At 41.0% G+C, this 72,089-nt stretch overlaps 1 pseudogene; it reads right to left on the bottom strand.

Annotated features, from left to right (window-relative positions):
• Positions 1 to 22,902: 22,902 nt before the first annotated feature.
• LOC129528254 (transcription factor NF-E4-like) lies at positions 22,903 to 52,163 on the bottom strand (annotated as a pseudogene).
• Between the last annotated feature and the right edge of the window lie 19,926 nt (positions 52,164 to 72,089).

The following is a 72,089-nucleotide window of genomic DNA, read 5'->3' as shown; positions in this document are numbered from 1 at the left end:
GTCAGTGTTGTTGAGAGATAGCTACTGGACTTGGTTGTTAAAGGCATCAGTTCAACAGGGCATAGCTGGGGAAGAACAAATAGAAGGTCTCTTCAACATTGAGGTCTGTTGCCTACAGCAGTCACTGACAGCAACACACTGCAGCCCTACTCCAATTATTTCAAAGGCCAGATCTGATTGAACTTTATTCAAGTAGAGGTATGGCCAAGGGAGAGAGGTATGTTAACAGTCATATAAAAAACAAAGCCTTTACTTTTAACAAGGAAGTTATTTCACAGTGCTCACCTTACAACATCATCAGTATCTTTTTAGCCTACATCATCAGTATCTTTACAAATGAGAAAAGATCAGGAGATTTAGGCCATAGGGTTATTAAAAGTCTAAGAATCTGTTATCAGTAACTGAAGATAAGACAAGAAAACCTTAAAAAGATAATTTGGTGCCCCAAAGAATATCTATGCAGTGACAGTATTGAGAAGTTTACTGGGAGTCACTGGTATATATTCAAATACAGTTTTTTTTAACCATTATGCATAACCCCTAATGAGATATTCTATCAATTGTACCAAACGTATTTATGACATATGAGAGGTATCCCACAAATGGATGATGTCAAATCGCATCTTAATATGCTAAGGGCATGTGGCTCATCCCTTTATTTCTAGTCTTTCTATTTCCCCAGGCCCCTGCCACCCCTTTACATAACATTTCTGAGTCCTTGTATACCTAGTTTCAATCTGAATGCCAATACGTTCTTAAATCACAGACCAGGTGTGGTAGCTCACACCTATAATCCCAGCATTTTGGGAGGCCAAAGCGGGCAGATGACCTGAGGTCAGGAGTTCGAGACCAGCCTGACCAACATGAAGAAACCCTGTCTGTACTAAAAATACAAAACTTAGCCGGGCGTGGTGGCACATGCCTGTAATCCCAGCTACTCGGGAGGCTGAGGCAGGAGAATTGCTTGAACTCAAGAGGCAGAGGTTGCGGTGAGCCGAGATCATGTCATTGTACTCCAGCCTGGGCAACAAGAGTGAAACTTCATCTCAAAAAAATAAATAAATAAATAAATAAAAGAAAAGAAAGAAAGAAAAAGAAATCACAAGGAGAGAGCTGGCTTATTGGAAATCATATCATGATGCAGATGTCGGCCAAGTGATGTAACAGTTCAACAACTTAGGACAAGACTGTGAGGTTTTTATTATATCACAGAACAAAGGAGAGGGGAATGTGTTAAGTCTCCAAACATTTGCTAAACCTATTTACAAAACATATCACTAAATATGATTTATGGAGAATATATTGTACTAGTCTGTTTTCAGAGTGCTATAAAGAAATGCCCAAGACTGGGTAATTTATAAAGGAAGAGGTTTAATTGACTCACAGTTCTGCATGGCTGGGGAGGCCTCAGAAAACTTACAATCATGACCGAAGGGGAAGCAAGCTTGGACCTTCCTACATGGCAGCAGGAGAGAGAGAGAGCCAGTGAAAAGCCCGGGGAAACTGCCATTTATAAAACCATCAGCTCTCTCATGAAAACTCCCTCACTATCACAAGAATGGCATGGGGGAAACCACCCCCATGATCCAGTCACCTCCCAGCAGGTCTTTCCCTCAACACCTGGGGATGAGAATTCAAGATGAGATTTGTGTGGGGACACAAAGCGTAACAGTATCATATATAAAGAATCCTCAAAACCCAATGACAAAAAAAAACAGCCCAATTAAAATTGTGCAAAGGATTTGAATAGACTCTTCACCAAAGAAGATATACAAATGGCAAATAAGTACATGAAAAAATGCTCAATATCATTAGTAACTAAAGACATCCAAATTAAAACCACAATGAGACACCACCATTCCTTTATTTGAATAGCTAAACTTTTTAAAGCTTTACAGATAACACCAAATAATGGCAAAAATGTGGAGCATCAGAAATTCTCATGCATTTCTGGTGGGAATGTAAAATAGTCCTGCCACATTGGAAAATTGAAATTCTTTTATAAAGTTAAGCATATACTTACCATATGACCCAGTAACATTACTCCCAGGTATTTACCTACAAATCATGAAAATTTATATTCCCACAAAAAGTGTACACAAATGCTTATAGCAACTTTATTTATAATTGTCAAAAATGGAAGCAACCAAATGTCCAACAATTCATAAATAGATAAACCAGCTGGCCGGGCACGGTGGCTCACGCTAGCACTTTGGGAGGCCGAGGCGGGCGGATCACGAGGTCAGGAGATAGAGACCATTCTGGCTAACACGGTGAAACCCCGTCTGTACTAAAAATACAAAAAATTAGCCGGGCGTGGTGGCAGGTGCCTGTAGTCCCAGCTACTCAGGAGGCTGAGGTAGGAGAATGGCGTGAACCCGGGAGGTGGAGCTTGCAGTGAGCCGAGATCTTGCCACTGCACTCCAGCCTGGGCCACAGAGCAAGACTCCACCTCAGAAAAAAAAAAAAAGATAAACCAGCTGTGGTACAAACATACAATGGGATACTACTCATCAAAAAAAGGAGAAATAAACATTTCAAATGCATTATGAGAGCAAAATAAGCCATTCAAAAGTCTACTTTCTATGATTCCACTTATAAGGTCATCTAGAATATGCAAAATTATAGGAACAGAAAACAGACTCTGGTTCCCAGGGGCTGGGGAGAGCCCAAAGGGTTAACTACAAAGGAGCAAATGTGAGGGAATATTTCGAGGGGATAGAATTGCCCTTTATCTGGATTATGAAGGTAATTGTAGAACTATATGTGTTTGTCAAACACATAGAACAGTACACCATAAAGAATTCATTTTACTGTATGTAAAAAGGAAATAAAATTTTAAAAGATTTTTAAAAAGTTATTAAAATGGTTGGTAAATGTCAAAATCAATATGCAGTAGTCAACTGGAAACTTAAATCAGGCCACATTTATCCCATATCAACAGTGTTACAGTAAAATGACCAGGAACTAATTTCTTTTTTTAAGGCTCTGCCTTAAAGAATCTTTGTTCAAGTTATCGATCATCAAAACGTCCCAGAAGAGCCTCAGTCCTCTCGATGCAGTAAGAAATAGCAGGCTATCACCAATGAGTGTTAGAGGTCCCTGCCTCAATCTGTTGGAACTGGCCCAAATTTATCTCTGATTTCCGCTAGTTGAAGACCAAAGGCATGAAATCCCTGCATTTGATGAGCTTAGGATCCTGTATTATAAATCACTTACGAATTTGAAAAATGTCATCATTTGAAGTAAAGGAATAAATAGGATTAGTCTCTGATTCTTAAGATTTATTCTTAAAGTAGCATAGCAAGAAAAGGAAGCATAAGGCTTGTAAAGGCCCAAACATTTCAACCCAAATGCACTGCCAAGAGTTATCTCTGCATATATTCAACAAGAAATACAGACAAGCAAAATAAACATCCTAGGACATATTTCATGGGGGAAAAGAGCCTAAAAGCCTGTTTCCCCAAATCTATCTTTTGAAATCTCAAAGATAATTTTTCACCTAGTTGAAATAACTCCAGCTTCCTCCACGCCCTCTAATACTAAATCTTCTTTACCTGTGAAAATCCTACCCATTCTTCAAGATGCAATTCAAAAGAAAATTACATATTGAAGCTACAATAACGTGGATTTGGAATTTGGTTTCCTGGTGTAGTTTTAGAAACGTGATAAGATCCAACTTAAATAATTCCTTTTATCATATGTGAAATCAAAAGTATTAATACATTGTTTATCCTACATCAGCGGTTCTCAAACTGTAGCATGCATCAGAATCAGGGGAGGATCTGCTAAAACGAAGATTTCTGGTGGGTCTCACCCCGCTGAGTTTCTGATACAGTAAATCTGAAGTGAGACCTGAGAATGTGCACTTCTAACAAGCTCCCGGGAGATACTGATGCTGCTGGTCTGGGGAACAAACTTTGAGAATCCCTGCCCTACATAATGCAAGAGTGAAACAAGATAGCACACGGGCAAAGCTGTTTTATAAGGTATAAATTGCTATATTACTGAAAGGGAATCTTGTTTTTATTGTTGCATTGAATACCTTAAGAAAGCTTCTTTGTCTCTCTAACTAGTTTTTTGTAGTTTTTACTTTGAAAATCTCTGAAATATTCTGTACATCTTTTCTGACACTACTGATAGTCCACCTAGGACTGAAGTGATTTTTATTCTGTTTTTATTACTCCAACTAAACTTCACTGAGGTCTTTCAAACCCGGCAGTGCACAGCAGACTATTTTGCAGACAATAGGTATTCTGGGCAATAAGTTGTTGAACTGAGTTAAACATCTCTTATTATAAGAATACTGCTGGCAGGGCGTGGTGGCTCACACCGGTAATCCTAGCACTTTGGGAGGCCAAGGTGGGCAGATCACACGGTCAGGAGATCAAGACCATCCTGGCTAACACAGTGAAACCCTGTCTCTACTAAAAATAGAAAAAATTAGCTGGGCATGGTGGCGGGCGCTTGTAGTCCCAGCTACTCGGGAGGCTGAGGCAGGAGAATGGCGTGAACCCAGGAGGTGGAAGTTGCAGTGAGCAGAGATCATACCACTGCACTCCAGCCTGGGCAACAGAGCGAGACTCTGTCTCAAAAAAAAAAGAGAATACTGCTTTACTTTCTGATGATTGTAATGAAAACACAGTTGAAACATATTACAAAACACACACTATATTATTTTCATGAATTGGGTGTCTAAGGTCGCATTGAAACTGATACAGTATAAACTATTTGATCAAATTTTAAACACCAAATAAATTCTATGCTGACATAAATGATAATTGCTAAGTATGCTGTTAATGGGCATGCATTTTAAAAGTTGTATCAGCTTTTGATCAGTAGCGTAAATTTTCCAAGTATGGCTTTGATTCCATGAGTAAATGTGTTTTCAACTTCATGGCTTCTTCCAATGAAATTGATACTAAAAGAGCTGTTGACCCTGCATCAGTTGTTCTCAAACTTTAGCATGCATCAGAATCAGTGGGAGAAACTGTTAAAACACAGGCTGCTGGTGGGTCTCACCTCCAGAGTTTCTGATTCAATAAGTTTGAAGTGAGACCTGAAAATCTGCATTTCTAACAAGGTCTCTACTTAAAAGAGCGGAATTCCTGCACAATACACATAAGGTTCCTGATTGTGGTTATGAGAGGTCACACCTGCCCACTGTGAAGAAACCAGATGTGACTACTCTTAGGGAAGAACAAGTGTGGCATGATAGTAAGTGGTAAATGGCTACTAAACATTAAGGTTTTAAATCATTATTGTTCTTTGCATTTTACTAACAAAGTCTCATTTATACAAAGCAAAAGAATTAAGTTATAATTATTGAAATAGGGACATCAGTGACCCTATGAGATCATATGTTAAGGAATGAAGAAGACTTTCCCAACACCCTGAAATGATGCCTTTGTTGACAGTTACTTATTTTGCCCCACATAAAGTCAAATTCTGCCTGTGGGGAATAAAGCCATTGAAAAGCCAAATTCTGAAATAAACCTTTGCCCATTCATAAAATGTCACTTGTTAACATTTTTCTTTTGATGTTATAACACAAACTCTGAGAAATCAAAATCTATGCTTGACTTATCTTGGAAAGCTTAGAGACAGGTAAATTTTTGTTATCTTGATAAAATAAACCATCCCAAAACAGTATAAAGCAACAGTAATGTTATTTATTCTGGTTGCAATTTTGGGCAGGGCTCAGCAGGGACGGCTTGTCTCTGCTCTGTGTTGTATAAACTGGTACAGCTCAGCTTCCAGGGCAGCTCAGTCACATGGCTGGCAAGTTGGTCCTCGTTGCCCAGGAGCTCAACGAGGCTATTGGCCAGTGGCCTCAGTTCTCCTCCATGTGGACCTTTCTGCTTGGGCTTACCCACAGCTTGGCAGCTAGGCCCAAGAGGGAGGAGGCAGAAGTTGCTGGTCCTGCTAAAGCATCACTTCCTCTGCATTGTATTGATTAAGCAATCACAGAACTAGTCTAGATTGAAGGGTAGGAGAAATAACCCATGCCTCTCAATGGGGACAGTGACAAAAAAAAGTGTGGCCGTATTCAACCTATGAGTGAAGATTTTAGCTAAGACCAGACATTAAGTTAGAGCAGAGAAAGTGAAAAATCTATATTTAATCTTAAAACAAGATAATGCTTGACTTCAGTGCTTCTCCAAGTATGGTTCCCAGACCAGCCACATCACCCAGAAACTAGTTAGAAATGTGGATTCTCAGGTCCCATCCTAGGCTTACTGACTGAGAAAGTCTGCTTTACATTAAGGGTGAGGATTTTTCCTTCCCAACCCTAAACTGTACTGAATCAGTTAATAAGATTAAGATGGAGTTTAGTTATAATAAACAGCTATGTTTACTTAGAAAAGAGAATAGCAAATATAGCTAAAGATCTGGATTTACTTACAGTGATACACAATGTTTACATATAATTTAATATTCTAAAAATATTTATCAGGGTTTATACATAATAGATTTTTATCTCCTTGGTGGTTAATCCTCAGTAAATATGCTTTTACTTATTATGCACTCTTATTAAATTCCAATTAAATCTCTATGTAGGAACATTCATTTAAAGTGATACTAGAAGTACTGATTACAAAATCAATTACTGGCATGGAGCCATAGTGTTATTTGAAGAAAATGGTGACCTCCACTTTTTGGTACCAAAAGAAGAGGAATTAAAAGTTATGCAGTCACCAATCATAGTCTATAAACAATCTTTCCGGTTGTATCTGCTAAAAGACAGGAGAGATAATAAAGCTCATGACCAATTTTGAGAAAGATAATACTTAGTATAGTAATAATCTGTCATTAAAGTTCATAGCAACATGTATTACTATTGATTTATCTATGTACCTACATATTACACACTATACAGAGCATATCAACAGAAAGAGCCAAAAAATTTAAATAGCTGACACAATAGCCAACTAATACTTCATAGCCTTGTGCCATTTAATGGAAGACTGAGTGAAACCACCTTAGCAAAAATTATAACTGAGACAATTATTACAGTGACAGAGATCTGACCTAACCGTTCGACTACATCTTGCTTCTAACCTCCAAGCTGTCTTTGTTCATTCCTGGGCATAGGACAAACTAACTTTGGGAGGAACCTAGTTTATAGTTTAACTTTGAAATAAAGATGATAACTGCCCTTTCCCAAAACAAACCCCTTTTCTGCCCGGGGACTAGACTGCATCTGCAAAACTAACAAATTAGCTACAAGATTAGAAATTATGGTTCAAGAGTCATGCAGCTGGAGGCTGCCAGATTCTGAACCTCCCAAACTGTTCCTCAGGATAATATCACTATTGTAAAACCTAAGATCAGTGCTTCAGATATTTTGCAGACCCTGAACTTGATGGATCAGCTGGCATCACCCAGATCAATAAACTGGCTCATGTAGTTTTATGGCTCCCACCCAGGAACTGACTCAGTGCAAGAGGACAGCTTCGACTCCCTGTGATTTTATCTCCAACCTGACCAATCAGCACTCCCCACTTTCTGCCTACCCTACCCACCAAATTATCCTTAAAAATCCCAATCCCTGAGTTTGTGGGGAGACCAATTTGAGTAATAATAAAACTCTAGTCTCCCATACAGCTGGTTCTGCATGAATTAAACTCTTTCTCTGTTGCAATTCCCCTGTCTTGATAAATTGGCTCAGTTTAGGCAACAGGCAAGGAATATCTGTTGGGTGATTACATGAGTAGCCCTGAAACATTAATACCCCTGAGACTCCTCCTATCACAGCTCAGTCTGATTGTTAACGAGTAATGAATACAGGAAAATTTGGGCCCACAGCTAGACCAAGAAAAGATCCATTTATATTTAGTTCCCTCCTTCCAAGAGAAACTGGAGAGTTCAATGCATTTTAGAATTTTTTTTAATTCAAAACAATTAATTTTTTTTGAGACAAGATCTTGCTCTGTTGCCCATATGGGAATGGCATGATCACAGCTCACTGCAGCCTCAACCTCCTGGGCTCAGATGATCCTCCTGCCTCAACCCCCCAAGTAGCTAGGACTACAGGCATGCACCACCATGCCCAGCTAATTTTTGTATTTTTTAGTAGAGATGGGGTTTTGCCATGCTGCTCAGGCTGATCTCAAACTGCTGGGCTCAAGCCATCCACCCACCCTAGCCTCCCAAAATGCTGGGATTACAGGCATGAGCCACCGCACCTGGCAAAAAGATTGATTTTTTTTTTTTTTAAGTTGGTTCTTAGACAAGTAATTAATCCTCTGGATATACTGCCTCTTTTCCTAGTGTCTGGTTAGCTTATAAGTCATTGTGATCTTTTTAAAGAAAAATTTTCTAAGTCTCTTTATAGATTCCCTTAGGAAACTGAATGGACTTCTCCCTTCAGTGGGTGTTAATACTCAGTTCAGTAAATAGCAGAATTCTGAAATCTCAGCCAGGGCCTCCCTTCCAGGAAGTATGGCAAAGAGCCCTCAAAAGCTTGTCTTGCTCAAAACGTTGGTGCAGGCTAAAGACAGATATTCAAATAAAATGAGGCCTAAAAGGAGATGCCACCAGAAACAGCACCTCGGATTACCCAAGTAGAAGCCACTACTACCCCCAAGTTTTCAAGGGGCTGATTTGAGTCATAAGGAAACTTTGGTATGAACTCTCCCTACTTCTTTCTCCACATTTGCCAAGAAATTTTTCTGCATTAGTTTCAACTTTTAATCCTCTCTCTTCTCTTGGAGAAGGACAAGTTTCTTGGCTCAAGATGCTTCTGTGATGTGAATTCCTTTCCTATCAACACTTAAAACCTTATTCCACAGATCATTTTTATGCTAATACACATCCCCTGTAATATGAGTCATCCCTTACACAGCAGGTACAAGCAGCCTAAATTTCCAATTTATAAGAGTAACCCCAAGAGAGGAAGAGAACTAGGCAGTGAGTGGGAAAAGAGGATTTGGGGAAATCTGGGAGAGGCCAGGGCGGCAAAGAACCTAGAGTCAGCTAGGAGGATGAAAAGAGATTAAGGGACCTGGAAACATATTTGCACTTAGCACAGGGGCAGCAGCAAAGGGCCTGAAGACTATGAGACCTCAAGTTCCAGTTCTGCAGCTTACACCTGTTCCCCAACCTCTCTAAACCTCGGCTTTTTCTGCTGGAAAATAGAGCTAATAGTACCTCCCTTGCTGATATTGTAAAGATTGCATGGGATTTGTATGCAAATTACCTTAAAGAGTGCCCTATGAATAGATGTACACTTTATTATGTATCACTGTATTTCCCTGTATGTAGAAAGCACCAAGAATACCACCAAAAGCAAACGCCTGCTCCTCCTCATGCAGCACTTGAACAATAGACAATATGTAAATCGGCCTGACACCACCCACCTCCTTCCCTCCTATTGCTAAACATTTGGAGGCTTATGGGACACTGGTATAAGTCATCAATTCCACACTGGAAAAGGTAAAGGATACTCCCTTCAGTTCTTTCTCTCTTTATCTTCATTTCAGGTTGTCTGCATTAAATTAAATCTGAAAGGTAGAGTATACTGAACTACAAATTAGGAATTCTATGAGGAGTGGAGGTGCAGATTTTCCATTCTGCCTTTCCCTTTTGAGGCTATCTCCTTCAGCCCTCTTGTCTGCTCTCAAACCCCACTGACATATGTTTTTTTGAGTATAATACAGTGTAGGAAACCTTAATGCAACATAATTCTTAACTAGCAAGCTGCCTCAGTGAGCATTATTATAGTGTATAAACCAAACATGCATCTTTCCCAGGTGGGGAGACTGAGGTAAGAAAGGAGGCAGAGAAAAGCAATGCAGAATAAAGCAAGTAACTTGAAACTTCATTTTTGTGAGCTGGGGGTCACTATATGGGCCTCATTTGCATACTTGCCTGGGGGAACCCCCATGTGCTGGAGGCAAGCCTTGGGGCCTCATTTGCATAACCCTCTGAATTTCTGAGGCAGGCCTATGAAAGGGACTTGGGGGTTTAGTGACATTCACTATGTTCAAACAAAAATTCCTCTTGGAAAGAGGTACTAGTTCCTGAACCACTGAAACCCACAGAGAAGACAGCACTGTCAGGGGAACTCCCCTAAAGCAACAGGCAGTGATGCAGTGGCTCTCAGGAGGGACAAGGACTTTGTGGAGCTATGACGCTGAGTCCTGCTGATGGGATTCCTCTTCTGTTTCTTAGGGAATGGAAGGATTTCCCTTGAAAGAAAGCAGATTTTTTTGCAGTTAAGACTCCAGATGCACAAAATGACCTGGAGACACCTGGGGTTAGAGAGGTCACAACAGCCTTGTAATAAGGAGTAGGAGGCCTGGCTGGTGGCAGAGAGTCTCCCTTCTGGGCAAGGACACAGAAGCAAGAATGGCCAAGAGCAGCTTTGTCCAAAGTGCATTCCTAATGGCTGACCCCTTGTTACTATCCCACAGGGGCATCTCCAGCTCAGCTGTCTCAAACCAGCAGCATGGACTTCACTAGGAGCTGGTTAGAAACGCAAAGTCCCTGGCCCTGTCCAGACCTATAAATCAGACACTCTAGGGGGTGAGAGGCAGTAATCTGTGCTTTAACAGGCCTTCCAAATGATTTGATGCTCTAACTAGTTCTCTCTTTGAGGAGGGGAGTTGCTAGATTGACTTCACTGTTTTTCTGATGATGGTTGCCTGCAGGGAGCTCCTCCTCACTGCCCAACACGTGGCCCTTTGAAGCTTGCCAAAAGCCTGTGGAACCTGCTTATCCCCTCTCTGTTCCAGATACTACTCTACCTGCCCCTCCCACAATGAGGAGTGGAATTGTTCATTACCAAAGTGTTCAGAAGATGTGCCAACCTGTCCAGACACAGTCCCCTGCATGGCTTGAGACTCTTTCCCTTCCTCTCTTCCTCCTGGAGTCCTCTCCCTTTTGGGATGATTGGACCCACTCCCCTACCTGCTCCACCCACTCCCCTACCTGCTCCTCTCTAATGTATCAAGTCCTCTGGCAAACTGTGATTCCAGGCATCTTAGGAGTATGCCTCAGCCTCAAGCACTTACTAAATATCCACAGCTTTCCTCTTCCACCCAGTTTTCTGGGCAAGCTCTGGTCCCCATATTTGCTGGCTTCATGGGGCAAACGGGAATGAGACAACCCTGTCTAGTTCATGGAGATCAAGACAATGGATTAGATGAGGCATATGTTGGGGCTCTCCATCTGAATTACAACTGATGTTTTGTTAAAGTTTCTATGACCGGTTTCATCTCAGTACCCAGAGATTCATGGAAAAGGAAATTAAGTGTCGTGGTGTGACTTACTTCGCAGGCAGTAAGGGAATTTACCAGAACAGTTGTAGGTAAAGAAAGGCAGATTTATTAGAGAAAGTACAAAGATCTGTTGCAAGGGTGCAATGGGTAGCACAGAAGAGAAAGGGCTGTCTGCAAAGAAGTGAGTGTAAGGTTCTTGTATCAGTTCGAACCCCGAGAGCTCGCCAACAGACAACAGGAGGTGCTATGGAGCAACGTGCTGTTTTAATGAGTGCCTGGGTGCAGGTGGGCTGAGGCCTAAAATGGCATCAGCCCCCAGTGAGGACAAGACAAAGGTTTTATAGTCTCCTGTAAACAGGAAGTGTCCTAGTCTGACCTAACTGCTATGTTGTACCTGAATGGCCTTTTTCTCGATCTTCAGGGGTACGTGTTTCCTGGCCGGCTGTCTTCCTGCTTCTACCATCTTGCTGGTGCATGCTGCTGACACAAGTGGCCTTGCACCCTGGGACTGGGCCTGAGAAGGGAGGAGTTATTCACCTCTTTAAGCTTTCAGGCCCCTGGGAGAATCTTACATTCCTGTCTATTTGGTTACAGAAAAGGGAAAAGGGAGAACTTTCTCAATAACTACTTCAGGCATGACATAGGGGTGATATGGGCACCTTGGAAAAAGAAAAACTTAATTTTTGGTGTATTCTTGAGAGATGGGTTGGTATCCATCGTGTCATTGTAGCAGGAGCATTGTTTAGGTTGTCTGCTGGTTAACTGTAGTTGTAACAAGAGTTTTAATGGCTTTTATTATCAGTGGGATAGCACAGGGGAGAAACAGGAGAACCCCAGTGATGAAGATTACTGTCCCTACCAGGGTTTTAAATCCTCCTAAATTAGAGAGCCACCCTCCTAGAAGGTTTGTTGGGTCCCATTCCTTTCAGGTTTGGACTGTACATGGGCTACTTTTCTGATGTTTGAAGCAATTTTTAGAACTGCTTTTCCGTTATTGTCTATGTTAAGACAGCAATTAGAGATATTAAGGTTACCACAGACTCCACCCCCTTCTGCTAATAAGTAGTCTAGTGCTAGCCTGTTCTGATAAATTGCCGAGCGCATTTGGTTTTGTTGTTGCAAGAGCATTTCCAGGGCTGAGGCGATTTGGTTAGTGATTATCCCTAGAATTGCCTGTAGTCTAATTATTCTATTTAGCATATATATAGGAGTGGGATAATCCCATAAACCATCCTCAGCCCAAGTGGCAGGACCGTAATATTCGATGATCCATTGCGGAGGCCATTCATCCCCTTGCCATCTTTGGCTTCCTCTTAGCTTTAAGGATGGTTTTTCTTTGTTTAGGTTATTACATACAGGGACTCTGAGGGTGTTGCCCACTGTTAGTGTTTTGGAGGAAGGAGTAGTCTTGGGGGTGAGCTTGACCCTGGTGTGATGGACCCAGTGGGGGAGTCCTTGGATTTTCACTGCAGTTGGCATGCTGAGTATCACAGTGGAGGGGCCTGTCCACATTGGTTGTAGCTTTTGGGTGAGGGTTGGGTTGGCAGATAAACACGTCTGTGCCTGCAAGGCAGTTATGTTGAGAGGACAAGGAGGTGTTAACAGGGAGAGGCATGGCCTTATCTGCTGCTTCATGAATGAAAGACCGTGTCTGGACTAAGGAGTGGCGGTAATTCTTGAGTGGTTTAGAGTCTGGTAAAGATGGAGGTCCTAAGACAAAAGTTCAGTCATACATGATTTTAAAGGGACTATAAAAAGAGGGTGCTTTTGGTGTTGTGCGGAGTCTCATGAGGGCAAAAGGGAGATTTTTTGTCCACAACTGGCGGATTTTTAAAGCCACCTTGGTGAGTTGGGCTTTAAGGACAGAGTTAATTTTTTTAACTTTGCCTGAAGATTGAGGCTTGTAGGGTGTGTGGAGAACCCATTTTATACCTAAGGATGTAGAGACATCTTGCATAATTTGGCTGATGAAGACAGGCCCATTATTGGACTGGATGGATGTTGGGAGTCTGAAACAGGGAATTATACGCATGATGAGAGTTTGTGTGATGACATTTGCACCTTCTGAAGTTCTTGGGAATGCTTCTACCTACCCGGAGAAAGTACAGACCAAGACTAGAAGACAGTGGAGCCGTTTATCAGGTGGCATGTGAGTGAAGTCTACTTGCCAATCTTGCAGGGGTACCTGGCCCCGGGCTTGGTGGGTAGGAAAAGGCAGCAGCCAGAGGGAGCCCTGGGATGACACTAAGTAGCAGAGAGCAGGACTGGGTAATCCCTTGAACACAGCTGGAAAGGTGAGGACAAGTGAGGATAGGGCAGAGAAGTTGCAGGAGAGGTTTGTAACCAACATGGAAAGAGTTGTAGAGGCTTTGGAGGTGAGGAAGGCTTTGAGAGTCAGGAATAATGAGGTGCCCTTCCTTGACATACCATGGTCCTTGCTTTTGAAGGTTTTGGGCTCAGAAGTCCACCTTTTCTTCTGAGGAGTAAAGAGGAGAGAAGGCGGACAGGAACAGAAACTGGCCTTGCACAGGTTGTAGGGCTACTTTTTGGCTACATGGTCTACTAGCACATTTCCAGCTGACATAGGATTGTCTGGGGTTTGGTGGCCCCTGCAATGAATGATGGCAGCTTTCTGTGGGAGCCTGGCAGCTTGAAGGAGTTTGCTGATGAGAGAGCCATTTATGACAGGAGGGTTCTTTGCAGTTAGGAAACCCCATTCTTTCCAGATGGACAAGTGTGAGTGCACTAGGTGGAACATAATGAGAATTTGAATATATGTTGATCTGTTGTCTGGCTGCTTGAGTGAGAGCTTGAGTGAGGGTGATGAGTTCAGCTTTTTGGGAGGTGGTGCCTAGGGAGAGCAGCTTGGCTTCAATAATGTTGGGGGGGTGACATTATAGCATAGCCAGCATGCCCTCATCCTTGATGTAGGAAGGAGCTGCCATCTACAAACCAAGTAAAGGAGGCATCTGGAAGGGGTTGGTCTGTCAGGTTTGGAAAAGGTATAAGAAAGGTTTGAACAGTGTTTACATAGAAGTGTGTAGGGTCTTGGGTGGTTGTAGCTTCAGGTAAGAGCATGGCTGTGTTTAGACAGGAGCTGGTTAGCATGGTGATGTGGGGAGCTTCTATGAATAGAGTATACAGTTGGGGGAGCCGTGGGGCAGAGATGAGTCTTAGTACACTGCTGTGAGCTAGCATGTCTTTGATGTTATCAGTTGAATGAACTATTAGGTTGTCATGGAGAGATTGTTTTAGGCTTTCACGGGTGAGGACAGCAGCTGCCGCCAATGCTCAGAGGCACAGAGGCCATCTGAGAACTGTGGCTTTAAGCTGTTTAGAGAGGTAGGCAATAACCTGGAGGGTGGGTCCCTTAGATTGGGTTAGAACACTCATTGCAACTCCACGCCATCCATCAGTGTAGAGGGAAAAAGTTTTGGTGAGGTCTGGGAGAGTGCGGACAGGGACTGAGGTGAGAGCCTTCTGGAGTAGACAGAAAGGTTGAGTAATAGGCTGTGCAGGGTTTGAAGGCTCATGGTGACAGCCTTTAGTGGCTTGGCATAACGGTTTGGCAAGTAGAGCAAAGGAGGAAACCCAGAGTCTAAAATATCCCGTTAATCTTAGGAAAGAGAATTTCTTGGGGGGACGGTTCTAAGATGGCCAAATAGGAACGGCTCCAGTCTACAGCTCCCATCATGAGCAACGCAGAAGACGGGTGATTTCTGCATTTCCAACTGAGGTACTAGGTTCATCTCACTGGGGCTTATCAGACAGTGGGTGCAGGACAGAGGGTGCAGCCCATCGAGCATGAGCCAAAGCAGGGTGAGGCATTGCCTCACCCGGGAAGTGCAAGAGGTCAGGGAATTCCCTTTCCTAGCCAAGGGAAGCTGTGACAGATGGCTCCTGGAAAATCAGGTCACTCCCACCCAAATACTGTGTTTTTCTAATGGTCTTAGCAAACGGCACACCAGGAAATTATATCCTGTGCCTGGCTCAGAAGGTCCCACTCCCACGGGCACAGCAGACAGATGGAACTGCAAGGAGGCAGCAAGGCTGGGGGAGGGGTGCCCACCATTGCTGAGGAGTGAGTAGGTAAACAAAGTGGCTGGGAAGCTCGAAATGGGTGGAGCACACAGCAGCTCAAGGAGGCCTGCCTGCCTCTGTGGACTCCACCTCTGGGGACAGGGCATAGCCAAACAAAAGGCAGCAGAAACCTCTGCAGACTTAAATGTCCGTGTCTGACAGCTTTGAAGAGAGTAGTGGTTCCCCCAGCATGGAGTTTGAGATCTGAGAACAGACAGAGTGCATCCTCAAGTGGGTCCCTGACCCCCGAGTAGCCTAACTGGGAGACACTCCCCCACAGTAGGGGCAGACTGACACCTCACATGGCTGGGAACTCCTCTGAGACAAAGCTTACAGAGGAACGATCAAGCAGCAATATTTGCTGTTCTGCAGCCTCCGCTGCTGATACCCAGGAAAACAGGGTCTAGAGTGGACCTCCAGCAAACTCCAACAGACCTGCAACTGAGGGTCCTGAATGTTAGAAGGAAAACTAACAAACAGAAAGGACATCCACACCAAAACCCCATCTGTACGTCACCATCATCAAAGACCAAAGGTAGATAAAACCACAAAGATGGGGAAAAAACAGAGAAGAAAAGTTGAAAATTCTAAAAATCAGAGTGCCTCTCTGACTCCAAAGGAATGCAGCTCCTCACCAGCAATGGAACAAAGCTGGACAGAGTTTGACTTTGATGAGTTGAGAGAAGGCTTCAGATGAGCAAACTTCTCCAAGCTAAAGGAGGAAGTTCAAAGATATTGCAAAGAAGATAAAAACCTTGAAAAAAGATTAGAAAAATGGCTAACTAGAATCACCAGTGTAGAGAAGTCCTTAAATGACCTGATGGAGCTGAAAACCATGGCATGAGAACTACATGACGAATGCACAAGCTTCAGTAGCCGATTTGATCAACTGGAAGAAAGGATATCAGTGATTGAAGACCAAATGAATGAAATGAAGCGAAAAGAGAAGTTAAGAGAAAAAAGAGTAAAAAGAAATGAACAAAGCCTCCAAGAAATATGGCACTATGTGAAAAGACCAAATCTACATCTGATTGGTGTACCTGAAAGTGACGGGGAGAATGGAACCAAGTTGGAAGACACTCTGCAGGATATTATCCAGGAGAATGTAGCCAAACTAGCAAGGCAGGCCAACATTCAAATTCAGGAAATACAGAGAACGCCACAGAGATACTCCTCAAGAAGAGCAACTCCAAGACATATAATTATCAGATTATCCATAGTGGAAATGAAGGAAAAAATGTTAACGGCAGCCAGGGAGAAAGGTCGGGTTACCCACAAAGGGAAGCCCATCAGACTAATAGTAGATCTCTTGGCAGAAACTCTACAAGCCAGAAGAGAGTGGGGGCCAATATTTAACATTCTTGAAGAAAAGAATTTTCAACCCAGAATTTCATATCCAGCCAAACTAAGCTTCAGAAGTGAAGAAGAAATAAAATCCTTTACAGACAAGCAAATGCTGAGATTTTGTCACCACCACGCCTGCCCTACAAGAGCTCCTGAAGGAAGCACTAAACATGGAAAGGAACAACCAGTACCAGCCACTGCAAAAATATGCCACATTGTAAAGACCATCGAGGCTAGGAAAAAACTGCATCAACTAACGAGCAAAATAACCAGCTAACATCATAATGACAGGCTCAAATTTACACACAACAATATTAACCTTAAATGTAAATGGGCTAAATGCTCCAATTAAAAGACACAGACTGGCAAATTGGATAAAGAGTCAAGACCCATCAGTGTGCTGTATTCAGGAAACCCATCTCATGTGCAGAGACACACATAGGCTCAAAATAAAGGGATGGAGGAAGATCTACCAAGCAACTGGAAAACAAGAAAAGGCAGGGGTTGCAATCCTAGTCTCTGATAAAACAGACTTTAAACCAACAAAGATCAAAAGAGAAAAAGAAGGCCATTACATAATGGTAAAGGGATCAATTCAACAAGAAGAGCTAACTATCCTAAATATATATGCACCCAATACAGGAGCACCCAGATTCATAAAGCAAGTCCTTAGAGACCTACAAAGAGACTTAGACTCCCATACTATAATAATGGGAGACTTTAACACCCCGCTGTCAACATTAGACAGAACAACGAGACAGAAAGTTAACAACGATATCCAGGAATTGAACTCAGCTCTGCACCAAGCAGACCTAATAGACATCTACAGAACTCTCCACCCCAAATCAACAGGATATACATTCTTATCAGCACCACATAGCACTTATTCCAAAATTGACCACATAGTTGGAAGTAAAGCACTCCTCAGCAAACGTAGAAGAACAGAAATTGTAACAAACTGTCTCTCAGACCACAGTGCAATCAAACTAGAACTCAGGATTAAGAAACTCACTCAAAACCTTTCAACTACCTGGAAACTGAACAACCTGCTCCTGAATGACTACTGGGTACATAATGAAAGGAAGGCAGAAATAAAGATGTTCTTTGAAACCAATGAGAACAAAGACACAACATACCACAATCTCTGAGACACATTAAAAGCAGTGTTTAGAGGGAAATTTATAGCACTAAATGCCCACAAGAGAAAGCAGGAAAGATCTAAAACTGACACCCTAACATCACAATTAAAAGAACTAGAAAAGCAAGAGCAAACACATTCAAAAGCTAGCAGAAGGCAAGAAATAACTAAGATCAGAGCAGAACTGAAGGAGATAGAGACACAAAAAACCCTTCAAAAAATCAATGAATCCAGGAGCTGTTTTTTTTTTTTTTTGGAAAAGATCAACAAAATTGATATACTGCTAGCAAGACTAATAAAGAAGAAAAGAGAGAAGAATCAAATAGATGCAATAAAAAATGATAAAGGGGATATCACCACCAATCCCACAGAAATACAAACTACCATCAGAGAATACTATAAACACCTCTACGCAAATAAACTAGAAAATCTAGAAGAAATGGATAAATTCCTGGACACATACACCCTCCCAAGACTAAACCAGGAAGAAGTTGAATCCCTGAATAGACCAATAACAGGCTCTGAAATTGAGGCAATAATAACCTACCAACCAAATAAAGTCCAGGACCAGATGGATTCACAGCCGAATTCTACCAGAGGTACAAGGAGGAACTGGTACCATTCCTTCGGAAACTATTCCAATCAATATAAAAAAAGGGAATCCTCCCTAACTCATTTTATGAGGCTAGCATCATCCTGATTCGAAAACCTGGCAGAGACACAACAAAAAAAGAGAATTACAGACAAATATCCCTGATGAATAGCGATGCAAAAGTCCTCAACAAAATACTGGCAAACCGAATCCAGCAGCACATCAAAAAGCTTATCCACCATGATCAAGTGGGCTTCATCCCTGGGATGCAAGGCTGGTTCAACATATGAAAATCTATAAACGTAATGCAGCATATAAACAGAACCAAAGACAAAAACCACTTGGTTATCTCAATAGATGCAGAAAAGGCCTTTGACAAAATTCAACAGCCCTTCATGCTAAAAAGTCTCAATAAATTAGGTATTGATGGGACATATCTCAAAATAATAAGAGCTATTTATGACAAACCCACAGCCAATATCATACTGAATGGGCAAAAACTGGAAGCATTCCCTTTGAAAACTGGTACAAGACAGGGATGCCCTCTCTCACCACTCCTATTCAACATAGTGTTGGAAGTTCTGGCCAGGGCAATCAGGAAGGAGAAAGAAATAAAAGGTATTCAGTTAGGAAAAGAGGAAGTCAAATTGTCCCTGTTTGCAGATGACATGATTGTATATCTAGAAAACCCCATTGTCTCAGCCCAAAATCTCCTTAAGCTGATAAGCAACTTCAGCAAAGTCTCAGGATACAAAATCAATGTGCAAAAATCACAAGCATTGTTATACACCAATAACAGACAAACAGAGAGCCAAATCATGAGTGAACTCCCATTCACAATTGCTTCAAAGAGAATAAAATACCTAGGAATACAACTTACAAGGGATGTGAAGGACATCTTAAGGAGAAATACAAACTACTGCTCAACGAAATAAAAGAGGACAAAAACAAATGGAAGAACATTCCATGCTCATGGATAGGAAGAATCAATATCTTGAAAATGGCCATACTGCCCAAGGTAATTTATAGATTCAATGTCATCCCATCAAGCTACCAATGACTTTCTTCACAGAATTGGAAAAAACTACTTTAAAGTTCATATGGAACCAAAAAAGAGCCCGCATTGCCAAGTCAATCCTAAGCCAAAAGAACAAAGCTGGAGGCATCACACTACCTGACTTCAAACTATACTACAAGGATACAGTAACCAAAACAGCATGGTACTGGTACTGAAACAGAGATATAGACCAATGGAACAGAACAGAGCCCTCAGAAATAATACCACATATCTGCAACCATCTGATCTTTGACAAACCTGACAAAAACAAGAAATGGGGAAAGGATTTCCTATTTAATACATGGTGCTGGGAAAACTGGCTAGCCATATGTAGAAAGCTGAAACTGGATCCCTTCCTTAGGCCTTATACAAAAATTAATTCGAGATGGATTAAAGATTTAAATGTTAGACCTAAAACCATAAAAACCCTAGAAGAAAACCTAGGCAATACCATTCAGGACATAGGCATGGGCAAAGACTTCATATCTAAAACACCAAAAGCAATGGCAACAAAAGCCAAAATTGACAAATGGGATCTAATTAAACTAAAGAGCTTCTGCACAGCAAAAGAAACTACCATCAGAGTGAAAAGGCAACCTACAGAATGGGAGAAAATTTTTGCAGTCTACTCATCTGACAAAGGGCGAATATCCAGAATCTACAAAGAACTCAAACAAATTTACAAGAAAAAAAAAAAAACATCAAAAAGTGGGCAAAGCATATGAACAGACACTTCTCAAAAGACGACATTTATGCAGCCAACAGACACATGAAAAAATGCTCATCATCACTGGCCATCAGAGAAATGCAAATCAAAACCACAATGAGATACCATCTCACACCAGTGAGAATGGCGATCATTAAAAAGTCAGGAAACAATGGGTGCTGGAGAGGATGTGGAAAAATAGGAACACTTTTACAGTGTTGGTGGGACTGTAAACTAGTTCAAACATTGTAGAAGTCAGTGCAGCGATTTTTCAAGGGTCTAGAACTAGAAATACCATTTGACCCAGCCATCCCATTACTGGGTATATACCCAAAGGATTATAAATCATGCTACTATAAGGACACATGCACATGTATGCTTATTGTGGCACTATTCACAATAGCAAACACTTGGAACCAACCCAAATGTCCATCAATGATAGTTTGGATTAAGAAAATGTGGCACAGCTGGGCACAGTGGCTCACGCCTGTAATCCCAGCATTTTGGGAGGCTAAGGCAGGTGGATCAGAAGGTCAGGAGATCAAGACCACCCTGGCTAACATGGTAAAACCCCGTCTCTACTAAAAATACAAAAAAAAATTAGCCAGGTGTGATGGTGGGCACCTGTAGTCCCAGCTACTCAGGAGGCTGAGACAGGACAATGGCGGGAACCCGAGAGATGGAGCTTGCAGTGAGCCGAGATCGTGCCACTGCACTCCACTCCACCCTGGGCAACAGAGCAAGACTCCATCTCAAAAAAAAAAAAAAAGAAAGAAAGAAAGAAAATGTGGCACATATACACCATGGAATACTATGCAGCCACAAAACAGGATGAGTTCATGTCCTTTGCAGGGACATGGATGAAGCTGGAAACCGTCATTCTCAGCAAACTATTGCAAGGACAAAAAACCAAACACCACATGTTCCCATTCATAGGTGGGAATTGAACAATGAGAACACATGGACACAGGAAGGGGAACATCACACACCGGGGCCTGTTGTAGGGTGGGGGGATGGGGGAGGGATAGCATTAGGAGATATACCTAATGTAAATGACGACTTAATGGGTGCAGCACACCAACATGGCACATGTATACATATGTGACAAACCTGCACATTGTGCACTTGTACCCTAGAACTTAAAGTATAATAATAAAAAAAAAAGAAAATTCTTCCAGCAAAAGATATTAACAGGAATTGGGCTTCAGAGAACCCAGTACATGAAGATGTGCAAAATGCCTTGTATAGCCTTTTTTAGTTTGCCTTTATTGCTGTATTGTAAATAGATATTAAAATTGATATTTATGAGTGTCTTCAGATTGAGTTACAGCTCGTTTCCCAGCCCTCCCTTTCTCAAGTCTTCCATGCCTCCATTGCAAATTTTCCAGCACAATTATTTTCAGAAGCCGGATTCCTGTATTGGGGAAGTTTTTCTGCGTTTTAATCACTGATGTGTACCTACACAAGGGGAGAGGTTGTAACTCGGGGAGCTAATGTAAAGAGAAGCTATATCATTTAACATATGTATATGAATTTGTCATTTTTACTTTAAAAAAAAAAAGAAGAGAATTTCTTGCTTAGTTTGTGGAGGTGGGAGGGACTGGAGGAGGGATATGTGGTCAGTTGTAAGCCCTTGGGTTCCCAGGGTAAGGGCTAGGCCTAGATAGGTGACTGAGGGGGTGCATATTTGTGCTTTCTTAGGGGAGACCTAGTACTCCCGTTCTGCCAAGGAGTTTAAAAGAGAGATAGTATGGGCATTGCAGTTTCTTTGAGAGGGGCTACACAGGAGCTGATTATTAACACACTGAAGGAGAGTGGACGGTTTTAGGGATAAGGTACATAAGTCACGAGCAAGGGCCTGTCCAAAAAGGTGGAAGCTGTCTCTGAAACCTTGAGGTAGTACGCACCAGGTGAGCTGACGTGAAAGGTGGGTATCAGGGTTTTCCCATGTAAAGGAAAAGAGGTCTTCAGAATCAGGGTGCAAAGGAATTGTGAAAAAAGCTTTCTTTAGGTTTAGGACAGAAAAATGGGTGGTATTGGAGGGAACTGCAGAAAGTAAAGCATATGGGTTAGGAACTACTAGACACACTGGGAGTATAGCTTGGTTGACGAGCCTAGGTCCTGTACTAAGTGATAAATTCCATCTGGCTTTTTAACAGGTAGAACTGGTGTGTTAAAAGGGAGTTTGTTGGGTGGTGTAGGTGACGGGCAAGGAGGCGAAAAATGATAGGCTTTAGGCCTATGAGAGCTGCTTGGGAGATGGGATACTGCTTCTGTGTTAGGAACTGGGTGGGCTTTTTAAGGATAATGCAGATGGGGGTGTGGTGTTCTGCGACTGAGGGTGTGGAAGTATCCTAAACAGCAGGGTTAACTACAGATGGGGGATAAGGAAGAGTTGCATGTTTTAGAGTGGGAGGGTGAAGGAGTAGAAGAAAGCTAGAAGTACTGGAGGGGTCTGGGTAATGTGTTGGGTACTATGGGGAATGTGGAAGAGGAGAGTAGTGTGGAGTTTTGAAAGGATATCTCTGCCTAGGAGCGGGATTGGGCATGAGGGCAGGACTAAGAAAGAGTGAGTGAAGGAAAAAGGGTGCAGGAAGCAGAAAAGTGGAGGGGTGGCTCGGGGTTTGGAGACTTATCCATTAATTCCCACAACACAGACTTGGGAGGACTGGGTGGGTTCTGAAAAATTAGATAAAGCAGAGTAGGTTGCCCCGATATTAATTTTAAAAGAACATACTGGCCTACCTTCCACCATCAGGGTTACCCTTGGCTTGGATGAAGAGATGGTAATTGCTGGGGCGTCCATTCCAGGGCACCATCAGCCTTCAGCGGTAAGGCTGATGAGATCCAAGTAGGAGGTTTTGGCCATCTTAGGAAGGGTCGGGGGCGGTCCTTGCGGGGGCTGCTCACAGTCCAACTTCCAGTGGAGTCCTCCCTAGACGGGGCACAGACTGGTGGGCTTACCTGGATTTGGGCATTGTCTGGACCAGTGGCCTTCATTGCAGCACTTGAAACAGGCGCCAGGTGGAGATGGATTGTTAGGAGGCTTCCGTGTGGAGCTGCGGCCCGTGGGCCTTCAGGGCTCCTGATGGCGGAGGCAAGCATTTGAAACTCTGCCTGTTTTTGCCTTCTACTTTCCTAGTCACAATTGTTAAAGACTTTGAAGGCTAAATTAGGAAGGTCTCATTGTAGGGTTTCAGGGCTGTCATCAAGCTTCCGAAGCTTGCACTGAATATTGGGGGTGGATTGAGAGATGAACCAAAGGTTTAAAATAGTGGTTTCTGCTGAGGATTTGAAGGGGGAAAAGGGGTTGAGTTACCAGGCAGTGGAGGATAGATAGGGGTGTAAGGTGGCGGGATGGGTTTATAGTCTTCAGGAGAGGGCGGTGAGGAAGGAGAATGGGTACAGGCAATACTAGAATTGTCCTGAGGAGGGGAAGGTGTAGGAAAAAAAGTGGATACAGCTGACTGGAAAGATAGTGGCTAAGAAGATGGCAGCTGGGAAAATGGTGGCTGGGAAGGTGGTGGCTGAGAAGACGGCATCTGGGAAGGTGGTGGCTGAGAAGACGGCATCTGGGAAGGTGGCGGCTGAGAAGACGGCATCTGGGAAGGTGGCGGCTGAGAAGGCAACAAGAAGGCTTAGGGAGTTAAAGAAGATCTTGAGAGGAAGAGGTAGGGGCTGAGAGGGGTGGACAGCAGCCAGCTGAATCAAATGAGGAAAAAGAGGCAGGGTCAGGAGGAGAAAGGCAATCAAGGTGGTGAGAATGGGGGAGAAGGATTTGAAAAGGTGAGCAAGAACTGCAGAGGTTGCATTGTGATCTGATTGCAAAAAGGCCTGGACAGAAGGAATTTCTCGCCATTTCTCCAGTTGTGGGCAATAATTGCTTAAATCAGTTAAAATTGTAAAGTCGATTGTTCCATTTGCGGGCCCTTCGAACTCATTATCCAATTCGTATTGTGGCCAGACTGAATTGCAAAAACACAACAAGGTGCTTAGGGCGAGTATCTTGCCTGAGGCCTAAGGTTTGCAGGTTTTTTATGAGGCAGCCTAGAGGGCTGTTTTTTAGAATGGAGGACTGGGAGTTTCCCATAACGGAGGGTAGGCTTGGGAGAACAGGGAAAAAGACCTTCCTGGATGGCTGGAGGGAGACAATAAAAGGAGCAAATCATCACTGCTGCCTTTTCATTCCGGAAGGGGATCAAATGGCCTAGAGGCATCCCCCTAAGACCAGATGATTCAGCGAGTGCCTGGCACATGCCAGAGCCTTCTTGGACCAACACTGGATTTTCAGACTGGAGGAACCAAGAGAGGCCGTGTGGATTTTTCTCTGTTAACCAGGCTCCTGGGGAAACTTACTAGTAGGCGAGATCAGTGACCGATGTGCATGCACAGAGAGGTGACTGGAGGCTGAAGAGCTTCCTTTGTCCGGCTGCTGTGGCCTCCTCTCCGGGGTGGAGGGGTAGGTCCATGGGGGACACAGACCTGAGCCCCTCCTGGGTTTCAGCAGCGGACGTAAGGTTCTTGTGTCGGTTCAAACCCCAAGAGCACGCCAAGAGACAACACGAGGCAATGTGGAGCAACATGCTGTTTTAATGAGCGCCTGGGTGCAGGTGGGCTGAGGCCTAAAACGCAGGTGGGCGTTAGCCCCTAGTGAGGACAGGACAAAGCTTTTATAGTCTCCTGTAAACGAGAGGTGTCCTAGTCTGATGTAACTGCTACGTTACGCCCAGATGGCCTTTTTCTCGATCTTCAGGGGTACATGTCATCCGGCTGGCTCTCTTCTTGCTTCTGCTATCTTGCTGGCTCACGCTGCTGACGCAAGTGGCCTTGTGCTTTGGGACTGGGCCTGAGAAGGGAGGAGTTATTCATCTCCTTAAGCTTTCAGGCCCCAGGGAGAATCTTACAGCAAGGACTGGAGGGAAGTTTCATAGGATCATGCTGGAGGGGGCTCCATGTAGAACGAGGTCATGCTGCTGGGGCTTCCTGCAGAGCGAGGTAGTTGTGCCAAAATGTTGTTTGCGATTAGCCATCTGTATTAGGGTTCTCTAGAGGGACAGAACTAATAGGATAGATGTCTATATGAAAGGGATTTTATTAAGGAGAATTGACTCATAATGATCACACGGTAAAGTCCCATGATAGGCCATCTGAAAGTGAAGAGCAAGGAATCCAGTGGTAGATCAGTCCGAGTCCCAAAACCTCAAAAGTAGGGAAGCCAACAGTGCAGCTTCAGTCTGTGGCCAAAGGCCTGAGAGCCCCTGGCAATCCGCTGGTTAAGTCCAAGGGTCCAAAAGCTGAAGAACTTGGAGTCTGATGTTTGAGGGCAGGAAGCATCCAGCACAGGAGAAAGATAAAGATCAGAAGACTCAGCAATTCTGCTCTTCCATCTTCTGCCTGCTTTATTCTAGCGACGTGGGCAGCTGATTAGATGGTGCCCACCCAGACTGAGGGTGGGTCTGCCTCTCTGAGTCCACTGACTCAAATGTTAATCTCCTTTGGCAACTCCCTCACAGACACACCCAGGAACCGTACTTTGCATCCTTCAATCCAGTCAAGTTGATGCTCAATATTAACCATCACACTGTCTCTTAGAACAATTATTCTCCTTAACCTGGAACCCTTTCCTCATTGCTGCTTACTTACCTTATCAGGACTCCACAATAAGGTTGGTTAGAGATTTGGGAGCAAGAACACTCAAGTTCAAATCCCAGCTTTCTCACTTACTAAGTCAGCTGGCTCTTCCTTAAGTGGTTTAACCCCTAACTCCATGCTTCAGTTTTCTCACCTGTAAAATTGTGATTAAAAATACTTGCCCCTTAAGGACTGTCAAGAGAATTATGTTATTACATGTGGAAATGTGATAATGATATAGGAGTTAAAAAGAAATTATTTAGACAGATAGGGTAAGAAAGTCCTCAGTAAGGTTTTCCCTTGAATGAAAAGCAGCCCCAAATCATTTCTTTTATAACAAAAAAGCAGCCTAAAAAACCAAGCCACAGCATAGATAAGCAAGCTGGAAGCTTGCATGGATGAATGCTGGCAGCTGTGCCAATAGGAGAAGGCTACCTGGGGGCTAGGCAAGTTCAACATGGCGGCTCCATCTTCCCTTTTCCTTGTCAACCACGTGTACAGTAAGGAGCAGACAACATGGCCACTGGCCAGGTAGAAAACCCATTTGCATGATAAAAAGATTAGGGTCGTGTGGCCAGCTTCTTCACACACTATGTAAATGTCACACCTGCTCCAACCAATCTTTAGGTCCTATGTAAATCAGACACTGCCTCTTCAAGCCAGTCTATAAACCCCAAACTTCTTCCTCCTCCCCTCCACCCTCCACACTCCACCATGGACCATGGACCATGGACCAGAAGTCCCACTTTGACGTCCCTCTCTCTCTGCAGGAGAGAGAGCTATTCTCCTTTCTCTTTCTTTTGCCTATTAAACCTCTGCTCCTAAACCCATTCCTTGTGCGTCCATGTCTTTGATTTTCTTGGCTTGAGACAACAAACCTTGGGTATTTCCCCAAACAAATAACGTCACTTCAATAATATATGAAAAGTATTTAGAATGTATGTTTATGTGCCATATAAATGTTTGCACATAACTGAAGGAAATTATTAGTTTCCTTCAGTAGACATTTTCACTTAGTCACCATGAGCATTTTACATTTTTCCTATTTCTTGTGAAATAATAAGCCTGGCCTTACTATGTGAAAAGCTAACTCAGCTGACCTTGGCAGGCAATGGCAATGAAAGTTACCACCAAAGCGTTTCCCTCTAATCCAATGGTTCTCAGCCTTGGTCTTACCCTGGAACTCAGGGAACTTTACGTAGTACTGATGCCTGGGACCCAACCCCAGATTTGCTCATTTAATTGGTTTGGGGGCAGTCTAAGTATTGGGTGTTATAGAAGCTTCCCAGATGGCTCTAGAGCACAGCCAAGGTTGAGAACTCTCGCCGAACCTTCTTTCATGGAGGTGAAGTGCGAGTGGGGTTTTTGAAGGTCAGATTCACTCACCACATGAAACCAGGATGTTAGTAGTGCTTCTTGAAAAATAAGTGTTTCAATGCCAAATACATTTTAGAAGTTCTGGGTTAAACAACAGCAAATAATAAACAACCTTTGTTTGCTAGAGGATTTATAGGACTTTTAAGGGCCTTTGGTATTTTAATGGACATTGAAACTCTCAAAGAGGGGGAATTATACATGGAGCCTTTCCTAAACTAATTTAACCACAGAAACTTTTTGAGTTTGAGTGTCTTGGGGAACTGGCAATCTGAGAAATACACTTTGGAAAATGCTAAATTTATGGCAATGCCAAAAGCAGTGTGGAAAACTGAGCGAAGGCAGAGCCTAGGGGAGCTCTTGGGTCTCCTGATCCGGACTCCCCGGCTCCTGGCTCTCCCCTGACAGAGCATTCTAGCCTGTTACCGCCACTCACTTTACTGAGAAGAAAGAGAGCACCCAAAAAGGACAGAAATTACCCATCCTGGTCCAAGGGGAGAAAAACAATGCAACACAGGGGAACGGTAGTGGACTCGGTGTTCAGCTGCCCTGGAAGCCTGAACAAAATAGAATTTTTGTTAGGACTGGAGTCCTTGGCTTCCAGGTGTGACTAAGGAACCATCAGTATGATGGTGGGGTGAAAAGGATGTTGGGCTGTGCGTCCAGAAACCCAAGCATAGTATTCAGAAAACTGCCTCCATCCTCTGACTTGCTTTTCTTAGTAAAGCTAAAATTGTGGCTAGAAATTGCAGCTATACAGTCACTAATTTCCCTGACTTAATGGTATATCCCTTTCACTTTAACCTTATCTTGTACAGTGCATCGTTTTCAAAACTTTTTCACGCATATTGTCTCATTAGATTCATAGAAAAATCTTACCTGCTAGGCAGTGCTAGTATTCTTGTTATCCATATTCTTCAGAGGGGAAAACTGAGGCCTAGAGAGGCGAGTTGACCTGCCTGAAATTACAGAAGTCTGTGATGAACCCAGGTTTGAGTATAGGTCTTTCTGCCACACGTTCTTTCCACTGTGTTCTGAACCTGCTTTCAAATTACAGATTTATAGAATTCTTATGGGGGGGAACTTCCTTTCCCCAGGATGCATGTTTCCAAGTTAGGAGTAGCAGGCCTACCTCTATCTACATTAACCCATTTTCCCCAACGGAGGGTAGAAAGAGTGACAATTGATTGGAAAGTTTGGGAGCAGAGGGTGAGATCCCTGGGCTTATCCCCTTCTGTGCTTGGCTGTGGGCATCTGCAGGCAGTGCACAGTCTCTTCTGCACCAGCCTTATGGCAAGAGAAGGCACACAGTTTGGGGAGGAAAGATAAATTCAGAGGAAGGTTAGCGGCTCCTTTAGCTGCATGTTGAGCCATGGCCTCCAACAGAGCTTTTATCACAATAAAACCTATTTTGATCTCCATCATCTATAATTCCTGAGTGTGGCTCTTTTACAATAGATTCCAAACATGGGTACGGAAATGGGCCATTATTTATTAGTCCCCCCCAGACCTTATAAATTTTATAGCTGAATCAAACCTGAAGTTATTTGGCCTAAGTTGCTGCTTTTAAAAAATGAATCATCTGAGTAACAGTCAGGTTTTATTACTTGCTGAAAATCACACAAAGCTGATTAATGCATAAGCCACTGGGTATCCTGACTTACTGGGAACCATTACTTTTGTCCATTTAAGCATGGTTTCTTCAGGATTACCCAAGAGGGAGGCTGAGCTCATGTTTGGAGCACCCCCCCAACACACACACACACACACAGCAGGTGGCCATAACAAAATGAGGAAACAAATGTTATAAATAAATTGATATTCAGTGAGGTCCAATAAATCATTGAAGTAATCATTGTGGTTGGGAGAGAAAATTACAATTTATTGGGCATCCCTAACCTTTAGGATAGTTCTTAGTTTGAATTATACATGAGAATATCAGTCAGTTTTACTGCAGTAAGAACCCCCAAATTCCACTGGCTTATAATAACCAGCATTTATTGATCATGAATTTTAATTGTTGGCAGGTGCAGGTCATTTGTGGTGGTTCTTCCCAGCCCTGTTCCCCATGTTTTCTCTCTCTAAGACCCAGGCTGAAGAAGCAGCCCATATTCGGGACATGGCATACTTGTGGAAGAGGAAACAGAGCAGGAGAATTCATGGAACCCATGGTGCCTTTTAAAGCATCTTTCACGCAAGGCAGACGACACTTCTGCTCACATCCCTTTGGCCAAAGCCTGTCACATGGCCAAGTAAAGAGGGATGTAAGCTGCTCCCTCAAGAGGACTACAAGTCCCGTGGCCATGAAGGGGCACGTATAATAGAGAAGGAGAGAGCACATACTTGAGAGAAATAATACAATCATCCACAGAGTGTACACTGGGTCTGTAGAAGTCCTAATCTGGACCTGGCCTTAAAGTGAGAATATAGCACCCTTTTGACCCTCTGGAAAACCCTCCCCTAGAGTTAGAATGGGGTGGAGGAGGTTGAAATGTAAAAGGAGGAGAGAGTTGCATCAGGTGAAGGGAGTAGTCCTGTAAAATGTGCTTTGGATTGGAGTCCACTAAAGAGACCATCCCCAACCCCTCCCCGGGGCATTAGATGTCTTGCAGGTTATTCATGCAGGAGAGGGAAAATTGGGTATGCAGTGGCACAAATAATCCAAAACTCATTGATATTTGAATACTTAATGCTGTTTGTGATTTCTGTAGCCAGCATAGTTCCCTTCTTGACTGCACTTCACTGGGATCACTGTGAAGGTTGCTTGGTATTCCCCATGCACACAGCAGCTAATGGGAAGAAGACAGTGAGGAGGAGCATGAGATGAAAGTCAACTAAATAAGGTGAGGCTGGCCACAAAAGTGATTAATTCTCATAGGGACAAATGAGTAACCTCTTACTCCCAGCTGAATTCTAAGCCTCACACAGGGAATGAGAGAGAGCAAATCTCATGAGACTTCACTGCCTTCTCCAACTATTGATTCTGCAGTAGCCTCACCCATTCTCCCAGGATGTAAACTCAAGATTGGTGAGGAGAGGACAGGGCTCACGCAAATTATAGGCTGCAGCATGCTGCAGCCCTTGAAAGGAGTTCAAAATTTTTTTTCTTTATTCCCTCTTGTATAAAGGAGTGATTGAGGGCCCACTAGTTGCAAATGTGTGGGCACTATAGGGAAGTCAAAAGTAATAAGGAGACACTATCCCTGCCCCTCCAAAATTATTGCTAGTGATGATAACATTTTATAACTTTAAAGCTCCTTTAATGTTTTAAGTTGCTTCATAGTAGGAGGCCAGAGCTATAGAAGCAGCTCTGTAACCAAGAAGCTACCAGAGGCCCCCTCTAAGATTTTTCTGTCCTTAGAGACGTTTTTCATGTTCTCAAGCTTGTAAAGTGCAGTACTCAGGGCTGTGGTGGTACCCAGCCTGGGAGGTGGTGTCTGTGGGCTTATGAATTTGGGAGATAGCACTCAGCTAAAGTCGCTAAGCTACCAGAAATAAAAGAACAGAAAAAAATGCAAAATCTCTTGTCCATGCACCATTTTGCATTACCTCACTGTCTAGAAAAATAGTTTGCAATATTGCTGAGTGGTTAAGAGCTTAATTTTTTACAATAGACTATCAAGTTCAAAACTTGACTTACCCATTTATTACCTGTGTGTCCTTGGAAAAGTTATCTTACTCTGTGTGCCTCAGTTTCCTCGTCTAGAACTAGGATTGTTATAAGAATCCAAAACACAATGTTTTATTTTCTTGTTGCTTAGCTAATTACAAAACACACACTGAAGCAGCACTAAGAATATGATGGTTCTACTATAACAGTACAAGTCTAAGTCTCTTGAGATACTAAGGTTCAGGCATGTGATTTAGTTTCTTTCAACCAGATCTAACTGCAAGGGCCTATGATTTGGAAGTGAGGAAATGGCAGGTATGGGATTTCCATTTTGCAGCCCGGCGGGTGGCAGAGGCCACATGTTTCTGTGATTGGAAGTGGGGGAAGCAGGAGAGGCCACTTGCTATCATGGATAGGGCAGTGGGGTCCTGGGATCAGTGGCCAGTTCCTCAGGGTGTTTCCAGGAGTTGTTAGTAGAAATCAGCCTAGAATTGTCCCTCTAGTCCTTTTTGTGACTCTGGGAGCTAGGGAAAGTAGCCTGGGCTCCAATCCTGGCTCTGCCGCTTAATAATTGTGTGATCTCAGGCAAGTTATCTCACTGCTTTATGCCAGTTTCCTTATCTGAAAAGTGGGGCAAATAGGTAGCTGTCGCACAGGGTTTTCATACAGTATAAAGGAGTTAATATAGGTAAAGCATTTAGAATGCATCCTGACACACGGTAAACACATTAATGTTACATTATGGTTGTTGTTGCTTCTGTTATTATTATTACTAATAATATATTTCAAACTAGCTAAAGTGGATTCTTTTATCTATGAGTAAAAGCACAGATTAATACAAAGAGCAACATGCTTTGTACTTGAATTTTTAGGTAAAGAAGTATTAATATATATATGCGTTGGTGCCTGAAAAGGCCAAGAAACTATAGTTTAGAAAGTGTATAAATGGATGAAGACAATTAAAAAAAATCATTAATGAAGTCAGGGAATTACAGGATGGAATGCAGAATAGGGACAATCAACTGTGTTACAAGAATATGAAAAACCTCACTGAAAGAAGTATAGAGAAAAGGTGCTGATTTAAGCAACTTTGGAAATGAGCAGAGACCTTAAGACTAAAGGCAAAAGAAACTGTACACAAGCACTGTATCCAAACTGATAAAGGCTTTCCTACGCAGATTACAGGCAAGTGGAGGAGGCTAGAATGACTCATATGGTAATAGATTAGAGTTAAAGATGTTAGAATTAACTCTGCTGGGTGTGGTGGCTCATGCCTATAATCCTAGCACTTTGGGAGTCCAAGGCAGGAGAATTGCTTAAGCCCGAGTTCAAGACCAGCCTTGGCAACACAGTGAAACCTCATCTCTACAAAAACATGGGAAGTAGCTGCGTGTGGTGGTGCACACTTGTAGTCCCAGCTACTTGGAAGGTTGAGGATCACTTGAGCCCAGGATGCAGAAGTTGCAGTGATTCAAGATCATGCCACTGCACTCCAGCCTGAAAGCAGAGATTCTGTTTCAAAAAAAAAAAAAAAGAGATTTGCTCATTTTCAGCTTAATATAGTTAAATGTATAAATATTTGTAAATAGGTGTATGTACACAGGTTAGCACATATACATATAATTCTCTCTTCTGTCAGCTAAGAAAGCCTAAAAGAAACAACATCTTTATGGCACACCTAGTGCTCAGATCTTGGTTCCTTATATCATTCTGCAATAAAAGGAACCAGGGATCCTTGAAGAAATTGCCTGTTCTAGCACTAGTGAAGGAAACACAGAAGATAAGCCTGGAGCAGCACCTTATAGTGCCAAAAAGTAAGAAAGCGCTAAGAAAGAAAGAGAAAGCGGGGCTGGGGAGAGGAAGTAGGGAAGGTAAGGAAGGGGAGGGGAAAAGAGAGAAACGGTGGAGACAGGGGGTCCATAGTAATAGGATACATCAATAGGAGACAACTATAAGAGTTCCCAATGGCCAACTCTGGGTCAATTTGAGTGCCAAAATAAAATTATAACCCAAACTATAAAATAAATATCCATGATTCTATACAGATATAGACGATTTTAAAAATAAATAATTGGAGTAAAAGGGACAAATCTGTGAAGAACAATTCCAAGTGATTTATGTGAATACTCCACCTCTAGTATGTGGAGCATAACTCCCCCCGACCAAAATGTGAGCTATCTATACTGATTTCCTTGCAAAAAGTACAGTATGGAAAGGTGAATGGGGAGCAGGCAGTAATTTGCTATAGAGAAATCTGACAAACAATACCTTGGCCAGGTGATCAAGATCAATGTCAATAGTGCTCAGTCAAACAAATCATATGTACCCTTGATATGATTTAATGAGATACTGATGGATAATATAATGAGGCTAACTGTATTACCCCTGTGCTCTTCCTCCCAAAAACCTATAACCCCAGCCTAATCATGAGGAACAAAATTAGAAAAATCCAAATTGAGGGACAGTCTCTACAAAATACGTGACCTGTACTCTATCCCTCAAACTGTCAAGGTCATCAAAAATAAAGAATGTCCAAGAAGATGTCACAGTCTCGAGGGGCCTAAGGAGACACAAGAACTAAATGGAATGTGGTCTCTTGGATGGGATCCTGGAACAACAAGAAAAGCCATTAAGTAAAAACTAAGCAAATCTGTATAAAGTATGCATTGTGGTGAATTTTTTAAAAAGTGAATGAAGAAATTTCAAAAGAAGAGATAGACAATGACAAAAGCTTTATTAATATCAACATTTTGAAGACACAGACCCAGCAACTGGAAGGGACAATCCGGCCATACAAGAAGCTCTTTTGGATTCTACAGTAGATGCAGAGAATGCCTTCTGCTGGTGGACCTGTTATACCACAACTGAAAGTTGTGATTTGGACTGATATTAGAACCTGTAAAAACTACACTGATGAAGTTCTCCAGCACAAGTTGGAGCTAAATCTGCTTTAAAAGAGACCCAGGAATTATTCTGATAAATTGTGTAGTGAAATTAGTAGGATTCTCAAAAAGATCAGCCTCTGAGAAGTGTGTATCAACAATCAACTTCAACACTTGGTTCAAGAACATTGTGCTCCACATCCCAGCTGCCTAAGACAAGAGATGGTGCCAGCTGGGAAAAGAGAGAAGAAACTAAAAGGAACAGATTTTTTTCTTTTTCTAAAATCACAGAAGGATAAATGAGAAATGGAATAAAACATTAGCAGCATTTCTAATGGTACCATTTTGGTAAATCTTAAACAGAACACAACTGAGGCAACAATTTAGAAGGACATTAGAATTTATGAAGTGGCTCCAGTCAAAAGTTGAGCAAATAATATGACTAGGGATATGCCTAAAGCAATTATCCCAGAATGTGCAGTAGATGTTTCTTAAAATGTATTGTTACACTTGCTGCTAATCAGTTGCTTTCTCATGTTCAGTTATATTTCATTTTGCTTAATCTGTAAAAACAATATATCACAGAACCTGTTCAGTGGGTGAGGGAATATATATGTACCTAAATACACGTATATATCATATATATCTAAATACACATAAAGATATATATGCACACATATATATATACATAAATTGTGTTATGATGAATGTAATTTAAAGCTCTTGAGAATTAATATGATGTTTAGTCGAGTCATTTTAAATGATCGTTAAGAAAGCATAATAGTGACCATCTCATTTGATTTTCTGAGGAATTTTGTGAGGTAATAACACCAGGTATTGTTATCCTCATGTTACAGAGGGGAAAATAAGCCCAGAGAGGTTAAGTGGCTTGCTCAAGGTCGCAGAGTTGGAAGAGCTTGCAATATATTTGGGCTAATAAAACACATCCAGGCACATAAAACATCCTGAAATAATTAGAAGCTTGTGGTTTTTTTCTGAATCGAATTTCCAAGCCCCAAAGATATTCTCCTAACTAAAAAGAGATCCACACAAACAAATCATTTTTGTCTGCCTGAGAAATACAGCGGGTTCTTTTTGAGGGTGAAAAACAAATTTGCCTTCTTCAAGCTTGCTGATGAAGTAGAAATATTGGTGCAAGACTTTTACAGTTCATTAACTGTCATCCAGAGCAAGGAAGATTTGTGGCTTGCTTAAGCGACCGTTGGGCAGGGGTATGACACACATGCCAATAGGTTTAACTGTTTAGCAACGGGCTGTGGCAACAGACCAGGAGGCCACCAGCTCCCAGACAAGGGCAATGAGGACATCAGTCACACTCAGAGTAGATTGCTTTGGGTCCTCACATTAAAAAAATCTCTAGAATATTGTGTGTAGAATTATTTTTATGTTCTTTCTGGAGGTTTCCATTGTAAAATCAATATTTATAAGCCACTTCTGGAAGACCTATGTTGTTAGTATTAGGTACTATAAATTGAATATTACAACCATCAGCTCTACATTTCTAGTTCTTTAGATTTATAACAGCATTTCAGATATGCCAGAGTGAAGGACAAAAGTTAGACTAAAATCTATGGCAAAAAAGAGCAATTAACACATTTATTCAATGACCAAGCAAAGTGTTCTTTTGGTTTCAACAGAATTACTTGGTATTCTGCCCATGACAGGTTGTTTACTCTAAAATAAATTTCTAAAGAATTGACTGGTTTGGATCAAATGTGTAATCCTGAAGGGCATAAGAAAACACCTGGAATTTGATTTTTTTTAGTTCCCACATATGAGTGAGAACATATAATGTTTGTTTTTGTTTTTCTGTGCCTGCATAAGAAAACACCTGGAATTTGATTTTGAGGTCAATCACTCATCTTGAAAAAAAAAAAGTGACTGGAAACTTCCTAATGAGCTTATCTTGTGATTGTCCTGATGTTTGGACCACTGTGCTACATCTGTTGATGTTTGTTGTTTATTTTGGGTGAAAAAAAGTCTTCTGTGCCTATGTGAGTAATCAATGCCTGATATTAAGTGATATTGTGTTAGTTACTTAGAAGTAAATCAAAAGAGCTTGCATTTCACAGAGGGATATATACAGTTAATATTGCCCCATGCTGAAAATTTCAACCAAGGAACATGCTATTATTTATAGTAACAAACAATTACCCTTCACAATAGAACTAAAAACAGAATTCTGACTCATGAATATGCTTTTAATATTTCCCTGCTGTGGACATTAATTTTTTCCCCACCCTGGAACACACTGAGAAAGAGTGTTGTGTACATGCAGAAGAGTGCATGTGGGTGTACATATGCCTGTGTGTGTGAATATAAATAGTGAATAAAACAGAACTCCACTCATTATTTTTTACTAAACACAAATAATAACATCTAGTAAATGTTTAGCAAATGTTTAACAAATGTTCTGAAAATTTTAATACAGAGCAAAGATTATTACTGATCTATTATTTTAAGACTATTAGTATAATTAATCTTTCAATGAGTGACACACAAAATATTATGATGATCCTTTGAGACCATAATCATGTTGTCAATGATCAATTTTTTATTTTTTATTTTTATAGGTATATAAGAAATATATATATTTTCAGAGTACTTGCGATAATTTGATACCTTCAAATAATCAAATCAGGGTAATTGGGATATCCAACACTTTAAATATTAATCTTTTCTAATTATTCTCTTCTAGCCATTTTGAAATGTACAGTTGATTAATGTTAACTACAGTCACCCACCTGATCTATCAAACACTATGTTTGATTTCTTCTAAGTGTATATTTGTACCCATTGATCAACCTGTCTTCATCCCTCTCTTCCTCTACCCTTTCCAGCCTCTGGTAACCACCAATCTACTCTCCATCTTCATGAGATCCACTTTTTTAGTTCCCACATATGAGTGAGAACATATAATGTTTGTTTTTTGTTTTTCTTTGCGTGGCTTATTTCTCTTAATACAATGACCTCCAGTTTCATCCATGTTGCTGCAAATAACAGGATTTCATTTTTCATGGCTGAATGATATTCCATTGTATATATATCACATTTTTATTATCCATTCATCCAATGATGGACACAACGGTTGATTTCATATTTTGGCTATTATACATACAACTCCAATAAATATGGAAGTACAGATATCTCTTTGATATATGGATTTCCTTTCTTTTGGATATATACCCAGCTGGATATATGGTAGCTCTAGTTTTAGTTTTTAAAGGAAACTTCATACTGATTTCCTTAGTGGCTGTATTAATTAACCTTCCCACCAACAGTATACAAGGGTCCCCCTTTCTCCATATCCTTACCAGCAGCTGTTACTCCCTATCTTTTTGATAAAAGCCATTCTAATTGGGGTGAGACGATATATCATTGTTGTTTTGATTTGCATTTCTCTGATGCTTAGTGATGTTGAGCATTTTTTTACATACCTGTTGGTCATTTGTACGTCTTTTTTATGAGAGATGTCTATTCATGTCCTTTGTCCACTTTTTAATTAAATTGTTTGCTTTTTTGCTATTGTTTGAGCTCCTTATATTAATATATTCTGATAAGTGTTTTCTGATCTGCATTTCTCTGATGATTAGTGATGTTGAGCATTTTTTCATATACCTGTTAGTCATTTGTATGTCTTTTTTTGAGAGATGTCTACTCCTGCCCTTTGTCCACTTTTTAATTGAATTGTTTGTTTGCTTTTTTGCTGTTGAATTGTTTAAACTCCTTATATTAACATATTTGATGAAGGTTTTTATCATAAAGCCATGTTGAATTTTACCTAATGCTTTTTCAGTATCTATTGAAATGATCATAAGCCTTTTATTCTTGGTTCTAATAATACGATGTATTATATTTATTAATTTGCATACATTGAACCAGTCTTGCATCCTGGGATGAATCACACTTCATCATGGTGAATGATCTTTTTAATATGTTGTAATGTTGTTGCATTCACTTTGCTAGTGTTTTGTTAAGGATTTTTTCATCTGTGTTCATCAGTGATGATGGCCTGTAGTGTTATTTTTCACTTGTGCCCTTGTCTGGTTTAGGTATCAGGGTAATTCTGGGCTTATAGAATGAGTTTGGAAGTATTCCCTTTTCTTCAGTTTTGTTGAAGAGTTTGAGTACAATTGGTATTAGTTCTTCTTTAAAGGTTTGGTAGAGGGCTGGGCATGGTGGCTCACACTTGTTAATCCCAGCACTTTGGGAGGCTGAGGCATGTGGATTACTTGAGATCAGGAGTTTGCGACCAGCCTGGCCAACATGGCAAAAACCCATCTCTACTAAAAATTCAAAAATTAGCCAGGCATGGTGGTGCACATCTGTGATCTCAGCTGTTCAGGAGGCTGAGATAGGAGAATCTCTTGAACCTGAGAGGTGGAGGTGGCAATGAGCTGAGATCATGTCACTGCACTCCAGCCTGGGTGACAGAGTGAGTGAGACTTCATCTCAACAAATACATATAAATAAATGTTTGGTGGAATTCAGCAGTGAAGCTATCAGGTCCTGGGCTTTTCTTCGATGGTAGACTTTTTCTTACAGCTTTGATCTCATTACTCACTGTTGTTTTATTGAAGTTTTCTATCACTTCATGGTTCAATCTTGATAGGTTGTATGTTTCCAGAAATTTATTCATTTCTTCTAGGTTTTTCAATTTGTTGACAATATAGTTGTACATAATAGTCTCCAATTCTTTGTATTTCTGTGCTCTCAGTCACTATGTCTCCTTTTTCATTTAATTTTATTTATTTGGATGTTCTCTCTTTTTTTCTTAGTCTAGCTAAAAGCTTGTCAATTTTGTGTATCTTTAAAAAAATAACTTTTCAGTTCATTGCTTTTCTGTATTTTTTTAGTTCCAATTTTATTTATTTCTGCTCTAATTTTTATTATTTCTTTCCTTCTACTAACTTTGGGTTTGATTTTTGTTCTTGCTTTTCTAATTCCTTGAAGTGCATCATTAGGTCTTTTATTTGAAGTCTTTTCCTTTTTTCATATAGGCATTTATTGCTATAAACTTCTACTAAAAGTACTGCTTTTGCTGTATCCCATAGATTTTTGTATTTTGTCTTTCTGTTTTTATTGTTTTAATGAAGTTTTTGTTTCCTTCTTAATTCCTTCATTGACCCATTGGTCGCTCAGAAACATGTTGTCTAATTTGTATGTGGTTATGTTGTTTCTGAGGTTCTTCTAGTTATTGGTTTCTAATTTTAGTCCATTGTGTTCGGAAAATATAGTTGATAAGATTTCTGCTTTTTTGAATCTGTTGAGACTTATTTTGTGGCCTGAAATATGGTCTTCTGGAGAATGTTCCATGTGCTGATAAAAAGAATGTATTTTGCAACAGTTAGGTAAAATGCTAACTCTGATGTTTCTTTGCTGAATTTCTGTCTAGATGATCTGCCCATTACTGAGAATGGGGTGTTGAAGTCCCCTACTATTACTATATTGCAGTCTACTCTCCTTTTAGATCTATTAATGTTTGCTTTATATAATTGGGTGCTCTGGTGTTTGGTGCATAGTTATTTATGATTGTTATATCCTCTTTTTGAACTGAGTTCTTTTTATCATTATAGAAGGACTTTCATCGTCTCTTTTTACAGTCTCAGACTTGTCTGTTTTATCTGATATCAGCATAGCTACTCTTGCTCTTTTTTAGTTTTCACTTGCATGGGATATCTTTTCTATCTCTTACTTTCAGTTCTTATGCGTCTTTATAGGTGAAGTTGGTTTCTTGTAGGCAACATATAGTTCAGTCTTGTTTCTTCATCTATTCAGCCACTCTATGGCTTTTAATTGGTGAATTGAGTCCAGTTATATTCAGTGTTATTTGTGATAAGTAAGGACTTACTATTGCCATTGTATTGCTGGTCTTCTGGTTGTTTGGAACTCCTCTCTTCCTTTCTTTATTTCTTACTGTCTTCCTTTTTGGTTAAATTATTTTCTCTGGTAGTATATTATAATTCATTACTTTTTTGTTTTTAGTGTATCTGCTGCAGATTTTTGCATTGTAGCTACTCTGGCATTTACAAAAAAAAATCTTATAGATATAACAAGTTATTTCAAAGAGATGATAACTCATTTTAAATCCTGAAAAAGAATAGAAACAAATGAAGAAAAAACCAAAAGTTTAACTTCATCTCCCCACATTTTGATCTTTCATTGTCTCAATTTACATCTTTTTATATTGCCCATCTCTTACCAGGTTGCTGTTGCTGTTATTGTTTTCTATAGATTTGTCTTTTAGGCTTCATACCAAAGTTATGAGTGGATTGCATACCACAACTACAGTATTGGAGTATTATGGAGTTACCTTTGTGCTTAATTTTACCAGTGGGTTTTATACCTTCAAACATTTTCTTTTTTCACGTTAGTATTTTTTTTCAGACTTAAGAACTCCCTTTAGCAATTCTTATAAATCAGATCTGGTGGTGGTGAATTCTCTCAGCTTTCATTCATCTGAAAAAACTTTATCTCTTTTTCATATTTGAAGGATAGCTTTGCTAAATACAGTATTCTTGGATGGCAAGCTTTGCTAAATACAGTATTCTTAGATGGCAAGTTTTTTTCTTTTAGCACTTTGAAACTGCCATCCCACTCCCTCCTGGCCTGTATCGCTTCTGTTGAAAAGATTGTTGCCTGATGAATTGGAGTTTCCTTATAAATTATCTGTTTCTTTTCTGTTTGTTCTTTTAGGATCCCCTTTTTCCTCAACCTTTGAGAATTTAATTATATGCCTTGGGGTGGTCTCATTAGATTAAATCTGTTTGATGTTCTCTAACCTTCTTGTAACTGAATATTTATATCTTTCTTAATTTCTGAAAAGTTTTCTGTTTTTGTTTCTTTGAATAAACTTTTTACCCTCTTGTCTTTTTCAACTCCCTCTTGAATACCAATAGTTTTTGGATTTGGTCCTTGGAGATAATTTGCTATATCTTGTAGGCAATCTTCATTCCTTTTCATTCTTTTTTCTTTTCCTCTTCTGACTGTAATGTCAAAAAGACTGTCTTCAAGTTCACTGATTCTTCCTTCTGATTGATCCATTCTGCTGTTGAGAACTTCTAATTAATTTTTTAGTTTATCAAACATATTTATCAGTCTAAGATTTCCATTTGATATTTTTATTATTTCAATTTCTGTTGTATTTCTCCAATAAATTTCTGAATTGATTTTTTGTGTTATGCTGTAATTCACTGAGTTTTTTTAAAAGTACTATTTTGAATTCTAGGTCAAAGAGCTCACAAGTTTCCATCTTCTTTCTGTCCGATGCTGGTTCTTTGCTTTGTTCATCTAGGGAGGTCATGGTTTTCTGCTGTTGTTTTTGTGGAGATAAATATATGTATTTGCATTAAAAGGTTAGTTATTTATTTCTATCTTCTCTGTCTTGCTTTTTGTTGTTGGTGGTGGGTGTTGTATATGTTTGCTTAGAGGTTCTTAGTAATTTACCTGTTGAATTTCTTAATTTTTTTTTTCTGCTAGGTCACTGTCAGCATTAGATGGCACTTTAAGCCCAGATTTGCCTTGGCTCTAGCACACAGTCAAAGTGCTGTTCCTCCAGAATGTGGGAGGTCCCAAAGGGCATATTGCAGCAGTATGAGAAGGCTGGTTAGGGATTTGTGTCCATGGGACCTGTGGAACATACTTCCTACAGCCTGGTGGTGCTGAACAGCCACTCTGATTTGGGGTCTCTTTTGCCTGAGTTACGGACCAGGGTTTCCAGGGCTGGATGGAAGTCTCACCTCCCTCCTTTGTCTCTTGATGTCCTCAGAGATATTTTTCCCTTCAGGCACTCATGATGCTGCCCATGTGTTGAGGCAGAAACAGGTCTCCTGCCAGTAAACCCAAGATAGTGGGGAAGCTGATTGTCCACCTCAATCTTACTTTTTCCAGTGTAGAAACCATGAGTCAGAAGAAATTTTCTGCATGCTTGGTGCTGGGCAAATGTAGGGCAGGGGTCTTGCAGATGTGGAAATCCAATTCTTTTACCATCTGCTCAGAGTTGTTTTCACTTCTCAATCGCCCCAGGAACTGACTCATTTTCATATTTGAGTTCTGGGATATTGCTGGTGATAATCTTGGCATTGTATATTTGTTTTTGGTTTTCTGTGGTGGCAACCAGCTTGTGTTTACAACACCATTTTGGAACTGAAATTATGATCAATTAATTATTAAATATTAATTATCTTAGATTCAAACTGGTACATAGAATGCTTGCTCTACTTTCAATAATACAAGTATATATTTTGTACTATAGATATCATTAATATTGACACTTCTATCTCAAAAGCTTTTTACATCTTTGATTTTACAATCAGTGGTTAAACTGTCAACCAACTGGTAGTTCTGATGTAATTGGTATTGCCTATTCATGCATTAACTTGGTTGTAAATGTTCCATTATTATTACTGCAATTAAATTGAATCATTTGTTTAGGCCTGAAATGAAAGACAATGTACTGGAAGACCAAAAGTGCTATATAGAACACTTTTAATTTTTTTTTGGTTCAATTAGACAAATATTTTTTATGACTTCACAAATTTTGAATTACAACCAGAAAGATCTTCCCAAAACTAAGATTAAAAAATATTTCCACAATTTTTCTTTTTATTTTTATGGTTTCATTTCTTATCCTTAAATCTATAATCTGTTCAGAGTTTATTCTGCTATTCTATCATTTTCCCCAGTGATTTATTGTATTAGTCTGTTATCACATTGCTATAAATAACTACCTGAGACTGGGTAATTTAGAAAGGAAAGACTGGGTAATTGACTCACAGTTCCACATGGCTAGGGAAGCCTCAGGAAACTTACAATCATGGCAGTATGGGACACAAACACATCCTTCTTCACATGGCAGCTGGAGAGAGAAGTGCTGACCAAGGGGGAGAAAGCCCCTTATAAAACTATCCGATCTCCTGAAAACTCATCACTCACTATCACAAGAACAGCATGGGGCTAATCCCCTCCACGATTCAATTACCTCTCACAAGGTTCCTCCCATATCACATGGGGATCATGGGAACTGCAATTCAAGATGAGTTTTGGGTGGAAACACAGCCAAACCATATCATTTATTATACTGAAATATTGTATTCTAAATTTGCTCATATTCATTTTAAACTATTTCTAGGTTTTCCATCATTTTCCTTTGGTTTATTCATCAATTCATGCACTGTTAACCCACTATTATAATTATTGTGGCTTAATAATAAATTTTCATGCATATCAAAGCTATTTACCTCTCATTTATCTTCTTTTTTCAAAATTTTTCCAGCTATACTTTTTTTTTTGGAGACAGAGTCTTACTCTGTCACCCAGGCTGGAGGTCAGTGGTGCCATCTCCACTCGCAGCAACTTCTGCCTCCGGTATTCAAATGATTCTCATGCCTCAGCCTCCTGAGTGGCTGGAAATACAGGTGTGCACCACTATATCTGGTCAATTTTTTGAATTTCTGGTAGAGACAGTATTTCACCATTTTGAAACCAGATGGGGTTGCCCAAGCTGGTCTTGAACTCCTGAGCTCAGGTAATTCACCCACCTCAGCTTCCCAAAGTGCTAGGATTACAGGCAAGAGTCACCGCACCCAGCCCTAGCTATGCTTATTTTTCAGTTTCCCATATGAGCTTTAAAAGTGTCTTGTCTATTTCAGTAAACCATTCATAATGCTGAGCTACTTTAAATTTAAAATTAACATGAGATCATTATGTCTTTTAGAACTGTTGCAAAGTTTTTTTCCTATAGATTGTACACATTTATTATTTTTATTCATAAGTATTTTCCCTTTATAGTTACTCTTGTAAATGGAGTATTTCTTCCATTATATGTTCTAACTAGAAGTTGTTTGTGTATATGAAAGCTATGAATTTCTGTGTGCTATTTTTTTACTCCACTATTTTATTGAATATTCTTATTTTTTGTTGCGTATTTCTGTTTCTTACCTTAGATTATTCATCATATGAACTCCAAATTTTCATAGGTTTATTTTTTGTTTCTAGGTTTCTAATTTCTTTTCTAATTGTGTTGGTGAATACCAGCAGTAACTAATGTTACCTAGTAATTATGTAATCATGTTTAGTTTCTGACTTCAGAGGAATTATCTCTAGTATTTCCCTCATTAAACATACTGTTGACTTTGGGCTAAGATAGGTATATTTTATTATGTTGAAAATTGATATTTTTTGCTGTTTTGAGCAATAATACTTGTTGAATGTTATCAACATTTTCAGTGTCTGTTTTGCTCCTTCAGTCAATTATAATGGTACATTATTTCATTTTTCTAATACTGAGGACCTTGCATTCCTAGAAAATAAATCTATTTCCTCAGATATATGAATCTTTTAATGAGGTACTGAATTCTGCTTATTTGTGATTTACTTGGGATACTTAATCTTCATATGTGGTATTTTTCTATAACTTTCTTTTCTGTACAGTCTTTATCAGGCTTTGACAGCAATAGTTTATTCACTTCATTAAAAATATGGATTTTTTTATTCTTTGTTCTTGAAGAATTGAAATGTTCTTTAAAGATTTGATTGAATTCCTCTATATGAAAAACTGAATCTAGTGTGTTTACCTATTTCTTCTGTTCAAATTAACAAAATTATAAGTTTTATCTCTTCTGGGGTCAATTTTGATCAATTATTTTTCCTAGAAAATAACTGACTTAAACGAAATTTTCAAAATTATTTACATGAAGTTGGGTAAAATATAGGTAGGTTTAAATTTTTCTATAATTATGTAGTTATTTCCCTTTTTCATTTTCTTATTTTATATATTTTGCTTACCTGTCTCTTCTCCTGACATAGATATTTTTCCCTTTGTTTAGATTACCTGTTACCTTATTTATTCTATTATTTTGTAAAGTGCCAGCTTTTGGAAGTAGCTTAAGTTTGTGATTTTCAGTTTTCCAATTGATTAATTTCTAATTTTACTTATAATAATTTCTTCTTTATGCTTTTCTTCAGTGTACTTTATTGCTGTTTTACTAACTTTTTGAATTGGATATCTAACTTATTTTATTCATGCATACTTATTGATATAAATATTTAAAACTGTGAATTTTGTTTTCCTCACTTCTTTGCCTATATTTTACATGTCAAGTTGTTTGAATCACTGTGTATTAATTATTGTTAAGAAATTATGATATTTTGATTATATGACATTATTGCTTGAGAAGTTGAATAAGAGAACTTTTAAAAAATCCCAGTTAGAAGGCACATTTTATTATTTGATTTTGTTGTTAAGCTTTATTCTTATTACATTGTGAAAAATGACTGTGTCTGCATTACCTCTTGGAACATATTGAGATTTTTCTCTATTGACCTATTCTATAGTTAATTTTTTTAAATATCCCCTAGAAACATGAAACAAATGTGCGTTCTCTATTTTCAAAGTATAGTTTGAGATACATCCATCTTATCTACCTGTGAATCATACTATTTTGTTTCCCACAATGTTCCACTTGCTCTATCAAAGATTGAAAGAGGTGAATTAAAGTCCCTTAGTGCTTCTGTTTCTTCTTTCCTTTTTATTTATCTCTTGTAATATGTACTTTATAACGTGAGTGCCATTGGTATTTGATGTGTAGATAAGCATAATTATTAAAGTCTCATGAGGCGCACACTATAGGTTAAAACTGCCTTTCATTATATTAAATCCTTATTTTTGCCTAAATTCTACTATTTTTGATGTTAAGACTCTTGCTTGTTTACTTTTTTTTCTTGTTTCTTTTCTTGTTTGTTTTATTTTGTTTCATCATTTTTTATCTTATTTTGTTTGGTTGGTTGGCTTTGTTTTTTGTTTTGCTGCATTTCTTAGCACAACTTTACTCACCTCTAATTTTCAATTTTACTGAATTACTTTGTCTTATGTTTTCTATATACCATACAGTTTGATTTGTTTTTCTGATCCACTTCAAAATTCCTTCTTCTGAGAAATGAGTTAAGTTCCCTTCATCAATTAATATAAGAAATACGTTCATCTTATATCTACCATTTAGTTTTATGGGGTTTTTTTGGTTTTGTTTTTTGTTGTGTTTTGTTTTGTTTGGGGAGTCTCGCTCTGTCACCCAGGCTGGAGTGCAGTGACACAACATTGGCTCACTGCCACCTCTGCCTCCCTGGTTCAAGCAATTCTCCTGCCTCAGCCTCCTGAGTAGTTGGGATTACAGGAGTGCACCACCACACCCAGCTAATTTTTTATATTTTTGGTAGAGACAGGGTTTCACCATGTTGGCCAGGCTAGTCTCGAACTCCTGACCTCAAGTGATCCGCCTGCCTTGCCCTCCCAAAGTGCTGGGATTATAGGTGTGAGCCACCACATCCAGCCTAGTTTTGTGTTTTTTTTTCTCTCTTTTTTCTAAGATTTTCTTTTATTGTGTAGTATTTTTTTTTGCTTGAATTTTTGGGTATATATATTCTGATATAGAAAAATGTTATGTATAATTGTAAATAATCCCCTTTGTTCTTTGTTTCTTTAAACCATACATATTAATTTATTATTCTGAGCAATGATAAAATTAGCACATTTCCTCTTCCCTGACCACCTATGTTTTAGGTAACAATATTATCTTTCTTAATGTTTATCTTTGTACACTTAAGTATGCCAATTCTCCTAATACCTTCAATTTTAAAAAATGGCCTTTGCCTAATATTTAGTGGAACTGTCAGCAAAACTATTCTACTACTCATCTTCTTTCTAACTTCCTTCAATTGTTTGTTAGTTGTAGCACTCCTACATGGTCTGAACACATGAGACTTAGAATTCATTTCTCTAATCTCCAAGTTTGTATTAGTGTTAATTCTAGAGTGAAATATATTCAATGTTTCCCGCCTTTTGTTTTAATCTTCCTAGTTATCCCTCAGCTAACATAAGTTTATCCTCTAAAAGTTTCGTCAGAAAGGGCTCATAAAAACTGCATTTCCTTAGTTCCTGAATATTCATAATTTTTGTACTGTTAAATTAAATTTAGCTTAAAGCTGCCTGTTACGTGTTGTAAGTTTGGCCCAAAGGTTTCTTCGTACATAGTGAACTGTAACCTAACTGGATATGTAAACTGACTATCCATTCTTGTACCAATATCAGAGTTTTGGTCAATCAAGGATGACCAACTGTTCAAACTATGTTCAAATAGGGCAAATGCCCGCTGTAATCAATCCAGCTATTTCAGCACTTTGGTTCTGTTTTCTGTCCATAAATCCTCTCTAGCCGAGTGACAACGCCAGAGTCATTCTGAATCTATTCTGGCTGTGGGGAGAGGGATTGGCTGATTCTCAATTTGTTCTCTGCTCAGTTAAACTCTGTTAAATTTAATTTGCCTAAAGTTTTCCTTTTAATAGTCTATAGCTTGTATACTTGGACAGTTTTGCTGCATAGAAAATTCATAACATATTTTCTCTCCTTGACTTTTTTTTTTTAAGATTTTCACTGTTACACTTTGACATGAAATTCTGCTGTAGAGGAATTTGAGAACTGACTAATTCCTTTATATGAACTTTTGAAAATGTTTTAAAATATTTACACCTCACAGATTTACTTGGTTATATTTCAGTATTGATCATTCTAGGTCTATGTTTTCTATCATGTGGTGTGAACTTTTGACATAGCTATTTAAGTCATTTTTTTTTTTTTTTAATGTAATCTCACTCTGTTGCCCAAGCTGGAGTGCAGTGGCGTGATCTCAGCTCACTGCAACCTCTGCCTCCCAGCTTCAAGCAATTTTCCTGCCTCGGCCTCCCAAGTAGCTGGGACTACAGGCACCTAACACCATGCCAGGCTAATTTTTGAATTTTTAGTAGAGACGAGGTTTCACCATGTTGACCAGACTGGTCTCAAACTCCTGACCTCAAGTGATTGACCTGCCTCGGCCTCCCAAAGTGCTGGGATTACAGACGTGAGCCACCACACCCAGCCTTTAAGTCATTTTTATTTAGATAAAATTTTATTAAATTACATTTTAATTTTTTTTTTTTTTTTTTTTTTGAGACGGAGTTTCACTCTTGTTACCCAAGCTGGAGTGCAACGGCACAATCTTGGCTCACCGCAACCTCCGCCTCCTGGGTTCAAACGATTCTCCTGCCTCAGCCTCCCAAGTAGCTGGGATTACAGGCATGGACCACAATGCCTGGCTAATTTTGTATTTTTTTCTTTTTTAGTAGAGATGGGGTTTCTCCATTTTGGTCAGACTGGTCTTGAACTCCCAACCTCAGATGATTGGCCCACCTTTGCCTCCCAAAGTGCTGGGATTATGGGCATGAGCCACTGCACCTGGCCTTAAATTTTTTTTTCACTTTTCCATTTTTAAAAATTTTCATCTTAGAGACACCAATTATGCCAATGTTGAATCTCCTTTGTCATTCTTTTCTAATTACAGCAAAATATATATGCCTTTACATATTTTTAAAAATTACATTTATTTTTACAATTTCTCTCGTTTCTTCCTCTATGTCCTTTATTGTGTTTTTCATGAAACATGTCATCCACTGTGTTTCTTACAATTTTGTTTTCATTTCTTTGATGGCTATTTTTCTACTTTCTAAGATGTGACCCCTCATACTTTGTGTTCTCATATTATCTTGCCATCTCTTTCTTGCATTCTTACTTTTTTTCAAAAATTCTTTATTTGTAGAGGTGATACTTTGTGTATGTTTTTCTTTCAACGTGCAGTTAAAATATTTGGTCACAATGTTTTTCTACTCTATGGAAACATTTTTTTCCAGTCAATATTCATCCTTTGTTAGCAGTTTTGATGCTCTTTTGCTTCATTTATTCTTAAAGTACCTTTATGTTTATTTAGTACTTGGTCTCATTTTTCTTGGTTATCATTGAATCCCTGGGCCGGCTATTTGCAGGAAGCCCTTTTAATCTGGGGAGGAGTGTTCTTTATGGGAGAGGGGCTGTCTAGCAGATATTTACAATGCAATCTGTGATGCTGCAGAAAAGATAAATTCTTGCAAATGTGGCTCATAGGTACAATTTTTTTCATTTTTTAAATTTAAGTTTTAATGTGTTTCAAAAATTGACAGTGTAAGCATGATGTACAACATTGATGTTTTGAGGTATACAGACATTCGGGAATGGTTACATCTAGCTAACAAATTTATTACCTCACATAGTTATCATTGTTGTGGTGACAACACTTATCCACTCTCTCTGCAGTTTTTGAGACTATATCATCATTAACTACAGCCACCTTGTTGAAGGTACAATTCTGGATGAGGTCCCTGTCCCCTGCTTTCCTCTACCAAATTCATTCTGTGACAGCTTCTGCCAGCATCTCTGCTTAAACCTGTTCCCACATCCAGTGTCATAAACAAAGATTCTAGTATCTGCTCTCCTGGGCATATCTCTCACCTTCAGGAAATGCTGGTGCATTCTGAAATAGCTTCCCCCTACCCCCACTTCTCCATGGCTCTGCTCTTCACTTCTTCTTGCATCATTTCTTCCTGTTCTCAGTCGCTTTTAGTAACCCTTAACACATTCTTTTCAGATCTGGTGAATTATATATGCTTAGATTTTTTTTAATTTTGAGGAATGGATTTTGATATGTTCCAAAATGATAACAATAAATGTCAATTTATAAAGTCCTATTCATTCTGGGGCCTATAGGATAGCCTTTTAACCAAATCCTCTATCTCCTTTCTCTGCCCCCGGTCAGTCCATCTTATATGTTGGTATTATGTGCTAATCTTTTGAAACACAGGTCTTTCTAAAGATCAGCTTATCTGTCTACTCAAAAGTATGTAGCATCCTACTGAACTCAAACTCTTTTTTTTTTTTTGAGACGGAGTCTCGCTCTGTCACCCAGGCTGGAGGGCAGTGGTGGGATCTCGGCTCACCGCAAGCTCTGCCTCCCGAGTTCACGCCATTCTCCTGCCTCAGCCTCCCGAGTAGCAGGGATTACAGGCACCCGCCACCTCGCCTGGCTAATTTTTTGTATTTTTTAGTAGACACGGGGTTTCACCGTGTTAGCCAGGATGGTCTTGATCTCCAATCTCCTGACCTCGTGATCCGCCCGCCTCGGCCTCCCAAAGTGCTGGGATTACAGGCGTGAGCCACCGCGCCCAGCTGAACTGAAAGTCTTTAACCTGCCATGCAAAGCTGCCTGACATATGGCTCTCACCTAAGCTTGCAGCAGCCTTGCTCACTATGTCTGCTCTCCTACTCTGTGTTCCCCATTCAGTCTCTTCTTGCAGACTTCTTTATTTTGTGCTTGCCATTTCTTAATGCAAAAATCTCTTCCTCTCCTTTTATCTTTATATGAATACATCCTACCACTGAACCCTCAGCTGAAATAATTTTTGTCTTGCTCTATACTTTTCTGTACTTACCGTAGAGTCTTTGTCTTTTCTCTGACATTATCGTGATATTCACATTTATTGTCTTTTCTCCTACCACAAAGTCTCCAGAGAAGACAATCCTGCCTGATACATCTTAGTTTCCCACAAAACATTCAGCACAATGAAAATACTCCACAAATATGTGCTGAATGCGTGGACACAGGGCAGGGAACATCACACACTGGGGCCTGTTGGGGGTGGGGGGCTGGGGGAGGGATAGCATTAGGGGATATACCTAATGTAAATGACGAGTTGATGGGTGCAGCAAACAAACATGGCACATGTATACCTATGTAACAAACCTGCACATTGTGCACACGTACCCTAGAACTTAAAGTATAATAAAAAAAAATGTGTTGAATGAATGAGGTCACTCTCAGTATTTAATAAGAATAAAAATAAATACTGCCTTAAAGATTAATCATTCTGCTGGGCTTCGGGGACATCATCCTTCTATACTGTAAGGAACTGTCATCTTACTGTGATTTTGTCTTTTCATGAAATAGAATTTTTAAAGGAACCATCTATTACTGAGGGTGCCAATTAATCGAGCTCCAGCTATCCGAGGTTTACCAGGTCTACATAGATGATCTGTTACAGAATTCCCTTCCCACTTCCCCCGTCATGCCCTCTCCTGCCCTGCCTGATTCCTAATCCTGTCAAAGCCTGACCTAGGTCTATCCTTCACTGAACGCTTCCCCAGCTGTAGGGAATTAATATTGAGTTCTTCTTGTGCGAGGCACTGTTGTATTCCAAGACACAGGGATAGGTTTTCCTATGAACTCTCAGAGGAAATTTGTTGACATGATGTACTTAGCAGAAACTACCTTTTGTGTTACTGGACTGACTAAATTTCTTATCGTCTCTAGTAGACTGGATTTTTCCTTGAGGAAAGGGATGATATTGTACATCTGTTATTTTAAACCCTAATAACTGGATCATATGCAGTAGTATTACTATAAGGCTTCCAAGCACCTCAGTCAGCTCAGCCCTACAGGTAGTTTCTTCAGAGACAGCCACCATGTAAAACCCAGCCACAGCATCTCACACACATACCAGTTCTGATATCCTCCTTTAAAGACAAGCCTGCCACCAGCTGTTTTCCTCTGAGCTTTGATCGCTAAGCCTCAGGGTGGGTGAGCATTTTTTGAGGCTGCCAATCCAAGCTTTGTCCACCATGTAATGGACATGAATACTGAACTGGTGTTGCTGTACTGGGTTCTAGTAAACAAAGGGTATCAGCTGGTCACACCATTCTGACCACGATGAGGACCAGGAAAAAACAAAATGGCAGAATTTATCCCTAAAGCAAGTGTGTATATGTGTGTGTGTTTCTGTGTGTGTGATAAAAAAATGACACCCCACCGCCCCTCCACCCGACAGGTTATAATGCCTATCCTTGTATAGTGTTGCTTGCCAAGGTCCCAGAGGGAAAGAATAAGTTGTAATTGTACAAAATTCAATAGAACCCCAAACATGACAGTACACGAAATCTGCACATGAATTAGAAAGCATAAGTCATGTGCGTTCTCCGGCGGTGGTAGCAGGGCAAATTTTCTCATCAATGAAAGTAAAAATAAAGCTAAACTATGAGCGCCATCTGGTGGAGAAATCTCTCACTACACTAACCTCTTCCACTGAGGGGCCAGGTGGAAATGCCAAGGGCGGGGTGCACCCCTGGATGTGATCATCTGCTGTTGCTCATACTCCATCTCACCCACGACATTAGGCCACTTCCTTGGCACACAGGGAATTGGGGGTAGTTGCCTGAGTCGTCGCCCTCTGATGTGAACAGCAGTTGATACAAGACAGTGACACCGGGACAGCTGGTGTGATGCTGTTAGCTGGTACAACAAAAACAAAAGCCCTGATGCACACTCATGAGTATATGTACCATTCACACACTCATACAGAGGACCCCGATGCACATTCATGAATGTATCACTCACACATTCATACAGAGGACCCCGATGCACATTTATGAGTGTGTGTATCACTCATACATTTATCCATAGGATCCCGACGCACATTCATGAGTGTGTGTATCACTCATACATTTATCCATAGGATCCCGACGCACATTCATGAGTGTGTGTATCACAGACTCATACGTAGGATCCCGACGCACATTCATGAGCATATGTATCACTCACACATTCATCCATACGACCCTGATGCACATTCACGAGTGTATGTATCACCCACACATTCATACATAGGATCCCAATGCACATTCATGAGCGTATGTATCACTCACACATTCATCCGTAGGACCCCGATGCACATTCATGAGTGTATGTATCACTCACACATTCATACATAGGATCCCAATGCACATTCATGAGCGTATGTATCACTCACACATTCATCCATAGGACCCTGATGCACATTCATGAGTGTATGTATCACTCACACATTCATACATAGGACCCCGATGCACATTCATGAGTGTGTGTATCAGTCACACACTCATACACAGGACTCCGAGGGACCCTTCTCCCTTCCCCGTGTCCTGCCAAGGGAGACGCTCTGTACTCTCCTTTTTCGAACTTCATTGCCTTTTCAGGACTTCCCTTTGCCCTTGAAGGACATTGTGACCTATGCAAATTCTGGGATGGGACTGGCTGTAAATCCTACGGCAGATAGTAGCCAGTAGGATCTGTCCTGGTACTGGCAACGTGGCAACGGTCTAAGGATATCCCTGGCAAGTTGTGTCATTCACCCAGTTTACTTTCTATCCTAGGCAGTGACATGGACTTAAATTTGTCACGCGAGTTTGAATTGCTAGTCAAGACTGAAAGAGAGGCTGGAACTGGACTCCTGGGTTCAATCTTCAAAGCGTTTCTGTCTAGCAGCTGCCATTTCAGACAAGCTCCTCGGTGAGGGAATCAATGAGACAGCATTTATCTTCCTGACAGAATGGCCCCCTGTGAGGCTGTTTGTTTTTGTGCTGGCACTGCAGCTGAGGAAGATACGGCTTAGATCCAGGCCCTGCCTCAGTGTCTTCACAAAGGGGCAGATTTTCCTCACCACAGTGACCACACTGAAGCCACTGACAGGGCAGGAGCCTTGGGGTTGCAGGTCCGGCAGCGGGACAGAGGTTCTCAGCAGAGGCCAGACTTGACAGAGCTGCACGCTGTTCAGGCGGGAGCCTTGTCTTTGTGAGCTGGAGCTGTTGGCTGCCTGCCATTTGTACAGCCAGAAGGAGTGTGTGTCTGTGGGAAATGCATCCGCAGAGTCAGGCAGACCTGGATTACATCTTGGAGCAGATGCTACCAACCCTGTAACCTTTCTTAACTCACTTCACCTCCCTGGGTCTCATAGTTGCCATCTATACAATGGGGATAATACTGCTTCCCTCATGGGATTATTATAAGATCTAATGAATACAACAGTGCCTCGCACAAGCAGGACTCAATATTAATTCCCTACAGTTTTATCTTTGGAAAATAAGAAAACAATTATTTGTGTTTGTGTATGTCTGTGTTTATAATTTTTTGCATACGCTAAATAACAATGAAAATGTATTTCTTTGGACACCACAACTTTTTAAAACTAAAGCACATTGTTTTATTTTAGATTATTTAAAGAAATTAGCACTTAGATACCATGTTTTCACAATTTTTTCTTTTAGTACTTTAAAGATACTATGTGATCCCTGTGAAACATAAGTACAACTGGATATTTTACAAACTAGGAAGTCTTTTTGCAACCAATCTTATTTGTTTTTCAGATAATACTCCATAAATAAATAAGTTTTTGCCATTGGTAATTTTTATTTCCTGCAAGGCCGAGTTCTTTTTTCTTGGTAACAGAAACATTTATTAAACACTTAGATGTGTTAGGCAGTGTTCTGCTTTTTTGTGTTTTCTAAATTTATTTTAGAAACAAAATTTACTGTTCTTGGTATACAGTTTTATGAATGTTGACAAATGCATAGTGTCACAGACCCAGCATCACAATTGATACAGAATATTTCCATCACCTTCCACAAAAAAATTCATTCTTGCTGTTCCTTTGTAGTCAACCCCTCCCTCACTGTCAGCCTCTGGCAACCACTGGTGCATTCTCCAATGCTCCAGTTTGCCTTTTCCATCGTGTCATATCAGTGGAATCATACTCTATGTATTTTTGGGGTGCCTCTTCTTTCACCTAACATAATGCATTTGAGATTCACCCATGTGGTTGGATGTATCAGTGGTTCACTCCTCTTCATTGAGGGTGATGTCAGAACCAGAGTAAGAACCATGTTTCTCCATTCCCCTGTGCCCTTTTTCTAGCTTGATGCAGAGGCAAAAGCAAACTAACAGAATCCTTAAGAGGCTTATGTACAGGTGGACCATACTGAGGCTCTTTAGGATATCAAAACAAACTAAATGGTCCTTGGCTTCAGGAAAGTGATCATCCCATTGGCTGGCGGGCACACAGCCAGCTGTATCACATCGGGAAGAGAAACCAGGCGGCCTCCTACCAGTGAGGAGATGAGCACAGGGGTCAAAATAGAACACTGGCGTTTGGAGACAAAGGAAAATCACTGGATGTCAAGGGAGTCTTCATGGGGAAAGTGAGTTTATGTGAGCTTGAAAGTAGAGGAAGCTCTGGGCAGGTGGGAAGGACTCCAGGGAGAACAGTATGTGTCAAGACTGGAGAACAGAGCAGGGAATTCCCGCTTGAGGCAGATAGGATCTGGATGCAAGGAAAGAAAGGCAGTCAGTGTGGCTGGAACACCATGAGTGAGGGGAGACTGGCAGGAAATAAGGAGGAAGCCAGAGACCAGATGAAAGGGCTATGAGGCCCCTACAAGGACTTTAGATTTACTCTGAGGGTGAGGGAGCTGCCAGAGGCATCCGAGCAGGGGAGGAACACATCTAAGGTATTAATAAGATCACTCTGGCCATGGCTCTGTGAACATTATGAAGGAACCAGAGGCAGACTTGGGACCCAACAGGAGGCTTTTACTCAATCCAAGTGATAGATGATAATGCCAGAAATTGGAGGTAAAGGTAGTCACAGGTGATCAGAATCTGGATAGATTTTACAGGTAGAATCAAGAGAATTTTCTAAAATAGGCAACTGGAAGTCCAGAATTGACATTGAGATAAGAAGATTCAAGTGAGAAGACTGCAGAGGAAATCTGAGTCCAAACAGGAGGTGCTGAAGATTTGAGACCTGATCCTTACACTGAGGGAACACTGCTGCAGATTTTAAAAAGGACTGTGCATTTATGAAAGGTCATTCTGGAAATGGTGGGGGCTGAATCAGAGGACAGCGAGATGAGAGTCAGGGAGGCCAATTAAGATGCTGTAGCTATAGCCCAGGTAGGAAAGGCTTCCCAAGAACAGTAGCAAAGAGAGGAGCAGAGGGGCCAGAATCACCAGGGAGGGAGAACTGGCAGAGCTGGCAAGTAATGGAGATATTGGGGAAGACAGAGAATGGCTTTTGGGGTATAAAATCAGTAGGTAACTTTGTACTGTGTTGAGTTGAAAATGCCTCTTAAACATCTCTTTGGAGATGTTGAGTAGAATCAGGGGAGAGGTGAGGGCTGGGAATATCAACTAGGGTGTCATCTGTGTATCAGTGAACAAGCACAGGTGCATACAAGATGGGTCAGAGAGGGAAGACAGTGAAGGCAGAGTGCCATCAGCTTGCCAGGCAGAGGGCCAGGCATGCAGAGAGGGAGGTCTGGGCTTGGAATAGAAGGAAAAGAGATTCTTAAAGGTTGTTTAGGCTGGGCGTGGTGGACTTTACATTTACTCTGAGGGTGGCCAAGGTGGGCGGATAGGAGGCCGAGGTGGGCAGATCACGAGGTCAGGAGATCGAGACCTTCCTGGCTAATGTAGTGAAACCCCCATCTTTACTAAAAATACAAAAAATTAGCCAGGCGTGGTGGCGGGCACCTGTAGTCCCAGCTACTCCAGAGGCTGAGGCAGGAGAATGGCATGAACCCAGGAGGCGAAGCTTGCAGTGAACTGAGATGGCACCACTGTACTCCAGCCTGGGTGACAGAGTGGGACTCCATCAAAAAAAAAAAAAAGGGTTGTTTAAAGGATGACTCTCTAGCCTGAAGAGTGAAGACAAAAAGTTCCAGTTTAAATCTTGGACGACTTCAAGGCTGATGTTACCTTACCGGAAGTAATTATTAATGGATTTTTGTTTAAATTTCTCTGCAGACAATACAGATAGAACTGGAGGTCATTATGATAAGTGAAATAAGCTAGGCAACAAAAAGACAGACTTTACATGTTCTCACTTATTTCTGGAAGTTAAAAATCAAAATAATTGAACTCATGGAGATACAGAATAGGATTGTTACCAGAGGCTGGGAAGGGTAGTGGGTGGCAGGGTGGGGATGGATGGCTAATGGATACAAAAAAATAGAAAGAATGAATAAGATCTAGTATTTGATAGAACAACAGGGTGACTATAGTCAACAATAATTTAATTGTACATTTAAAAATAACTAGAGAGTATAATTGTATTGTTTGTAACAAAAGGATAAATGCTTGAGGGGATGGACACCCCATTTACCATGATGTGATTATGATGCATTGCATGCCTGTATCAAAGTATCTCATGTACCTGATAAGTATACGTACCCACTATGTACCAACAAAAATTAAAATTTTAAAAAAGTAAAATAAATTTCATTGCAGAATTTTTTAAATAACTGATGAAAGTATGTGCTTTATATTACCAAAAAGGAATTTATTAAATATTTTTGCCTTAGTGGAAAGAACCCAAAATTTTGTTTCATGGTATTTTATCGTCAGAAGGTGATGTCCGTTTAACTCCAGGGCCTGAAAATCTCCTACTCCTCTGCCTTCCTCGTGTATCTTGAACAGTCCAAATCTATAAACTGGCTCTAATTGTTTCGAAAGTGGGCAGCAGGCAGAGTTGGAATACATTCAAATTCAAATGCCCAAGTTCACCTTCCTGCTTTAATGAATACAATTGAATATTTCAGCTTTGATCATGATTTGTAAGGCCACAGGGTCGTCATCCTAAATATCAGTGCTCTTTGTTCCCCGCAGAGAGAGACAGATGACTGAAGATGGCTGCTCCACTGAGTCTAGCAGTTGCATACACAATTGTGGACTATTTGGCTTATATATTTTTAAGAATTCCCTTTGATTAATACAAGCAAATCCTTGTGGTCTAATCATTTCCCAAGGGGATGCAAATTCTTCCAACTTGGGTCTCTTCCTCCTAATGGAGGAGCCTCCTCAAGACAACGAGCCTTTTCTCTAGGATTGGTCTGCTTATCATCACCACCCAGACCAGATGCCTGAGAGCCGTCTTCTGTCTCGCCAACATCCACCCCATTCACCAGCTCTGCCAGTTCTCCTTCCTTGGTGACTCTGGCCCCTCTGCTCCTTTCTATCCCCCTTTGCCACTGTCCTTGGAAAGTCTTTCCCACCTGGGCTATGGCTATAACATTCTAATTGGCCTCTCTGCCTCTCTTCTAATTCTCTTCTAACCCAGTCCCCACCATTTCCAGAATGATCTTTCAAAAATGCACAGTCCTGTTTAAAATCTGCAGCAATTTTCAATCAGCTGGAAGATCAGGTCTCAAATCTTTAGCACCTCCTGTTTGGATTTGGTTTTCCTCTCTAGTCTTCTCTTTCATCAAAATCCTAACATCCTTCAGAACTCGCAATTATAAAAATGCTTTTAGTTTCCCTAAACAGCTTCATTCCCTCTGTGCTTTTATACAAATGCTCCCTATGCTTTGACCAAGCTACAGCCTCTCCCATCAATGATCTTCATTATTCTTCAAGATTCAACTCAAGCATCGGTTTCATTGGCTTGTCTTCCCAACTATCTCCACCAGTGCTAGATTGGGTGCTTCTATCCTCCTCACTCCCATAGACTCCTACCTTCCCTCCATCCCCTTATCCTGCTGAATCATAACTTTTAGACTTATGCCTTGCAACACACATGTGCCCATGTGCACATGCACACACATATATAATAGTGAATCCTTTACCCATTTTATTCCATATACCTAGCGTAGTGTTGCACGGTACAGTAAACATTAACAAAATCTGAATTAAATGAATAAAATAATAAGCTTATTAATGTATGAATGAATAAATTAAGGTTTGATGTTTATTGGGCCCTGACCATGTGAGATGTTAATAAAAGGAGCTAAATGGATATAGCAATATATTTCCTCTTTAAATCCTTTAAACAGCCATTCATTTTTTCCCTCTCCACAAAGGCCTTTTGTTTAAAACTTCCCACATAAGAACTTCTATCAATAGAACAAAGCCAGAACCCATGGCAGAGGTATATAAACTCTACCCATTAACAACCAATGGCATTAGCAGCTACTTTTATACCAACACTTTTAACTCTTGGAACAAACTGACTTCAATAATCTTTTCTAATCCAGACTTTTCAAAAGTCAAGACATTTGTCTAGTACATACCTGTACAGAAGCCTCAAAGAGTAAGTGCTTTCCACAAACCCTTCTTCACCACCAGGGACTATTGAAACATGTGGAATGCTAGTGCAAAGGAAATAGAACCAGAGGGTCCACCTCACTTTGGCACAGAGCCTGACCTACTCAAATGCTGAGAAGAGCTTCATGGTGCAGTATGATTTAGAGAGGCTTTGGGAAGGCCTTCCTGTTTCAACATGTCTCCCCACCCAAGGACCACAATCTTTGATCTCCATCAACAGAAACATCCCCCTTGAGGTTCCACATTCATCTTTATTTTATTTTATTTTATTTTTTTTGAGACAGAGTCTCACTCTGTCGCCTAGGCTGGAGTGCAGTGGTGCAATCTCGGCTCACTGCAACCTCCACCTCCCGGGTTCAAGCAATTCTCCTGCCTCAGCCTCCTGGAGTATCTGGGATTAGAGGCACACACCACCAGCCCAGCTAATTTTTTAATTTTTAGTAGAGATGGGGTTTCACCATGTTGGTAAGCCTGGTCTCGAACTCCTGACTTCGTGATCTGCCCACCTCAGCCTCCCAAAGTGCTGGGATTACAGGTGTGAGCCACTGTGCCTGGCCCACATTCATCTTTCTAATAGCAAGTGTTCCTAGGAGGGGCAGTAAGGCAAACTGCTACCACCCAACACGTGAATCACTTTCTCCAGAACAAGAGGTCCCTCATGTAGCCCAAGGGTACAATGGGGACTCGGAACAGAAAGAAAAGACATAGAAAGGGCTGCAGGCCACCACAGTTACACCTGACTTACCTTCACAGCCATGCTCGTCCTGGTTCCCTGCTGTCTGCTTTTATTGGTGTGGGTGTCCTTGGATTAAAGAAGTTCTCTACACTGGCCTTTCCACCCCCACTAAGCAAAAAGGACTGAAGATTGTTGGTTCTATTATTTTTGTTGTTGTTCTTATTGTTTTGTCTTGAAACCCCAACTCTCCTATGACTTCTACAGGGACCTGGCCAAAGTCTGTGTCTGAATAAGATTTCAAAACCATGTGAATCAAACCACATGAGAAATTTTCCAGCCTTGCGGAAATATGTGCATCCAATGACAAATGAAATGGCCTCGTGATCCCTTTCAAAAGCATGATTGTTCTCAGAGGTTCCATGAAACTGTCATTTCCCCCCCAGAAGGCAGAGCAAACCTGCTTTTCAGGAAATGATACTACCCAGTTTATAAGTACATGCAACTCGGCTGCAGTCTCCAGGGTGTCCAATGAAGATGATTTGCACTGATCTCCAATAACGCCCATGAATAATGCACATTTCAAACATGTCCTGAATAACAGTTTAAATAGAAAGAGATGGTGTTATGTCATGTCTTCCAGGGGATGGGTTCAAAGTGCACAGCAAACAAATTAAACAGATGAAGAAAGCAGGGCAGAGGGGGAACTCATCAGAGAAATGCAGCATTAATGAAGGGGTGTGCTCAGTGGGAAGAGGCTCAAGGTAGCTGAGGCAGTGGTCTTGCAAAAGGTTTTGGCAACAATAAGGTACTAACTGCATCGTGTGACATTTGATAAGGCCACCATTGAAGCAGGCAGTTCTTGACAAGGCAGGATCTGGGGAGGCAGGGAGCACATGGCAGGGGAGTGGAAGGCATATGTTCTATCAGAAAGGATTAAGAGCAACCCCCAGGTGACCTTTAAATCCTAGGAAAAGCCTACCAGCCACTTAGCATGCTGGGATTTCTCCTGACTGCTTGTAGAAGCTATCCAAGTTTCCTGGGTGGCTTGGATTATCAAAATTGACCCACCTGCTCTCTCTGATGCAAAATCACTGCTCCCGGTGGAAGGCAGGTATGTAGTAGCATCATTGGTGTCACTGAAGCAGTGCGCTGTACCTAAGCTCAGGCGTTTGCCCTGTCAGTATTTATCACGGCTTCCTGCAAGCCTACCTCCAGCCACCATGAGAGCTAGGCTACCTTTGGCCTTAAAATTAACTTGCTCAAATGCCCACAGATGCTATGTTCAAGAAGGGCATAAAGAGTAAGCAAAACAAAAAATTATTACTAAAACAATAGTAAAGCAAAGAGCCAAAATGGATTCAGTCACTTTCCCTTTGGTTTTCCAGGTCAGCTTTGAGTTGTCACCTGTGATGAAAGGAGATAGGGCTGGGTGTTATGCAGATACTGAATGCCTACCTGTAAGCCAGCAGCCTCAGCCAGGTGCCAGGATAGAAGCAGGTGCCTGGCAATGGGTAGAGAGTGATTCTCAAGTGCTCTAGCCAGGTTCCCTGCCCAGGAGTTTAGCACAGGCCAGAAAGAGGAGAGAATGACCAAGTACAAAAACCAGATGTTCATCGCAGGCAAGGAATAACAGACGGTACTAGATTCCAAGAGAAGCCTCTCAGGAATCATGTGCCCCTAAACCTCAAGGAAAAAAAGTAGGACGCCTGACATATACTAGAGTTCTGACTCAAGCCTATGAGAAGGCTGATCACTCTTTCCTGAGTTCCCTACTCAGGGTGTGTCCAGGACCCAAGAGGAAGGCAGAACCCCTCAGTGCTCAAAGCCAGAAAGCAGAGCCAGGTAGAGAATGACATCTTCTAGAGAGTTCACACCGGACCAAGGAGCAAGCGTTTCTGAGCAGGTGCCCAGGGACATCACTCTGCTAGGGGCTGGAGATAAAGTTCTGAGTCTCAGGAGAATGACTTCTTCAAGACAGTTTACACTGGACAAAGGAGCAAGTGTTTCTGAGCAGGTGCCCAGGGACAGCACTCTGTTAGGGGCAGGAGATAAAGTTCTGAGTCTCAGGCTTAAAAGCAAGTGAAGGAGACAGCAACAAAACAACACAGAGAATTGCATAATGTTAGCTGCAGCATTTGTAGGAGCACCTCAAAAACAGCCAGTCACAATGCAGGGTTTTGATTCCACAACTGCCAGCCAGAATTTCAGTATCCACTAAAAGCCTTTGATTGTGGGTCCCGAGGAAGCATTTGCTGTGATAATGGGTATTCAGACATTTCGATTAATGACTGGCTCCCATGCTGTGCCTAATCCCCATTCTCAAACAGAGGCAGGTGAATTTCTTATCTTCTGGTGGGAAGAGGCAGTGAGGAAGTGACTGATTTGTGACCATTTAGACTTTCTCCATTTGGCTCCTTGCGACAGTACAGACCAACTGAAAAGCACTGTTTTCATTACCTCCCAATTACCCACATGTATATTGTTGAATTTTTGGATCGCACTCATCTTGTTATCTTGTTTAGTCCATTCTGACTGATGAGATATCTCATTACTCTACTTGTAGGTAAGAGTAAGAGAATATAACAGCAGTTCAACAACATATATTTATAACCAAGTGCCCCCATTTTTTTCTAAGAAAAAATGAATGAGTTACTTTTTAAAAAATTATTATCTCTTCTTTTCTCCTTTCCCCTTTCTCCCTGTTCCTTGCTTCCTACTTAGCCCTTTAGAAATGCCAATATACCCTTTCACCTCACCTTCACCAGATATTCCCTATAGGGCAAGTTCATCTAACTCTGTGCTCCAAGAGAGATCTCTCCTCTGGAGTTGACAGTCGATTTGCAGAACAAAGCATGCCCACCATCGAACTCTCACCCTCCAGGGGGGTGCTGCAGGACTTTCACCCACCAGGAGGGCATGTTGAAAGCATGCCCACTTGGCCACTTTTACAACTTATTTCTTCCCAGGAAGGTGCCAGCTCAACTGCCCAATAGATAAGGCATCAAGCTAGCATGGGGACACCCTGTCCTTGCTCGCTTCCTCCTCTGCCTCGTAAAAGTGCCCACTTTATGCTCCAAAAGCAAAGTGGCACATTTAAGGCAGGACATCTGTGTCTCTTCCCCTGAGCTAGCTTCAGAATAAATCACTTTTTTATACCATACCTTGCTCTTGTTCACTGGACTCTGCATGCAGCAAGCAACTAACCTGCTGTTCAGTTATATATTCAATGTGGACTGTTAGGCACAGCACCAGGTACGGGTATGAGCAAGACAAGCAGTTCCCTACCACTAGGAATTCACAGGCCAGAGGCAAAGGCAGGCATGAAATAAGTAATATGAATGCAAGTGGTATAGAGAGAAAGCACAAGATGCGTGCAGTAGCATTTGGAAGAATATATAATATTAATCTAACTTTTATTGTCCCATTTTTACTTTAAAAAAAAGAAAGAAAAAAGGATTCAAAGAAGGAAGGAAGGGAGAGAAGGAGGAAACAAAGGAAGAAAGGGAGGAGAAAAAATTTTAAGACAGGCATAAGGGTAAGTGGCAACTTGCACCTGACATTAGTGACAAAGAGTTAATAGGGAGTGGTGAGGACTGTGGTAAACCTAAAGCTTATCCCAGGTCTAAAGGAAATTCCTTTAGCTAATTGCTTCCAAGTACAATGGCAGGACTGTTATTTCCAGATCTTCCATTAAGGAAAAAAAAAAAACAAAACGTCAAATTCTGATTTGTTTTAGGTGAACTTTCCTGAATTACAGATGTTGACTGATATTTAAAAATTAATAAATTATATGCAGGCCAAACCAAACACCCCAGCAGGCGGGTATCAACCCTTCAGGAGCCAATTTGCAATCCCTGCTTTAAATGCTCTCATGGAAGGTTATGGATCTCAGAGTGTGGTGCCAGACAAATCCCATTGTTTCAGACCCTGCTCTTTCTCCACAGCATGACAAATGCCTCACACCAGTTTCACATTCCTTATGTGTTTCTGCGTACAAACTGCTTTAGCATTTTACCTTAGCTTTTGCTAAGTCAGAAAACTATCTTTTGGGTAGGACATTGGACTAAGTAACTTCGAAGGTCGCTTCTGAATCCCATTGATAACCCATATCTTGAAATTAGGAGAATAATGACAGAACAAGGATAGAGCCAAGAGTGCACTAAGTGCTTCATTTCCAATGAGTTCATTTGTGTTATCTGCTTTGAATTACTCACAGTATTGTTACAGCAGGTAGCTAGCCAGCCTATGAGGAGGGCAGGAAAGGGCTCCTCCATAACCACACCAGGAAAGTCAGGTGACCAACAGGTGCTGGTCAGGCGGTTGTTAACTATCTCTATAAAATAATAATTGGTGACAGCCAGCATCAGAGAAAGACAGTCTCCCTATACAGATAAAAAAAAAAAAACACCGGTAACTGTTGATCGGCAGCTTTCAGGCGTTGGGCGAGTGAGCTCGAGCATGCGCATTAAGAGACGATATGGCAGCACAAGACTTTCTGGGGGCACTCCACCGGAAAAGGGAAGAAAGCCTCAGGTGAGCATGCGTACACCTCCTCAAACACACTGTGCATGCTCACCTCCCAAGCACAAGGAGGACATTGCACATGCAGGCGGTCCACCCTAAGGGAAGAATCATGGGAAAAGGGACATTATACCCTGGAAGTATGCCAATATATAAAACCCCAAGTCAGAAGGTCAAACGCTACACTTGACCTCCAAAGTGCCCAATTGGGTCTTTTCCGAGTGTACTTTGTTTATCCCCTGCTCTAAAGCTTTTTAATAAACTTCCACTCCTGCTCTGAACCTTGCCTTGATCTCTTTTTCTGCTTTATTCCCCTCAGTCGAATTCTTTCTTCTGAGGAGGCAAGAACTGAGGTTGCTGTAGACCTGTATGGATTGCCACCAGTAATCAATAAACTTATTGAATCCTAACAGTATTCAGTGATTTTATTTATATAGGAAAAATTATCACCTGTTTATCTCCCCATCCACTTTTTCTTTATGCTCGTGCTAGAGATTATAGACTTCCCTGATAACTAAGGGCATTTTTGCTTTGCTGACCAACCATAAGCGTCCCGCATAGGGTGAACATGTACAAAATAGGGCAGCATGTGTTCCCAGAGCACCATATCTACCATGTGTCAGGGTGGGCTCTGAAGTGGGGATAGTTTTTTTCAGAAATTTACCATTTAGCCAGAGAGAGAAAGGATCTTCTGATGAAAGTGTTAGCAGATAAGCCAGTGCTTACTTAGGGACAAATAAAGCTAAGAGAGGGATGAGAGGTGCTGCAGAGGTGGAGTATTTTTCATAGCAGAGGTGGATTGAGCTGGACCCCTGGGGAGGTGAGTCATATTTGAAAATGCTGAGGGGAGGAAAGCAGGTGACACACAAGTCATTTCCCTCTTTTGATTTTTAGGTTTTAACTCCATTCGGCAGCCTGAGAGAATGCAGTCGGGAAAGGTGTGGGAAAGACACTGAAGGGCAGGAAAGGAGAATCCAGGACAACCCAGGCCCAGACTTGTTTTCTACTCTCTGCCTCAGGCCCCAAGACCATGTGGCCAGGGTGCAAACCATGCAGTATCTGCATAGCGAACAGTACTGTAAGCCAAACTATTAGAATATGGGCCTCTGTTCTTTGTGTCCCTGCTACCTGATTTACATATCTCTGGGCTGCAAGCAGAAGCCCTAGGTCTACAGTGCTCGGCTTTGAAGCCTTCCCTCAGGCACCCTCTGCGAGAAGACCCTGCTGGCTGGACTTGGCTCCCAGCCATGGCCAGGCCAAGGAGCAGAGGGGAGACAGGGGAAGGCAGAGGATGCCTGGAAGCCCCAGCCCTCTCCTCCTATTTGCCTGAAGGTCGGGGGGCCACTTTCCTGAACCAGTACAGGCAAAACAATGAAAGCATCTGCAGGCAGAGGCAGCACAGTGGGGTGTGCAGAGAGTCACAATGGGGAGGCAGAGTGGGGAAGGAAAAGAGAGAAGGCTGGAGGGAGATCCCATTTGGAAATAAGGAGAAGGCTTTGAACTTGCAGATCTCTCCAACTGAGGCAAAACCCACACTAAACCAGCCCCAGCTGGGTGCCGCAGGAGACTGTGAATAAATTTGAGAGGGAGAATGAGATGACAGTTCCCCCTTCTTAATGCATTCACCCCAAGGTGCTGCTGGGCATCTGTTCCATAATTAACCAGACTCTCCCCTCCACCACCCCCTCCTTCCCCTTCACCTCCTCCTGTGGCTGCTCAAACATTTGCCATAATTATTCCCCCGCCCCACTTTTCAAAGGAGCCCTCTGGAAGGAGTTTGCTGCCTGGCTCTTATTTCTTCCTCCACCTCCCCAGTTCTGGGCAGGGTGACAGCCATCCTTGGCTAGAAGGTGTTTGTGAGCATCCCACTTCCCAGAGGCCACTGCGGTATCCCATCCTCCTCACCCCAGCCAATCAGTGGAACATCTGTTCTCCCCTCAGTGAGGCTCAGTGCGGCAGGAAGGCGGAAGGGCATAGCAGGGTATCCGGGTGGGCCATTTTCCATCAGCATGTGATCTCTACCTCCCTCCCCCATGATCTGATATGAAAATCATAGCACTAATGAAAACTGATGGGACAATGTGGTGCATAGAAAATCCTGAGAACTTCTTTCCAATAACAGTATTATATTATGAGTGATAATAATACATATTTTAAATGGAAGATCACAGGAAGTTGTCTGGTTATTGTTTATTCTCAGCCTCTGTGGCCACATGTAACACATACTGGGCATTCAATACATAATTGTTGAAGACATGGATCACTGCTTTATCAAGTACTTTACAAAAGTTGTCTCTACACACAATACTCATGAGAAATAAGTAATAGAATCCCCACTTTAAGATGAAGAAAATTGAGGCACAGAGAGGCTGAGCAACTTCCCCAAGGTCACACAGCTAGTAAGAGACTAAGTCAGGATTTGAACACAGACCAATGACACCATGCCCATGGTCTTTCTGTTATTCCGTGCGGCCAGGCCACCTCCCTGCATTATCAAGAGGAGGTCCCTGATAATGGATTTGCTGTTTCCTCTAGCTAAAGTGTCATTTTACTGACACCCACTCATCGCTCAAGTTCAAAGACTCAGTGAAGACATCTACTGATGTGTCTTTTATTGATGAATCTTTTATTAGCGTGAATCATATTTTGCTAATAAATATGATTGCTAATAAATGATTTGCTAATAAATATGATTGCTAATAAATATTAGCAAAATCATATTTTGCTAATAAATAGTGATATTGATATCACTATTTCATATCACAAATATTTAGCACATGGTAGATATTCAATAAATGTTTTTTAATTTCTATTTTACAGATAACATTCCTAAGATTCAGAGATGGGACTAACTTATTCAAGACCATACAACTAGGCTATGTAAGAACTACAACTTATATCAAGAGCTTTTGACTATGAGTACAGGAAGCTTTCCAGTAACCCATCAACCACTGAGCTGCATGGTACATAATTTCATTCTATATTAACAAATGAAGTTCTATAATTGTGGTGATTTCTTTTTTTTGTGACAGCTTCTTAATATATATGACCAACTAGTAATCACAAACTTGACTTATTTCAGTTTTTATCATAATAAAAGTAATATGTTTATTAGAATATTAGAGAACAATGAGAAAAAATTAAATCAATAATCTCAAACATTTAAAATTAATATTTTCCTGTGGTCTGTTTATGCCTTTTTAAATCATTGAGATCTTAGTCTTGGAATCCTGCTTTTTTAAAACTAAATATTATAACATAAACATTTCCCTATTCAATAATTTCCCTATTTACTACTTAAAATCATTTAATATGCCTTGATAATTATTTTTAATTACTAAAAAATATCTACCATTTGGAATATCAATGAATCACTGTCCCCCAATTGCTGGACAATTTTTGCTCTTAAAATAAATCATAGTACACGGCAGGTGTGGTGGCTCATGCCTGTAATCCCAGCACTTTGGGAGGCTGAGGCAGGCAGATCACCAGGTCAGGAGTATGAGACCAGCCTGGCCAATATGGTGAAACCCCATCTCTACTAAAAATACAAAAATTAGCCGGGCATGGTGCAGCACACCTGTAGTTCCAGCTACTCAGGAGGCTGAGGCAGAAGAATTGCTTGAACCTGGGAGGCAGAGGTTGAAGTGAGCGGGATCACACCACTGCACTCCAGCATGGGCAACAGAGTGAGACTCCATCTCAAAAAAAAAAAAAATTATAATACAAAGCACATTGTTTTCTTTCTGAATTTCAGAACACTTTTTGGAATAGTTTTCTAGGAAAGAAATTATTGAGTCAATGGCTATTGAAAGGAGCCGGGCACATTCCTCAGCCCCGGGCTCAAAACAAACAAGCCCAGTACAAACACATCCCATCTTCCCATCTCACCACATATCGCCATATATCTCTCAAACTTCCTGAGCCCAGTACAAACACATCCCATCTTCCCATCTCACCACATATCGCCATATATCTCTCAAACTTCCTGAGCCCAGTACAAACACCACCAGGAAAGTCTCTGATAAGGGGACAGCCGTTCAAAGTTTTACTGAAAAAGCGGGAACCAAAAGAATTCCTTTGTTCCCCTGTAACTCTCAGGCTATAAAAAGCAAACACTCGCATTGTTCAGGGCCCTCTTGTATGCTGTGGAATGGAGGGACCAGGTTCGAACTTGTAGTAAAGATCCTTGCCGCTTGGCTTTGACTCTGGACTCTGGTGGTCTTCTTTGGGGAACAAATGGTCTGGGCATAACACTATGAACATAGAATGGCTCTTAACATAGATTGCCAAATTGCTTTCCAAATGAGTTGTACTAATTTTTGTTCCTACTAACAGTGATTTGGATATTCCCATCACTTTAAATTTGCTAATTTCTTTAAAACACACACACTTAATCACAATGTTTTGAACTGCAAAATGAAAGAAATTTTAGAGATGATTTAGCTGGCCTCTTCTACTACCTCTTTTATACATTAGGCAACTGAGGTCCAGCCAGTTCAATGGCTTGCTCAAAGTCACAAAAACATGGAGGGATGAGCTGAGCTAGGGCCAGGTCTTCTGACCCCCACTTCTCTGCACTATCTCCCAGGTATCTGAAAATCATTTTGGAGCCTATTTATCTGCTCAACAGAAGTGTTGCAGAGTTGCCATCACTTGATGTCTTAATTTGGATTATGCCTTCAGGGAACCAGCTTTTGAAATATCTGGACCAGACAAGTAACAAATTTCCCCACCATGGTGAGAAAAGGGTATTTCCTGATAACACTCTTCTATCTGCCAGGGTTCTGCAGGGAACCTTGTATCTACTTATCACTTCTTGCTGGCTCAGGTTTCTGGAACTCTGTTAGCCCTGCTTGACATGCACCTTGGCAGCTTTTACTGCACCCTTCCTGTGAGCTTCTGCTTTCCCTGTCCCTGCTCAGCACGATGGCAGCCTACCTCATTTTCAACCTCAGGCCAAGCAGGAGTGTTGCTCCTGCCCATCTGCCATGTTGGCCAAATTTCCCTGATTGCTAAGTAATTCCAGGCTCTTCTCAGGAGGGCTGAGTGAGCTGCAAGTTAAGCCTCTCCTCCAAGGCCTTGCCTGGTTCTCAGTCATTATCAGAACTATAGTGGGGGTATGCAGATACTCTTCCTCCACCGGGGGCCAGATGCCCACTTTGGGCTGGTTGCTCCCTCAAAATGTAGCCTGCACAGATCTATGGGAGGCAGAATGCATACATCACCAACATAGCATCCTAGGTGACTTTCATACCTAGCCTCTAAACCATGTTATGCCATGGCCATGCAAACCCTTCTAAAATATTGCTGATATCGACTTGTCTCTACTTAGAAACCTATCCATTACTATAAGACAAAATGGCTAGCTTGGCTTTTAAGCCCCTTCCTATATATAACATTTGTCTGCCACTAGTTACTCCTAGCTCATTGTATGCCAGCCCAGAGAGAAAAGGTATACAAAGAAAGATGAGAGTCCGAATGAAATGAGAGAGTTACAGGCAAAGTGAGGATACGATTCAGCCTGGTTGTAGAAAAGAAAGCATGTTATGGGAATAGTAAGGGGGTTGTGCTGCCTACTTTGCCTAGAATGTTCTTTCTCATCTTCTCCCTGGTGGACCACTCATTCTTCATAGCCTGTCCTTATGCCACCTCTGAAGCTTTCCATAACCTACCCTGCCTCCAAACTTCCATTGCTTTCCTGACTAGTCCTAAAGCTCCCAGTCCATACCTCTGCTATGCCATTTTCCACACTAAAATGACACATTTTGCAAATGCCTTACTCCCCCACAACTAAATATGCATAGTATTTTTTTTAACATGAGCCTATGTCTGTTTATCTTTTTTATCCCTAGTGTCTAGTACTTCTCTTGCAATGGGTGAATGACCAAAACATGTGTAAAAATAATGAAAACAATATGTAAGTCAGGATTATTGCTGGATGGAATGAACGAAAGACTGAATGAATGAATGAGTCATAGAGGTATGACTGGAAAAGAGTTGCTTCAGGAATTCTCCAGGCATTTGTTGTAACTGTGCTACCTGGGATGGACACACACATTGGTAACATAAATTGGCACTTTTTAAATAGGATATGGGCGTGCAGCCACGTGATTGGTAGCTCTGTAGAACATTAAACGTGGGATATAATAAATAAAGATTGATCAATAAACAAACTTGATAGTTTTCTTTAGAAGGGCCCTGAGACTAAAATTGCAACATGTAAGCTCTAGAGCCGGAATATTCTATATGCCTTTGGCCAGCTAGAAGCAATCCTATTTTTTTCCATTGCACAGCACACATCATGAACCGTAGGTGGTCATTTCTAGGCACCTGTGACATTCCCTAACCAGTCTCATATCTATTAAGGAGTGGACAGTTTCAGTACAGAGCTAACCATTCCATAGCCAGGAGAAAATGCAGAGATTAAGGTTCCATACATCTCTTGACCCGATCACTAGATGATTTGCCAGCACTAAAAACATCCATGGCAGAATTATGTCTGGTCAGGCATTTGAAGAAGCCTTCGTACACTCTAATTTAAGGATCTTTGGGAAAATGAGACACTGTCATTTAACACAATCTTTACATTGAATGGAGTCATTCTTGCCAAGTGGCCTAAGGGCTGCTGGTGGAACGTCAGTCAATTTTCGCCCTTCTCTTCTTCTAGATGCATGTCTGTGCTTTGTAATTGAATCTACATGTGGCACTGGGGTATTTTTAAAATCTAGACGTCGGAAATACTTATTGGAAGAGGCTGGTTTACAGGTTGGGGGCTTGGCATTGGCAGCAGCTAAGGGACTCCAAGAATATGGCAGAATTAGGGTTGGCCAGAAGCAGAGGGAATGTGGAAAAGGCCAGGTTTGGCTTAAGAGCCTAGCGTCAGCTGCTATAACCTGGCAAAGGGATAAGTAATTTTTTCACAGCCAGTAGTAAAATGAAACTTATGGAAACAATAAAGTGAATGTTCTGTCTAGCCAGTAAGTCAAATTAGAGAAGATTAGATTTTTCCAGCCATGCCTGAAAATCAAGGTAGTTTGGTGGTCTAAGGATAGCCGGGAAATTCATGATATTTCAGGTTCAGAGTTAACGATATACATCAAAGATTGGCAAACTACGGCCCTAGGTCAAATCCAATGCACTGCATATTTGCAGACTCACCAGGAAAGAATGATTTTTACATTTTTAAATGGTTGAAAAGAAAAATCGAAAGAAGAATACTATGTTGTGACACATGAAAATCATACGAAATTTGGATTTCAGTGTCTATAGATAAGGTTTTCTTGAAACTCAGCCACACTTATTTGTTTATGTAGTGTCTAAAGCTGCTTTTGTGCCACAATGGCAGAGTTAAGTGGCTGCAAAAGAGAGCACATAGCTTGCAAAGACTAAAATATTTATTTACCACCTTGTCTTTTTCAGAAGTAGTTTGCTGACTTCTCATATACATGGTCAAATTAGATGAGCTCAGGGCCCATTCCTGGTGAGGTAAAGGCAACTTGTAACACAGCACAAGGAACAAAGCTTCAAGGGAGAAAAGAATTTAGAAGAAACCTGGTCCAGCCTCCTAGCCCATAGAATGTCCTGCAAGAGCCATCCAGACATGGGGACTAACAATTCCAAGAATCCTAGCTCATATCAAACACCTTGACTCTACCTGTTAGAGAAAAATGTTTCTAACGTTGATCTAAAACAATCCTTACCCCCATCCCAGCGTGGGCTTTTTTACCTATAAATGTTTTCTACACTGAAAGGGCATTAATCACAGTCCTTTTTGGTCAAACAGTGCACTCCTACCCCATTCCATGGGTTAGCACTTTATGTCTGAAAGAGCTTTAACATTCATTGTCTAATTCTGCCATTAAAACATCTTGCCAGGAGCAGGCGTGCATAATTATTCTTCATACAGACAAAGAATTTGAAGGCTGATGCCACAGACTGAATTGTGTTCCCCCATCGCAAATTCACATGTTGAAGCTTTAACTCTCAATGTTACTTACCATATTTGGAATGCGGCCTTTAAGGAGGTAATTAAGGTTAAATGAGGTCATAATGGCAAGGCCTTAATTCAGTAGGACTGGTGTTTTATAAGAAAAGGAAGAGACACTGTAGGTCTCCCCTGATCAGGCCATCTGAAGACGTAGGGAGAAGGCACCACCTACAAGCCTAGAAGAGAACCTGCATCAGAAACCAACCCTGATGGCACCTTAATCTTGGACTTCTAGCTTACAGAGCTGTGAGAAAATAAATGTCTGTGTTTAAGCCACACAGTTTGTGCTATTTTCTTATGGCAGCCCTCACAAACTAATACAAATAACAAGGTTAAATAACGTGTTCAAAATGATGCAGCCTCCCAGCAGCAGAACAGAGACTAGTCACTCACTTCAAAAACATTTACTAAGCACCTACTAAGAGCAAGGAGTCTTCCG

Source organism: Gorilla gorilla, chromosome 17 (genome assembly GCF_029281585.2).
Source record: "Gorilla gorilla gorilla isolate KB3781 chromosome 17, NHGRI_mGorGor1-v2.1_pri, whole genome shotgun sequence".
NCBI classification, from domain to species: Eukaryota; Metazoa; Chordata; class Mammalia; order Primates; family Hominidae; genus Gorilla; species Gorilla gorilla.
This window is presented reverse-complemented; position numbering and strand designations above follow the sequence as displayed.